General features: G+C 39.7%; 1 protein-coding gene and 1 pseudogene across 5 annotated transcripts; both read right to left on the reverse strand.

The window, feature by feature from the left end:
- Positions 1–31,332: 31,332 nt before the first annotated feature.
- LOC135467428 (arylsulfatase J-like) lies at positions 31,333–42,281 on the reverse strand (annotated as a pseudogene).
- On the reverse strand, positions 42,257–59,847 carry LOC135466531 (arylsulfatase I-like). 5 transcript variants are annotated; one of them, XR_010444131.1, is made up of 15 exons: positions 59,715–59,847; positions 57,597–57,708; positions 56,778–56,829; positions 56,459–56,562; positions 55,408–55,514; positions 54,403–54,467; positions 53,056–53,160; positions 52,420–52,483; positions 51,891–51,988; positions 49,544–49,683; positions 48,844–48,902; positions 47,700–47,811; positions 47,137–47,330; positions 46,484–46,748; positions 42,257–42,281 (listed from the first exon to the last, which is right to left on the reverse strand). XR_010444131.1 is itself a non-coding variant. In XM_064744067.1 (14 exons), exons 1-14 carry the CDS (start codon positions 59,824–59,826, stop codon positions 46,576–46,578), a joined length of 1,497 nt encoding a protein of 498 aa, XP_064600137.1. In that variant the 5' UTR covers positions 59,827–59,847; the 3' UTR covers positions 44,815–46,575. The 5 variants fall into 5 exon arrangements, 2 of the variants coding, with proteins under 2 accessions (XP_064600137.1, XP_064600138.1); XR_010444129.1 differs by lacking the exon at positions 42,257–42,281 and adding an exon at positions 44,815–45,792; XR_010444130.1 differs by lacking the exon at positions 42,257–42,281 and adding an exon at positions 44,816–45,182.
- Positions 59,848–72,089: the final 12,242 nt, after the last annotated feature.

Here is a 72,089-nt window from a genome sequence, read left to right on the forward strand (position 1 = left end):
TCGCATTTACTTAGCTCTGAGATTCACATACCTTACCATTATTATTTATACATCGTGGCTAAAATGATCTGTGTAAAGTCGCCGATTTTATCTTCGATGAAGGATTAACTGCTCTCTTGTTGCTCTCATTTAAGTCTCATTTACAGAGAACAAACGTTGGATACATCCATTATATTAGCTCACATCAGCTTTGCTTATTTCTGCTTATGTAACCCATCGCAATGGGTTCCACCGTTAATCGACCGACCAGAAAACTTGCTAAACGCCTTTTATTAATAATTAATATCCAATTTTCTTACCTGGCTTACACCTTTAGCCTCTCACATATAATTATCACTAACGTTCAGTGCGTGAATTCGTGTAAATGGCAAATAATCAGATCACTTAGCATCCAGCGCCAGTTGTTCGAAAGTGTATTAGCTAATACTGGTATTTAGTCATACTGTATAATTATAATTTTAACCAAACACAACAGCGTATGAAGTTCTCCAAAGCATAACAGCAGCAGTTTTGGTTTATATTTATTTTGGCTAAGTACAAAATTTAAGACTTAACTCAAAGTTAAATATAGTATTAAGTTTTAAATCAGTTTTGAACAAGCGGGCCCTGATGCTACACGTTTTTGCAAACATTTACCTAACGCGTCTAGCTCTGTCCTGACCACACAACCCGACCGTGACGGATGTGTACCCGGTACCACTGGGGCAATGTCAGCTTGCAAAAATGGTCTGATTGTCAAAGCAGCTAGCAACATTTATCAAAACATAGTCAGAGGAGGGTTTCAACGGAGAATGTTTTGAGTGGAATAAAGGTCGGGATGGGTGAGTGCGTGGGTGAGATTGGCCATGGTGAAGACGGATGAAAGACTGGCCATAAGAAGGCGATGGCGTGCTGTTTACAGATAGATTAGAGCTAAAAGTTCGGATGAACCTACAAGTCAAGTATGATACTTCTCTTAAAAAGTCATATAACTTCTGCTCTGTTGGCATAAAACATGGAATTCCAGTTTTAATTTTTAAACGACACATGTCTGATTGGCTTAGAATGTTATAGTTATACATTCTATGTAAACGCTGTGTCTTTTGGCTGGGTAATCAGTCAGTTAACTCGTACTTTACGCGAGAATTTCTGTCCATAAATCAGCCAATATACATAACATTATACTTGCTTGTCATCCCGCAAACCTGTCAATCAGCTCACGTATACACGTTGATATTACCTGTATGTTCTTTTTAATGTATATCTCTTAGTAGGTTTAAATGTACGATGTTAACTTGGGACATCAGTGCATGTTTCGTTCTGGTTAACCATAATTTTGGTTATACCGCATTTTGTGTGGTTGGATGTTTAATACTGTGTACTGAGCTGCCTGCCGTACGTATGATATATCGATCAGTTCTATACCCTTAAATAGCGATGTTTGCACCACGATGTTCCCAATGAAATTATCATTTTACCCAGTTGTCATTATTACTAAGCAGTCGGTGCTGAGGACATCTTTCCTTACACCAGCTTATTTCCCACGAATACCTTCAAATAGTTAGTGCGATACCATTGTCAAATTCTGAGAACAGATGTGATCCCGCCAGCTGGTATTATTAATTAAATCTTTCTCCGGAAACTAACTGTCGTTGAACAATTTTGCTGCTGTATCTACATTTTGCTGTCAATGATCCGGCCTCTGGGTGCTGGCATAATTATAATCTCCATCAATAGCAATAATCTTTTTGTGGAATGCACCTTTTCACGATATCTTTCAAGCTGTATTCACGATATGTTTTTGCCTTTGGGGCTTTTTTAGGTCTCACAGCGAGCAACGAATTAACTAAGAAACACATCATATTCATCATGTCCGCTCAACGACAACGACATCGAAGATACATGCATCCAGCTGGAACTGCACCAGCTGACTCCACAGTCGCCGCTCGGAAGACACGCATTTAGCTGGAAGTGCTCCAGCTGACTCCCCCGTTACCATTCGTTGAGGTATTCAGAACAGGCACAGGTTTGATCATAGGCATGATCTGGTGGTCATAGACATTACATGAAATGCGTAAAAAATGTCTAGGAATTACAGGAAATGCTTAAAAAATGTCAAGGCATTACATGAAATGCATACCAAAATGTCTAGGCATTACATTAAATGCGTACAAAAAAGTTCAAGTATTACATGAAATGCGTACAAAAATGTGTAGGCATTACATGAAATGCGTACAAAAATGTGTAGGCATGACATGAAACGGTTAACTTCACAAATAGGCTGTATACCATATACTACCACTGTATATACGTAATGAAAGATCAGTCCCAAATCGTGGGCGATACCCACCGCGTGGAATTTCAGCAGGAAGATAAGTCTGAGCCACATGTTAATTTCACGTCAACTCTTAGTACAAGCATCAAAGCGATGCCGCTGGCTATGTGTAATGAAACATGTCTGCACAGATATCCAACAGACCGTCCCTGTTCCTTAGGGTTCATATTTACCATCTAAGGTGTTAAACCCTTTGTAGAAAACAAGAAGATAAGAGTGAAGACCTTTGATGGAGTGTCATTGTCACTACAGCCTTTGAGCCCACATGCTTTGATTTTAAAGTAGCGTAATCTCTGAAACAGCAAAACAACATAAGTATTTGTCAACTACGAATCAAAAGAAACTTTGTGCATTGATCTATTTGCTTAAAGTACCCATCGTGAAGCAGGAAGGTTCAGAAATCTGTCTAATTAAGAATACCACAAAAAGGTGTCTTGACTTGGAACCGAAAGCCTGGCGCCATGCTTACAAATAATATGTAGGGCATTAATTACACAGCCTGTTTCTTGCTTAACGATGAGACAATTATTTGATTAATCTTGAAGTGCAGTTTTCAACCTGAATGATAATAACCACCCAATAAGTGACTATGTCTACGCACTTAACATCTCAACAACGCTCGTCTGCGAACGCTAGCAAACTTCCAACGACACACTGGCTCTTTGACCAAACCTAACCATGGCCTGACATTTATGGATGTGGAACGTTATATATGTTATTCCTTCGAATTAAGACAGATGTATGGGTGATTTGGTGTGTTCAATTGGTGGTGGGACATACGAATCAAACAGTGGCGTGTTTTGCTAAGATAATGTAGCAAAATACATGTATATGTAGGTAACTTGTGTAGTACCGTGAGTGTAAAATTAGTTAACCATTGAAAATCAATTAATCATTTACCGTCAACCTTAATGTCGTACTAGGCTCCGTTAATTTAAAAGAAATAGTTTTCTTGGGTATTGCATCTTTTTCGTGTGATTTAGCATTATCATCACAATTTTAGGTCTCTCCAAATGAATGGAGTTAACCGGCAAACCCTTTTTTTCTTGACGACAATTAAAAATTTCGGTTTTTGTCTTGACTTCATTAATGGCTGTAACCTGCCCCATTTGGTGGATCGAGATGACGTAAAACGTGCGGGGGTTATAAAAGCTGATGCCAGAGACACGAGTTTGATCCAAAGTTTGACTCCCGATGTGAATTCTGTTATTGTAGAGACGTGCTTTCCTCCTTCCCCAGATATAGGACAATTACATCTAACTTAATGCGTTTTAATGCGATTGGAGCTGAACCTGGACCTAAAGAAATAGACGGATAGACAAAAATAGACGGATGGACAGAAATGGACGGATAGACATGTTTCGTCTTGAAAAGCTTTAATGTCGCCTGTAAAACCTCTGCAGAATATCGACATGAACTCCCACATTACAGTGCATGTAGCAAACTCCCCACAAGTTTTCGTTGTACACGGCTGTTAACGTGAACAGTTTATGTCGTTATATCACTCACCTTTTTTACACTGAAAGCATTTGCTAAATGTATCGGCAAAGCCATTTGCATGACGAATGTGCCCGGATGCATCTGCTGAATATAGAGGCTGGCATTTTTACAGTCATACGTGCAAGCCCTGTTATTCTACGGGGGAAATGTGCGCTCTCCAACTGAGAAGGATTAATTCATGTAATGTAAATGATATACCATGGTGCCACTGCCAGTGATGCGTACAGAAAGTTAAGCCGATGAAAATGCTAACGGCTGAATATCATAAATAATCACAACGTTTTTCAGACTCTTTTCAGACGGATAATCGCCCTAAACACTAGCTGATATTATCCTAATCCTTACAAAACAGGCTTTTCCCAATCCCTCTGAAGGATTTGTACCTCATCTCTGTCTGCTAATATCTGCTTGATGAATGCAGAGTACTGCAGGACTCAAATACGCGAACCATTCTTCCAATGAATTATATATCAAAGACCGTAAATAAAATCACAGCGCCTATATGGGAATAGCAATGATAAATTTTGATGCTCGTGCCTACCTTGTAGTGCTCTATACTGTGTATGTGCGATAACAGCTATAAGGAATTACAATGGGCAGCGCTAAAGTAATTATAAATTATCAACTGGAAATATTCCAAGACACAAAAAGTTACAGAGGAAGCGGGCCTGGTCTAGGAATATAAGGTGACCGCCTTTGAAGTGCTGCGACACATAAAGTGCGGGCTTAAGATCTGGGCACACTTGCAGGAAACCCTTTTAGCGTTAAGAGCACGTAACTACCATGGCGACGTAATGACTACAGTGCTGGTTGTTATGGTAGTTACGCGCTCTTAACGTTAAGATGGCTTCCTGCAAAATTATACTATAAATTCATACATTTCATCGATCACACTGATTGCGGAACTCCCAGCAAATAAGCAGTCGAAGATGCTGTTGTGGTCATTTGCACAGACTAACGTTCGGTAAGGGCCATTTGCACAGACTAACGTTTGGTAAGGGCCATTTGCACAGTTTAATGTTCGGTAAGGGCCATTTGCACAGTCTAACGTTCGGTAAGGGCCATTTGCACAGACTAACGTTTGGTAAGGGCCATTTGCACAGTCTAATGTTTGGTAAGGGTCATTTGCACAGTCTAATGTTCGGTAAGGGTCATTTGCCTTCCACCAATGTGGTGCGCATTTTGTACGTCACACGTGGCAAAGGTCATCAACAACTTTCCTGTATGGTTTACCCCCGGCATTCTGTTTCCTCCATCCATCATACTGAAAGCAAGATATAATCGTTTGCGGGTTTCTGAGAGGAGAGAAAACTCACAGGCACTGCACTGGTGAGAGGCTCATGGGTCATTGCGACACGCTGGCATGCTATCCACTTCGGACACCTAAATACATAATCAACGCATAGGACATTTGCCTAGAAGATTGTAACTAAAACTGTCAGGATGCATTTTATGCAAAAGTTACTCCTTGACTTACAGGATCTTGTTGTGGCAAGTTGTGGCTCACCGTGAGCCTTATAGTTGTGGACTACATATGTGAATGTTTACTACATCCACAAGGTATCCTCATAATTCAATCATAGGCGCGCATTTACCAGAAGTGACTGCACCGTCATCTTTCTCATTGATGCCATCTTTCCACAGAATAATCTCATAGTTACCAACTCCTCTATCCTTGCATGACTCTTCAACACAATGATATCACAACCCGGATCGCCACTTACTTGGTGTGATTTTGTCCAGTTGGTGTACACTTTTTCAATTTGCAAAGAACTTCATTACAGTTATTTGATATGGTGTTCTTACAGTTCATATATAATGACATTTTCCATTGTTCATGTGGTATTTTAAAGCTTTTTTTATTTATCATTGTAGAGTGAGTGAGTGAGTGAGTGCTTGGGGTTTAACGTCGTAGTCAACAATTTTTCAGTCATATGACGACGAAGGAATCCTTAGGGTGTATGTAATGTGTTAACGATTTGCGACGAGTATGTAATGTGTTATGTATGACTATTTAGCGTCTTCATGTACTGCTAGTCTGCGGACCTTTGTGAAAGCATAACAGGCCCTGTTATATATGTACATCGCGGACCTGATGGAAAGCACCTTGTTCAATGCTCTGTTTATTTAACTGGCTGTTCATTGGCTGTTAAACTCTGTGTTTAAAAATAGTTGAATCCACCTGGCACGTATATAAGCCGTGTTTTCTGTGCGGAGGGGAGGTATTTTTTGCTGCATCCACTGGGAGCCAGGAGAGTGTGCGACGCTCTCGTATCGAGTCCATTATATTTATATGAGCTGGTGATGCCAGTTTCATTTGGGAGGACAGATTTTTATGCCGGCACCGTTTGTGTACCACTGATGTCTGGTTTATGTGAATTTCTGCGGAAGTCACGTTTATTGGTGTTCGGATCTTTATTATGATTATACAGTGTTGACTGTGTAATTTGTTTAACACGCTGACCTCACCTGACCGACAAGGTCGTCAAGGACTCTAAACTGAAGTTTTCAGTTTTGCAAAGGACGTTCGTTCTGCCACAAGGTGACATTACTCTACGTCTCTGAACGGCTCGTTTGTGAGCTTCTGCGGGAGCTGTGACTGTTCTAAAGTGGATTATACCTCCATGCCTGTATTTACCCTGTGTTGTGCTCTGCGGGTGTGACGTCATTCAAAGGCTTGACTGTTCGAGTTCTGTGTAACCTGTGTACTGTGTTCGCGTTCGCTATCCTAGCGAAGTACCTGACTAGGACAATTTGTGAATTGTGTGTTTATCCCATGGTCTTTACGTTGGATCTCCTGGAATACGTTCCTTGGGATGCAAAGGTGAACTGGAAACTTTTAGAGACCGGTAATACTGATGTGTATGTTTTTTTTATGTTGTTGTTGTTGAACTGTCTGTAAACTGTACGTCTCATTTTATATATAAAGCCATTGTTTACATTGTAATATTGAGTCACTGAGTCTATTTTCTGTTGCTGTTTTCAGTACCGTAACAAATGTGCCTCCTTGTTGCAGGACAGATTTCCACCGCTCTTTTATCCAGTGCTGCTTCACTGAGACGACTTACCGAAGGCAAGTTAGCTGCCCCACCCGAGCCATTATACTGATACGGGTCAACCACTCGTTGCACTATCCCCTTAATGCTGAACGGCAAACGAGGAAGTTACAACTTCCTCTTTTAAAGTCTAAGGTGTGACTTGACCCAGGATTGATCTTGGATCTACCGCTCACGAAGAGGACACTTTACCAACTGTGCTATCCGGGCCGGTTTTTATCATTGTAGAGAACTTTCACCAAGCAGTTCACTGACCATCAGGGATGCCAAACCTAGCCCGATTGCCCTCAGGTACCAAAATTTGGGGTCACAATAATGTACGTGTTTGTGGCGCTTTCTATGTTGTTACACGCTAAATCACATAAATCAATTTACACCCACATATGTCCCAGTTGAGTCACACTTATTCGTTTTACATTTTGAGCAGAGAGCGATGTTTATGGTATCACCATCATTAGGGTTTATGTGTCCAGCTACTTAGACCGATTGATTTCCGTCTGTTAACGATTTACGACGAGCACTAACCCTGTGTTTACGTCCCCTCTATATCAGACACTTGATTGTCAACTGCAGGAAAAGTGGATGAAAGTATTATAAACTAAGGAGACCAATTTGCTGGTTAACGTGTCGTATTACCGTTGGGCAGTCTACTATTTTCTCTTTCTTACAGAACCAGTTCTGCCCACATTAAACTTTGTTCCTTGTACTGCGTAGACTTTGAGGAACACTAAGACAACATTTGGAGTGGCGTTCAAAGAGTGTTGGAGGCAGCGCCTGATCTAAACCCAAGACAATGGTAAGGCCGCATTGGACCGTACCCTTACAGCTAATACATTTACGCTGAAAATGATTCCACCTACTTAACGCCCACAGAATCTGGAACACTTTGGGGGAGCAATTTACATCCTGGTATATATTCGGCAGTAGGTGTTGGCAACAGCATTCTCAACAGTTTATTTCGCCTATTGTCTAAGTAACTGAATGCTTCGCAATAGTGTTTTGTTGATTGAAATAAGTTAAGCTTAGAGTACATGGTGTCGTGTGAGGAAGAGAGATTATTCGCACAGCTGCATCAGTGCCATTATTAAACAGTCGCATGAACATGTTACCCTGTACCAACAATACACTTACATGTATCTACACTACACAGACGACTAACCACTAACTCAATGTGTGTGACTGACCTTTACTTTTTCAAAATTGTGTCTCTTTAGCAGCATGTATCCATCCTATAACGTGCATCGACAGTTGTGATGTAATAATCTAACCGTCCTAGATTAGTCGTATACAACATCCAAGCAATTAAAACCGTCACAGGAGAGGTCACTGTTATCTTTGCACACAGCATGGGGTTAACAACGTTGAAATTACGCTCCAGACTAGCTCAATTTGTTTTCGGTATCAAAGACAGTATACTGACACATCGGGTCGATTACTATTTGGACTGTCACGTTATTAATAACCCGAGAGCCTTGTAGCCATATTTCAAAAGTCACAGGTGTAACCTGAGAAGGTTTAGAATCTGAGTGTTCCCTTCGGTTAGCGAAGCTGGGCCTTTTACTTGTTGGACACTGCACAGCAGCCAAAGTTTGTACTGTGGACTTTATGAATCATCATTTCCCAGAGGTAAAGAGCCGGGTGCTGTTTTAACAGAAAGATGTACATGTATCTAAGGTTGCGCTTCTTGTTAGTACCGGCCCAGATAGCATCCGCTAAGTAGAGCATCCGCTAGGTAGAGCATCCGCTTCAGGAGCGGTAGATCCAAGATCACACCTAAGACTTTAAAAGAGGTTGAAATTGCAACTTGCTCGCTTGGCGTTCAGCATAAAGGGATAGTGCAACGACTTAAAAGATCTCAGGATAATTGTAACTTTTTTGCTTGGCGTTCAGCAACGACCGGTATCAGTATAATGGCTCGGGCTGGGTAGGTTACTTGCCTTCGGTAAGGCGTCTAAGTGAAGCAGCGCCAGATAAAAGAGCGGTGGAAATCCGTCCTGTACGCAGGAGGCACATTACATGCACCCTAAAGATTCCTTCATCGTGATATGACTGAAAAATTGTTAAACACAAGGTTTCACTTCAAGCACTCATTCTTCTTAGCTCGTAATTGAAGTATCAGAGCGACGTATCCGGGTTAATCGGAATATGACACAATATTGCTACTACTACACAATAACACTGAAGAATCATTTTGGGCATTTTTACCATCAAAGTGGCATAACCATTGTGAATGGCAAGACTGGACACGTTTGTTGGATTATCCTTTCACCATAGCTCTTTAAATCCACTCAGACCATGCAGTGACCTTTAACTGATTTACTTACTTATTTCATCGTTACTCACTTATACCATGGTGATCTTTTTTTTTTTTTGATGAAAGAAACCAGGGTGACCGGAAAAAAACCAGCAGCGTTTGTCAGTGACGAATTCTTCCATGTTTGAGACACAAGCCATACTGGATTTAGCGCACAACCAATCGCAAACCATGATCTACCATTTGGCCTATAGGTAAAGCACCTATTATATACTTTAAAAATAGCTGTTTCGTTGGTGTGAGGCAAAGCATCGTTTTGTTCATAATCATGACGTTATTAAGTTTGTCAACAGCGGGCGTCGGTAGAAATAGGTAATTACTTTTGGCATGTACAACGTTTAACAGGGTATCGGAGGCAAATCCTTAACGATCACGTTCCTTGAAAATATGCAAATTGGGGTGAAACTCAAATATGTATGGTTATCTGCTATTTCATTAACAGACGAACTACTTTATCTTGAAATGGAAACTTAATATTATGATTTGTAATCAACTCGTCTGGTGTTTCATCAGTCACGTGTACTGAAAGTGCCGTTAGGGCGGAGAAGAAATGTTCTCATTCCTTATATTGATTATTTATACATCTTGGCTGGAGTGATTTATGCGAAGCAGCCGATCTTACCTTGTGATTAATGTTCCAGTAGCCTATAACAGAATATTGCTCTCACGAAAAGATGATCTATGGAGAAGTAACATCGGATACCTCTATTACATTAGCAGGCTTTAGTTTTCTTCGGTGCCCCATTTTATTTAATCCATAGTAATGACGTCAACCGTTAATCAGCAGAGCACAAAACTCATAAAATTATACCATATTTCTTCTAATTTTTGGAACACCTGATCGGCTGATTTTAACCAGTATATATATGTAATTGTAGCAGGAATATTAAGTGTTTTTTTCACACATCGTTAAACCATCTAATGAACAACATACTCCTATCTTTACTTTGCCAAAAGGCTGGTAACGAAATTTAACATTCTACTTTCAACACTGCTAATATTTGTTACAATAATTAGAAGAATTAGGGTAATTATATTCTTTGTATTTCTCTTCTTCAGCTTTCCGTTTTGATCTTTTCTGCTAATAAAAACCCTGCTAAAAGGTTATCCGAGAACAGATGTGTCTTACCTATAGTTCTGCCAAATCCAGGATAAATAATATAAATACTTTATTCATAACCGATATACCCATTTAGCGCCACACATTTAATCATTTTAAAGGTAGAGTATTAGACGAAAGACAAGTAATCAGACAACCTAACATCCTCATAATGCACGCCTGAATATACGTGAGCAAAAGACTATGACTATGTCCTCACCACATGACACGACAGCAGCGAATGTGCATGTTTGCAACTCGGGGTCAATAACCGCCTGCAACAATCGGCTGGTAGACAGGCACACCAGACAGCTTGACTGATCATAGTTAAAGGGTCTGGTCATATGTCAAAAACCATAGTCAACTATGGAGGCTAATAGAGGTTTATTTACAGTTGAAGGCATTGCCTGGATGTATCTATGGGTGCGTGGGTGAGATCAGTGCTTGGACAGACGAAAGAAACAGTGGATCTCGAAACCGAAGACGCGCTGGTTATAGATAGAACAAAGATAAAGGTTTAAGTGAATCTACACGTCCACAACATTTCTTCCTGAAAGCCATATGACTTCTGCTGAGCTCGTACAAGATATAGAATTTCTGCTTTCGAAAATAACAGCACATCTCTGACTGACAGTGAAAACAATTTGATTCGACTGTCTTACTGTCGGGCACATTCTAAATAAACATACTTCTGAGCATGTCACTCTGTGTTCTTCAAATAAAGGTTGTCTTTGTCTATGATATGTACAGTTTTTATTGTATCATATATAGCAAATAATACTATAATACTGCATCCTATACAATACTGTGTCCTTTGGTTGGAAATAAGATAGCCAACATATATAATACAGTGGTATGACGTCAGTGATGTTTGTTTTTGTCCAGAAATCATCCAACATCTATAATATTGTGGTATCACGTGTCTTTTTTCACGCTCAACGTGTGGAGAAGTGGGTATCATGTTCGTGTAATGTGTTTTTGTCGGTGTAACTCTCAGTGGATTTGCTTGTATTATGTTAAATCGGGACAACAATGCAAGTTTGTTTGGATCTACCCTAAGTTAGTTATATCACAACCTAGTTGTTGGCGGATGTTCCCATATTGTGTAGATCTGCCTCCCTTGAGTATTGTATGTTGATCAGTCTTTCACTCTTTTCTTTAATGCTGACAAATGTACGAATTATAAACCGGCTGACGCAAACCCTCATGAGCACACCATAAAATAACAATTTTTAACCAATGGGATGTACATGTAGGTGATCAGATTATCATTTTCCTGAATTGTCATTATTACTAAGATGTCGGTGCTTAGGAATTTGTTCTTACACATGTTTAGTTCCCTTCTTGTCGCAGTGCTATATCATTGTCAGATTCTAAGAACAGATGTGAACCCATCCGTTGCCGTTATTAATGGAATCTTCCCTGAAACATACTCAGTCTTTTCCGGAAACTAACCTTCGTAGACTATTTTTGCTCCTTTATCTAGATTTTGCTGTCAATGATAGGCCTCTGGGGGCTGGAATAATAATAATCTCCAACAATAGCAGTTACCTTCTTGGCGGAATGCATCTCTTTTTCTTATACATGTATGCTTCAGGCTGTTTTCAGGATTTGGTTTGTATAGGTCTTACAGCAAGCAGCAAGCTCATGGAGAAAAAGGCGACAGTAAACATTCGTCTCCTGACGTCAGAAATTGACTGTTGGCTAAAGTCTTGACCAATCAGTGCGTCAAGATCACGTATAGCCCGGGGAGATTGTACAAGCTGACACCATAGTCGCAGTCCGCCGTGAGATATCAATCTTGGACTCCAGATCAGGCAGAGGTTTGATCGCCGTTGTAAATTCTATCATTATCAACCTCAGAAATGTGTGAGCAGCTCCTTTCGCTTCAACATACAGTACAATCGAATCAGGCTGTTCCGACCCGGGGGCAAAACCCAGTCGGGTCGATCGTCACCCGGAAAAACCTGATTCACTTAGAATAGCTTTAATGTTCTCCTCTCGGGAATACCGTCATAAAGTCAAACCTAATGTATCAGAATTTTCCCCAGTCCCATTCGGGCACAATTCCTGACATGAAATACAGATGATCTTACTTCATTATGTCACTCAACTCCTTCGCGTTGAATATTTATATAAAACCTGATTGCCGGAAATGGAAGATGTTTCGTCACTGAAATTTAAACAGGTAAAAATATTATTTCGCCTGGTTTATTTGGGTCTTGTTAATGTTCGAGCTGTGAATGTAAAGACACACAGGTTGGGTTATCCAGCTGGATTAGAAAGCAAATACGCATGTTGTTTTTCCAATGAATATACACATCAATGATGTGCTGGTAAAATGTTGCACTTCTAGACAAGAGTAAAGTAATTATAAACGGACATCTTGAAATATATCATTATCTGCTCACAAAAAGGGCCTTTGTCACTTTATCTTGATGACAACGACGTGCATATAACAGATATATAAATCCGTTAAGTGATACCTGTGTTTTAGGAATTCCACTAACGTCGTAACTGGACCGTCTTTAAGCGGATTATAAGGGTATATGGATACTAATGAATAAATAATGATGAACTTAACGCCTCGTCGGCAATATGCCGACCATATTATGGCAAATATATGTTTAGGAATAAATGTGTACCTATATATCATAGGGCAATACACCTTAATTTGCCACTGTGTGCCAGAAGAGACTGTGCTGTTAATATCTTATTGGTGTGATCTTTTCCGATTTGTGTAGTTATTTCTAAGACAACCACCAGTGTCTATAAGCTATAAATCTCGTCTCAACTAGTACTATAGATTTCAGATGTGTGAGCACCGGCGTTAATATGATCTTTTTTCAGTTTGTTTGTTTTTGCTGTAAGTGGAGTCCAACAGAGCAACCTCACCTGACACCTTATGTTTGACAACAAGTATTTCCAGTACGTAGCTCACTGACCAGCAGAGGTGCAATCGCCCTCTGCTACCAAATCTCTTATCAGTAGTGGGCCCATTTGTGACACTGACACTACCCATGATTTAAAATTAATCAGTTAAATCACATGTGGAGGTGGTCGTGTCTCCATGGTAATAAGCGCCTTGGACATTACCAGCCTTGGACAGGGAAGTTGCAGATTCTCCACTTCCCCTTGTTCGTGAAGGTTTTGGTGACAATAAGAAAGACATTTGTCAGCCACCAATATGGCGTGCAAAGCTGTACATCACACGGGGGAACATTAACGTTCGTCAGTAACTTGCCAAAAGTCGTTGGTTTACTCCGAACGTTTCCTCCTGCGACAAAACTGAACGCCATATAAGTGAAAGCATGAATACCTATTACGCATGTTGGCTCATTCATTTTACATTTGGTGCGTGGGCCTCGTTTATGGATGTTTGATTGTCGTCTCTAAGACAAGTGGATGAAAGTACAGAAATAAAGCAAGGAGAACAAAGCCCTGATTAACGATTAACATTACCCTTGGGTAATCTGATCTGTTTTCTTTCCTTTTCCCCACATTAAACTTTATAGGCCCTGTAAGTACCTTAGCCCTGACTAACATTAAGACAATAATTCCAGTTTGCGCCTGTATATGTATGTTCGAGGAATGTTGAAGGCAACGCCTGATCTAAACCCAAGACAATGGTAAGCCCGCTTTGGTATGTGCCCTTCGTGAAAGTGATTCCGCCAACTTAATGTCCACAGAATCTTAAACACTTTTGGGGGCTGTTTATATCCTGACGTGTTCAGTGCTGGGAATCAATTTAGACTCTGGCAACTAGAACAAAAGGAGTCTTCCCACCAATTATTTCTCCTGTTTAATTGAATGAATGTTTTTCCTGACGATAGTCCTCTGAGGATTAAACCAGTCCAGCATTGAGCAACTGATGTCATTATCACCGCTGTGTGATTACCCAGTTACTTTTACAAACAAACTTTGTAATAAAAAGTAAAAGCAGATTGTCTGCTTAATTTGATATTTTATTTTGAACAATTTAAAGTCGTCAATGCAAGAACACCCACTTGTACCTTGGCAGTATCTATCTAAGTACAGTGATTTAACATAACCTCTCCAAAGCTAGGATCTTGATGACCTAGTGTCGGGGGCTACCACAGGAACAGGCAGACATGCCCCCAACAGCGTGGGTGGTCTCTAATTCCTTTTTTTCTACATGACAAACCGTCGTGAACTTCAAAGTATCTTCTTGCAATTACCATTATGTGGCAAAGGAAGTGTAGTCAGTTTCAATGTAACGAATCTGTAGAATCTTGGTAATTCTTGATCAGCCTATTAATTGTCTTGGGACTCAATCTGCCATCGGATCGTGTATGTCCCCATGCCTGTCATATTAACTCCATCTTAACACACCAATAATTATATCATAAGCCAGTTTCCTTGAATGGCCATGCAATCACGCAAAGCGGAATGAAAGAACTGTAATACAGAGGGCTCCTAGTTGTTCAATCCATATTCACCATCTGCGGTGATAAACCGTGAGAAGCTAAGACTGTCCTTCGGTGTCACCAAAATGGAGGATCCTTGGCAATAGCCCAGTTTCTAAACCAGCGTTCAACACAAAGTACTAAAGAACTAAGATACAGTCACAAATTAAGCGTTTTCGCTTCGTGAAATGAGAAGCGGTCAACGGTTTTCATTGATGCCAAAAAGACACAAGGAAAATCCTTGGAAATTTGATAAAGTAACCTTCTCCCTACTGTTTTTGAACCTACACAATATCGAGGAGGCCACAGACTGTGTATATAAAATTTAACATTTTACTGTGAACCACATTATAATGTATAAGGCTCCGTGAGCCTACATTTGCAGTGAAAGCCTATCAAGACTCGGTCTCTCGTTCTACAGGATACTGCGACAAAGATTTCCTGAATGTATCTCACATGAAAGAAGAAAACCACGTCAATACGCCCATGGTCTTGGAAGTCCTACATGATCCAGAAACGTCTGAAAAGTAGTCTCATCACGATAGCCATAAAACCAGCCCAAGCCTAAGGATTCCTTGGTCAGCCAGCGGAAGGCAGGCCCACTCCTTATAATTCATATGTAAGCCTCTAGACTTCTTGAATGTATCTACCTCAGCTTCTGCAATACACTTAAGGGCATTCAAGTTCTAACATGAACGAGAAATGTTGAAAAGCTGTCAAATAACTATAGCCACAAAATCAGCCCAAACCTAAGGATGCCTTGATCTGCCAGCGGTTGGTAGGCTGACTGCTTTCAATATCATACGTAAGCCTGTAAAGACAAAACATTTATCAATAATCAAATAAGACTGAATGTCACTAATGTTCTGAATGTCTTATACGGCTTAATAAACCGGATGCTCACAGCCCTCTATTCGTAGTTGTTTGACAAACATGGCATCAACAGGTTCGACAATGGTAGACACAGACTTATGCTTTATTGTATATATAATCATATATTTATATTTTTTTATTGTATGTATCACCGTTTATATCTTAGAATACCGTTAACTGTACATTAGTTTATATCTGCCATTATCAAAAGAACTGTAACCATTGGACAGTCATTAAGGTTTGTCAACCATTCATCTTGTGTTAGCCCGAAGATGAAAAATTGCCATACCTTATATTGATTATTCATGAATCTTGGCTAGACTGATTTGATCAGCGGATATTACCTAGTGATGAAATATAGTTAAAAGAGAGGAAAATCAGAGCAGCGACGACACATTGTGATGGCTGGCAAATGGTCACACGTAACTGGTGAAGTACGGTCTGTTGTCAATTTACCTCAGTTGGGCTTTTATTCTAACTGTTCATGTAAATGCATAATATATACTAGCAAATTACACGTCCCCTAGCGCCATGGCGTAAACAGAATTAGGTAAAAAAAATGCAGTGATGTTAATTGCAATTTGTTAAATGTCACCGGTCTGGAATTAATGAAAGGCTTATGTAGCTTATAGTGCAGAGTTACTCTGTATCAAACGTAATCTGTGGCAGAATAATACTGGTTACATCCATTAATTTAGCTCAGCTGATATTTGTGTGCGGTAACTTGTTCTGTAATCCACCAAAACTTTAATTATATTCAGTCATTAGTCTGGCAGCTAGACAATTCATAAAATCAAAAGTATAATTTGTCTGGTGTAATTTCGTCGCTTGTAATAATATTCTGTCAGCATTTTTATCCAATGGAGCAGCTGCTGTCTGCCCACTCAAGCTAAACGGCTGATTAGTAATAAACATCCATTAATCTTAAGCCGTGTACACCTTCAGCCTTCCGCATATAATTCACCCTAAGGCCCAGTGTTTCAGGTAATGACGATGTAATCATATTAATTAAGGTCACGATAATCGTTGTCTGCAAACGTGAGCAAATTTTCAAAGACTGACTGGCGGCGCTCACTGGACAAAACCAATGCCTGACATGTTGAATTTTATACCCTAGGGTCAACCACCGCATCTAATTATAGTCTGGTAGACAGTCTTAGCTGATAACCTGTAAACAAACAGTAGGGTTTGGTGCTACGGTAAAAATAACATTCTTGTAGGCAGTTGAGAGTTTTTATCGGAAAAAATGTAATTGCATGCCTGTTGGCTATGTACTATATTACGGTATTACGTGTTGTTTGACTTTCACCACGCAAACCTCTCATTCACTATTCAGTCATTCAGTACGTTGAGAGTTGTACCTGCTGAGATTATCAGTTTACTCAGTTGTTAGAATGGGTAAACTGTCGGTGCCAAATTTGTCCTTACACCTGTTTATTTGGCATGCATGTGTTTTGATACTTGCTATGATGCCATTGTCACACTCCGAGAATTGACGTAATCCCATCCGTTGGCATCATTAACTAAATTTTGCCAATCGTCAAACAAGCTCAGTCTTCTCTGGAAACTAACCCTTGAAGACTATTTTTGCACCTTTATCTAGATTTTGCTGTCAGTGACTGGCCTCCGGGTGCTGCAGTCATTACCATTGATAGCATAGTCTCCATCATTAGTAATAATCTTCTTATGGAGCACATATTCTTTTATGTTATGTTTTAGGATGTAGTAACGATCAGTTTTGTGTGTGTGTGTGTGTGTGTGTGTGTGCGTGTGTGTGTGTGTTTTCAGGTTCATAGCAAGCAGCGAGTTAACCAGCGAACCTACTATCATGACTAACTGCCCACCAACGCGACTCGCAGAGAAATGACACAATATTGCACAGATCAGTGTAAAAGGCGCCTGAGGCCCTTTCTATGAAGCAGTCGCAAACTGTACCTGACGCAACGTAGTGACAACATAGTGTGAAGAGGTATGTCACCATGGCAAATGCGCCTTAGGCGACAGCTTTGTAGAACGCGCAGCGGGCGAGTAAAATCAGAACAAGGACGGCACTGTGGTAGTTGGGAAATGGTCACACATATTGAGTGAAACCCGGCCTCCTTGCAATTTACCTCAGTTAGCGTTTTATTCTGACTCTTCATGTAAGTGCTTACACAGTTGCAACTTGCGTTAGATCCATGGCGTGGGTAGAATAAAGTAAAATGATTTTTTTTAAATACAAATTCAGAAGACTTCACTGGTCTAGAATTACTAAGATGCTGTGTGGTTTAACAAACAATCAGAATAATAAATTCTATTATTGTCGATTTTTGTACTTTTTGATAATATTTTCCTAAAATTTTACAACAGAGAACAGCTCTGACCTGCTTAGTCCTACTGTGCAAACGTTTCCTTGTCTTTCTGTCTACATGTATGAAGTTGTGGCATTACGTGTATTCTTCCTCCTTTTGCAAACGCCTAGTTGTCTTTCTCTCCACATTTACAAAGCTTTTCTAGTAACTACGCGTAGTCTGTGTTGATCTCACTACGCGTAGTCTGTGTTGATCTGACTGTAAATAAGCTCAGCTGTACACCATTGGATATTACCTGCACATTGTGTATGTGACGATTAATGTCGTCTTGTGTTGCCTCACTAAACTAGCATGTTGAACGCCAAAGCTACATCCATTCCTTCCACACATATACTCATCACCTAGTCACTATACATTGACCAAGGGCTGTTTATCCTAGACCCATTTCTTCGTGTTTCTGAGTCACAATTACGAATTTTACACTATCTGACGCACAATCTCTTGACATAAATCTCAAAGAGTAACCTTTATACTGATGAGTTGTCCCGCACTAACAATATTTTTGTCGGTGTTTTATGTGGGGTCTTTTTCTGTACGTCTACTTTTCACAAACAGCTTAACTGATGTGCGAATTCATTCTTACATTCTAAGGATTTCTGAGATCTCGACTCAGTTAGCCTCGAAACTAGCTCAGTTTTGTCCAGAAAGTATATTATCTAGATTTTGCTGTCAATGATTCGCCACAGGGTTCTGGCATAATTATAGTCGCCATCAATTTCAATAATCTTCTTGTGGAATGCATCTTTTTTCGTTATTTTTCAACATAATAGTGTTAACTATATGGTTTTTTTTAGGTATCACAACAAGCAACAAAATAATCGACAATTCTGCTGCAGAAGAAGTTTTAAAAAATGTCTGCTGATGCCTGAAATTGAATGTTGACTCGAGCGTGAGTAAGTCAGTGCATGAAGGCCACATTTACCCAGGTGGGATTGTTCATGCTGACTGCGCACAAGCGGCTTGCCAGCGGAAACCACTCATGGAATCCAAATTACTCCGAGGTTTGATCCCTAGAGTAAGTGCATCAGCAGCTAATAAATATCCTTCCGCTTCAAATAAAAGTGCAATCAGGCAAGACTGTTACAATACCTGGATACAAAGCCTGGTGTCCACGACCGATAACCAGAAAATATACCCAATTTACTTCGAATTGATTTAATGTCCCGTTGTACAACACCTTCAAAACATCGTCATAGTCTCAGATTTTAGTGCATGTAGCGTAATTTCACTCAGATGCCATCGAGCTCAGTTTACTACGTCGATGCCTAAAACTTTTAGTTCATTGTCCTTCAACTCATGAGCTGATTCAGAAATAACCTGGTATGAAACACACCGGACACAAAGAGCCATTATCACGGTGAACACACCTGGATGTATCACCCAAACAGTGCCCGTTTTTGGCAATGAAATTAAAGGCTTATTTACATGTTACCACAAGACATTGAGGACTGCATGTTTAACAGACACAAATAATATAACCCTAGTTTTTTCGGAAGAAGTATCAAAATGGGACCTTCTGGCTTCGGCCGTTTTTGTTTGTTTTGTTTTTTTGTCCGACGTCCATGGTAACTTCATAAATCATTTTCAATCTGGAGAGCACGAGGCCATTTGAAACACCACATTAGGGAAAACGCAAACAGGACGTCCCGTCATTCATACCCTTCGCGGTATGATACAAAAAAGTAAACCAGGATCACATGATGTCACAGCTTAAACGGGTGTGTCTGTAGGGTTAATGACATAACTATCCTATAACTTGTTACTGTACATTATATAAAATGAGCCATATTTTATTCATCAGCCATCGATGATTGCAATTTTAAGAGACTTATATAACTATGTGTGCTTGATGCCCAAAATGCCATCAAATGACCTGAGCACTACACTCGCTTGGCACTGTATTTATTAAAGAATTGTGGCGATTGAATAGTCATCGTACTTTGCCAGCAATTCCTCTATTCAAATGTACTGAAATATGTACTGAAGGTATCTGAAGAAATATGGTCATTTCTGATATTAATTATTCATACATATTGGCTGAAATACGTAATTTATGTGATCGATGTGATCGACATGATCTATGGAGCAACAACACATTTATTAATTTAGCTCAGTTTAGCTTTGTTTGTTGTAAGCTTGCCTCCAGATGATATAAACTGACGGCAAAAAGAAGCTTTACAAAGAGTTCAAATCAATTTATTTTGCCGAAGTAATAAACAGGATGGCTGAAGTTTGATATATTGAAACGACCAATGACTTTAGATATTGAAAGTCTTGAGTAAGAACGGACAAAGCAGCCCTCAAATCATTTTACAAGTGAACAAACAGAGCAGGGATATAAAAATATCCATTCCACCTTGGTTAACAACGGGCAGAGAATACAAAAAGTTAATTATTTTTATCAAAATCAATAAATATCGCGTGTGTCCACCCCTTGCTTCAATGCATGCAAAAACTCTCCGGCGAACAGAAAAAGTCACCCGTCTGATGGGATGACGTGGGATTCGTTGCCATTCATCTTGGAGAGCGAACGCCAGTTCTTGTCGGTTTGTCGCCAGGTGTGGCCGTTGTCTTACTCGACGACCCATGATATCCCAAAGGTGTTCTATGGGAAAATATCTGGGGAACATGCAGGCCACGCCAACACGTTGACGTCGTTGGCGTCCAGGAAGTTCTGCACAACTCGAGCTGTATGGGGTCTGGCGTTGTCATGCTGGTAGAGGGCACCACGTGGCTGCTGTTAAAGGAATGGTAGGACAACAGGGCGTAGAATTTCATTCACCTAACGTTGAGCTGTTAGATTCCCGTACATGATGACCAGTGGTGTCCGTTCCTCTCCACAAATCCCACCCCACACCATCACGCTGCTGCCACCAAACGGTACCACCTCCTGGACGCATTACGCGCTCGTTCACCTCTGCGACGGTAAACTCGCTGTCTGCCATCGGCTCGGAACAGGAAGAAGCGGCTTTCATCCGTGAAAACAACACGTTGCCAATCACGTCGCTGCCAACGGCGTACAATTCGAGCCCATGGCAACCTCTGTCGACCTCTATGTTCGGCTGTCAACAACTGCCTTCTGAATGGTCCCTAATTCCATGAGCCATGAGTCTCCTGGACACGGTCTGTTGACTGACCCGGTGACATAAGGCATTGATTGACAATGACGTCACTGCCAGGAAGCGGTTTCTCAGGTGTAAGGTGGGCAGGTACTCGTCTTCTCTGGGCGTAGTTACCCTAGTTCTTGGCCTGTTCGATGTCTGCCCTGTCTGTCTCTAACGTTGCATCAAGTTTGACACAGTTACACGAGAGTAGCCGAAGGTCCATGCAATGTGGGCACGGGTGGCTCCCATGGGTACCATATAAAGGGCCCTCTCACGTTGTTCTGGAGTCAATCGAGGCATTACTTTGGTGGTTTTTAGTCAGTGTACAAGTCCAGCTCACTGTGTGTAACGTTTTTATACACTTATTACATGTGCAGTTGCGGCCATCCATGGGTCTCGTGATTTTTCAACTTTCTTCGTATCTCAAAGCAAATTTTTATCGCACATGGGAATATCTTCGTACAATGTTTTCCTACAATAATTTGGTATTAATTTGCTGGTTAAATTTAACTCACGGAGTCGTAAAGTTTCTTTTGGCCGTCAGTTTATTTTATCTGAACCTATATTTGTGCAAAGACCAAAACGGTTTCCTCTCTCACGGACTTTACGATAATAGGGATAGTTTAAATTTTGACCGTAATTGTAAATTATCCCTACTTGGACAGCAAAAATACCTAAAGGTCGTGTGCATATCTGGTCTTGCAGCATTTGTTACATCCAGTGTGTTATTTGACGATTTTAATCAATGTCAGGTTATTATTGCAAAAACTGAAGAGTCAAGGTTATCCCAGCAAACGCCTTCCAAGTTTCTTAAGTTTTACGATGAGAATAATTGCAAGTAAATGAAGTAAATATGGACACAGCGTCCAGAATCTCTGGCGCACTGCTTCACGATTGTGTCTGGTTACACTTAACCCGGGGCTGGGGGCGTATATTCATCGTGTTCAATTAGATCGCCAGATTAGTTATATGGACAGTAGTAATCAAAACTCAACTAAGATAAATTATTACCCACACTTTATGTACTAACATGGTACACGATTTGAATACTAATTTCACTCAGTCGCCTAGAACATACCTGTTGACTTCTTCTTTTTGCTTGATTCCGTCCTAATTTCGCACCTTATATGCTTTCTTAGTTCTTTGGTGGTTTTTGATAAACGTTGTTTTGGGAATTAGCCTAGCGATAATTGACATAGAACGTCCATACTGGTTGACGGCTGGTATACGAATGTCTGTTTCGATGCTTAGATTCTATTTAACCCAGCGTAATGACATCAGCTATTAATGGGCCAAAAATTCATACAATCATGGTTTAATCTTTGTATATTGTTCTGCCTTTGCTTTCCATTTTGATAACCGCTATTAATATTCTGCTAAATTTATGCCCTCCCAAAACAGCTGTGTCCGGTCTAGTCGTGCTTAAGGCCTGGGTGATAATAAACATCCATTAATCTTGAGCGGTGTACAGCATTCGCCTTCCGCATGCAATTCTCCCTAAGGTCATGTGTTTTCAGGAATCAGACCATTAACGTCCCGACAATCCTCGTCTACACACGTGAGCAAACTTCCGAAGACGGACTGGTTGCGCCCTGACAAGACCAAACCTACACCCGACATTGAAGGATGAGGCTCTTTAGAACGATCAAGAACGATTTATCATCATTGTACAATAAACAGTCACAGCTGCTTTAAAAATGGACAGTCAGTGGGAGATTGTATTGGCTGGTGGAGAACTTGTGTGGATTGATTGATAGATTGGTAGCTGAGATGATTAGATAGATAGAACCAGGAAAGTGACAACCGGTAGGATGTGATGTGGTTGCTTCGGCGACAGAGAAATGCGGTTGGTTGGACGACCACACGGATGGACGAGTGAAAATGAGGCGAGCAAATTTGATAATCTAGGATTTCAAAAGAACAGAAGTAGTGCTGGAGGTGAAGATATCGTTGAGCGAGGAGACGCATACGTTCATTGGTCCAGTATAAGAGCCGTCAAGAGGAAAGCTAGGTCAAAAGCTGGTAGGATGATTTGTCTGATGGAAAAACAGGATGAGAAACGATAGTATTCTTTAAATGAAAAACTTACGGACTGAAGAAAACATGGCATTCAGGGTTGGACAAACGGACACAATGGCAAACTGTATGGTTGATAGATTGTAGAACTGATGAACACTGGCATCCACGTGGGACAGTAATATTGGGCTGGACCAGACAAAGACCAGACCGATAAATTTGAAGAATTCTGGAATGGACAAAATGACGGATCTGGTCTGACGATTGGTGAAGTTCTGAGTTGGAGAAACCGACGAACTGGTGACTGGTGAGACATTATGGTTGATAGATTGGCAAACTAACGAAATGGCAACTGGTGGGACAATATGGTTGATAGAATTGGGAACTGACGCGACAGTATGGCTGATTTATTTATTTATTTGATTGGTGTTTTACGCCGTACTCAAGAATATTTCACTTATACGACGGCGACCAGCATTATGGTGGGTAGATACCGGGCAGAGTCTGGGGGAAACCCACGACCATCCGCAGGTTGCTGGCAGACCTTCCCACGTACGGCCGGAGAGGAAGCCATCATGAGCTGGGCTTGAACTCACGGCGACCGCATTGGTGAGAGACTCCTGGGCCATTATGCTGTGTTAGCGCGCTAACCAACCAGTATGGCTGATAGATTGGCGAACTGACGAACTGGCAACATGTAGGACAGTACGGTTGATAGGTTGGCGAACTGACGGGACAGTATGGTTGAAAGATTAGCAAACTGACAAAAATTTTGTGATTTTGGACAAACTGACGAGTCGTGACTGACAAATGGTGAGAATCTGGTTTGCACTAACTGACAGACTGGCAACTGGGACGGACGGACTGGGATGAAGATTGATGAATATAAGCGTCAAGTCCGACATTCCTGTACCATTCGTAATCCGTAAAGGGCGTTCCAAGTCGATAATCGCAAGATCCATTTCCACAACAACGGTTAACACTAACTCCCGAAAACAAAGGTATGTAAGAAATTATACAAATAAGAAATAAAGCCGGTAACACACAAGAGAGAGGCGGTCATCAGTTTTCAATGATGCCGGGCAGAAAATGAATATTCCAGGCATGAATTCCATATCAAAGTTCAAATTCGTAGTCCGTGAATGAGTTCCATGTCAAATAACAGCTAAACAAGTATCTCAGTCGCGCTTTCATTGCGACTGTTCATAAAGGCATCATGCTGATGTAATTAGCATGGCTACCTTTACGGCCCCTAGCCCAAGGTTAAGCGATATTAGATACAGTTTCAAAATGACGAGCGTTACACACCCTAACCGATCAGATTATGATCCAAAAGTAACGGACTATTACGTCTTACCGTTAATATGTAAAGATCTCATGCTACAAGAGGCGCCATCTATGATGTTACACATGACATACAAGATAGACGGTTACACTGGGCAACCAGCGCCATCTATGTTGTTAAATACCATGTACTTGATAGATAATGTACATATGGATAACAGCGCCGTCTATGTGGTTGATCACAATGCAGATCGCCAGAGATTCTGAACGCTCTGTCCATACCTGCCAACGAGAGTGTTATATTCATTGTACAATTTGAGAAACTTAGAATGAAGGCGTTTGATGGATTATCCTTGACAAACTAGTTTTTGAACTAGCAACTTGTGACGCAGATTAAAGTCATCACAATTAATGCAAGATCTGACAAATGCTACAAGGCGAGATATGTATACGCCATATGCAGGACCCTTTGGTATATTGCTATCTAAATAAGGATAATTTACAATATCAAAATTGAAATTATCCCTTTTGTCGTAAAGGCGGCGTGAAAGGAGACCTTGTCCGTCTTTGTACAGATATAGATCCAAATAAGATGTACCATCAGGACTATCTGTTGTCTCCTTTAAATCCAATGAAGGTGGATAGATTTCCTTCACCACTTCAGCAATATGGGGATTATTTAACGCCAGTAGATCATCAATATACCGCTTGGTAAATGAAAAGGATCGTGCTTTAAAGATATTACTTTTAAGTGATTTCTGCATATAGTCGTATTCATATGAAAACAGGTAAAGGTCTGCCAAAAGAGGCGCACAATTGGTACCCACTGGAATACCTATGCACTGTTGGTAAATGGTATCTCCGAATTTGACATAAATGTTATTAATGAGAAGTTCAAGTAATTCAATAAATAATGTAACATCCCATGAGTGGCAACCTTTATGAAGAGTAGAACTAAAGAAAGCCTTATTGCTTCTGACGTTAATGTAACGGTGACCAGTTTTAGTACATACCGAGACAATTAACGACGATATTCTTTCAATAAGATCTCTGTGAGGAATCGTAGTATAGAGAAAAGAGAAATCCCATGTAGATAGTCTTTGTATGGTATATGCATATGAGCATCGAGTTCTTCTGTAAGACGTTTGGAGTTGTTAAGAATCCACATGTAGTTTAACACCTGAATTTTTTGTTATGGCACAACAATACTTATTCCAAAATGACTTTACTTCTTGTAACGCTCTCGTAAGTAGGGTTGACAAGAGTTTGGTGGTACAGCTTCTTGAACCTGCAATAAATCGAGCCTTGTATGAGTATTTATGCATTTTAGGAATCCAGTAAAGTTGTGGTATTTCTGTGTGACCAGTAGGTATATTTATGCGCCTTTCTTTAAGAAAGGTTTTGTGTTTGTTAAATAGTTTCTCCAGAGTACATGTAGTAGCAGAATACGTGGATGTCGTTGTAGATGCACATAGCTCTTGAACAAGAATTTGATAATAATAATTCTTGCAAATAAAGATGACATTATTAGGAGCCTTGTCTGCTACAGTGATGACAAATTTACTATGAAGGTCAACGAGTGTTTCTTGCACAGTGGGATCCTTCAGAACCTGTTTAACTTTAGGTAGAGCATCAATGTCTAGACGGTGTATAGTTAAACTAACTTTCTTTTTGACAATCTCAAGCCAATCGTTAAGTACCGAAGAATCCACTTTCTCCCGTTTTGACCATTTTTTAACATACTCCTCAAGTGCCGAGATGATATTTTTTTTGTTTGATCGAGTGAAGACATTGTCAGACTGACTGACTGTCACATTGTGGTACTCTGAGATGGTCAGGGATACGCACGTTAAGATGAGCTCGAAGTAAATAATGAATGGCATTAATTGAACGCCTGTGGCAGCGCAATGGGCGGTTTGGCTTTAAAGTATAAGCAAATTACAATTGCTGTACGTCGACGTTATACCATTACAGCACCTTCGTTCTCATCTTGGCGCCACTGTTAAGTAGGGTAAGTTATTCTTTGGTGAGCCGTTTATTTTTCACATTCCATATTATCACCCTTACGGTTCGAGCCTTAATCCATTATGGAAATGCGCCCCGCTGCAAACATTGTGCATCACGTGCGTTCCACATCGCACCTGTTACCGACAAGAAGGAAGTGTTAAGCCAGAGGTCAGATGGATACACAACACAGCTTTCCACTTAGACTGTGTTTAAATATCGATTCCAGGCAATTGCTAAATTACTTTACCAATAAATTATGCAACAAAAATCGCAAGGAAAAGCGTATTTTTTAAGCAAGTCACTGGTGCATGCGACAAAGCGCCGACTTCCTCGCAATCAGTTTAACTAATGAGTCCTATGGCTGTGGCTTTAAGTCGGGAGAAATTGCGGTGGTTTTTCTCAGCCGTCTGTTGTTACATGTTCATAAATAAATTAATTAATTAACCTAATAAATTGTTGAAAAATAAAATCTGCTAATTTTGGTTACTTTTTTGTAATCTCTTTATAATACAGACAGTTTGGGTAACAAATTAGGGGCTTGTCCGGGAATTGAATTTGAATTGTAATTGAAAGGATTTTGTGTAAGTTGTGTCATTTTTCTAGTCTTTGACTTTGTAGTAAATTTTGCCAGCAGATTTTATTCATCATGTCGGATTTTAAGCTCAACGAGTTTAAGGAAGCGCCAGATCAGGACATTTTTGATGTGTTAAATAAGAATGATTTGTATGCTTTAAGCAGGTACCTGAATCTTAATATCCTTACGCAAGAAAGATATGCAGTTTAGTATTGCTAAGTGTTTGGTAGAATTACAGGAGCTTGATGAAAGTGCATTAGATGCGTACAGGCCTGAGAGCGATGATTCCACTGTAATAAGACTGAAGGAGTTAAAACTAAAGGAGAAGGAAAATTAGATTGTTTAAAGAAAAGGAAAAGGAAAGATTGTTTAAAGACAAGGAAAATGAAAAAGAAAGGTTGTTTAAAGAAAGGGAAAATGAAAGAGTGTTCGAATTGGAGAAATTGAGACTTCAGAGCGAAACTGAAGCGAGGAAACTAGAAGGAGATAGGTCTAGCTTAAGTTTTTCTGACTTACAAGATACATTTCTTACACAAATGTTTACTCAAGGCGACTGCATTGATAATGATGAATCAGACCATTGTACACCTAGTGACATATCACATGTTTCTAAACATCACCTTGTAACTGAACAGCATAAAGACCCAGAAATTTCATGTTTGTTTGACACAGCTCTCGATGATTGTGTTATTTCATCTGAGCCTGTGTGAATATATATATATATATGTGTGAAGCGTAAATGGAGACCACCTGATGTATCTGTTCATGATGACTGGGCTGTTAAACATCAGATTGCTGTACCTAAGGCATACCGAACTGAAATTTTACGTATGGCACATGAAATGCCGTTAGCTGGTCACCTGGGTGTTAACAAAACCTACTGCAGGATACTGAACCACTTCTTTTGGCCAGGATTAAAGGGAGATGTAACCCAGTTTTGTAAATCATGTCATACATGCCAGGTAGTGGGTAAGCCTAATCAGACTAAGGCACCATTAGAGCCTGTGCCAGCTTTTCAAGAGCCATTCAGCAGAATATTGATTGATTGTGTGGGCCCTCTACCTAAGACGAAGTCTGGGAATCAGTATGTGTTAACCATTATGTGTACAGTAACCAGATTTCCCGAGGCTGTCCCTTTAAGGAATATAAACACCAAGTCTGTTGTCAAAGCTTTAACAAAGTTTTTTGCTCTGTTTGGTTTACCCAAATCCATACAGTCTGATCAAGGTTCAAACTTTATATCTGGTATTTTTCAGCAAGTTATGTGCCAGTTAGGCATTAAACAATACACGTCTTCTGCCTACCACCCAGAAAGTCAAGGTGCAATTGAAAGATTTCACCAAACATTAAGGAACATGATTAAGACTGATTGTTATCACACAGAGAAAGACTGGGATGAAGGTATTCCATTTCTTATGTTTGCTGCTCGACAGTCAGTACAAGAATCATTGGGTTTCAGTCCATTTGATTTAGTATTTGGACATACTGTTAGGGGACCATTGTTAATTTACAAGGAACAGTTTCTCAATGATGTGGTAATCTTGTGGATTATATATCTGATTTTCGTGCTAAACTTGTCAGAGCATGTGAATTGGCTAAAGCTAATCTTGAATGTACTCAGAAGAATATGAAACGTAGATATGATGAGAAATCTGTTGTTCGGTCATTTCAACCTGGTCAGAAAGTTTTAGTATTGTTACCTGTACCTGGTAAATGCTTTGGTGTCAGACATTTTGGTTCATATGTTGTTGACAAAAAGCTGAGTGAGCTTAACTATGTTGTTAAAACACGTGATCGATGCAAATCAAGTCAGTTATGTCACATTAACATGTTGAAACCCTATGTAAACAGAAATGACACTGAAAACACTGCTGTACATTATGTTAATGTTGATGCTGCTGACATTGACCATTGAGTTGCTGTAATACAGATGATATTGGCGAACAGTTGGTTGATTCTAAGCTCAATTCTTCAAAGCTTCAGAATCCAGATGTCTTAAAACAACTTGATTCTAAACTGCAACATCTGGAACCCATTCAGCAACAGCAACTGTCTGAACTTGTTTATGAGTTTTCACATTTGTTTCCAGATGTACCATCAAGAACTGATGTCATTTTTCACGATGTTGATGTTGGTGATGCCTCACCTATTAAACAGCTCCCATACAGGTTAAACCCAGTGAAGGCTAAGTACCTCTCTAATGAGATTAAGTACTTGTTAGACAATGACTTTATCGAGCCTAGTCACAGTAACTGGAGTTCACCATGTATTTTGGTACCCAAGCCTAATGGTACATATAGAATGTTTACGGATTACAGGAAAGTCAACGCTGTCACTAAATCAGATAATTAGCCAATACCTCGCATTGATGACTGTATTGATGCCGTTGGTCAGGCGAAACATGTATCAAAGTTCGATCTGTTAAAGGGGTTTTGGCAGGTTCCTCTTACTCCTAGGGCTCTTGAAGTTTCAGCCTTTGCTACGCCCGATGGACTCTTTCAATACAAGGTAATGCCATTTGGAATGAGGAATAGCCCAGCTACGTATCAACGCCTGATGAATGAGGTCACTTCCGGTTTGGACGGGTGTCGTGTCTACATAGACGACGTCATTATCTTCACCGACACTTGGGAACGGCACATTTCTAGAATATGCCAGTTGTTTGAGAGACTTAGTCAGGCTAAACTTACCGTCAATCTTGTAAAAAGTGAATTTTGTTGTGCCACTGTCACATATTTGGGTCATGTTGTCGGCCAAGGTCAAGTTTAAAAGTTCGCCTGTGTTGTCAGCACCTAATTTTGAGAAAACTTTTAAGTTAGCAACTGATGCAAGTGATGAAGCTGTAAGTGCTGTTTTGCTTCAGGAAGACAATCTTGGTGTTGATCAGCCAGTTTGTTTCTTTTCCCGTAAACTTAACAAGTTTCAGAGAAGTTATTCAACTGTTGAAAAAGAATGTTTGTCTGTTATTTTAGCTCTGCAACACTTTGAAGTTTATGTAACAGCTTCGAGACAACCTGTCATTGTAAATACTGATCACAATCCACTTGTGTTTCTACAGAAAGTTAAGGGAAAGAATCAGAGATTGTTACGGTGGAGTTTATTGTTGCAAGGATACAATCTTGAAATCAAACATGTTAAAGGAAAGGATAATGTTATTGCAGATTGCTTGTCTCGTGTATAAGTTGTGTATAAAATGTTTAATTGCATGTAGTTTTACAATGTTGTATATATTATTGTTTAACATATATTGTTAGTAGAAAAAAAAGTTAGGAAAATTTTTTTTTGGAAGGGTGGGTGTGTTATGTGAACAACTGCCGTTAGCTTCTAAATTTAACTTGCCACTGTTTACATATGCTGAGTTCAGGGCCTGCTGTCTGTGTCTGCGTTAGAATGTTCCAGAATACCCTCAGTTCGGGGCCTGTTTGTTTACAAGTGTTCAAGAATTTTCTTATTCTAGAAAATTCCTATAAGACCTATGAAAGCAGGTCAAAGGAGGAGAAAGGAGAATTATTGAGTTTTGGATGCTTTCGCTGTGTGTTACTTTAGTAGGCCTTTTGTGCTGAATTTTGGTGTCTTTATAGCCTATGGCTTTGTTATATCATATCTCCACCGAGCACTTGTTCAGTCTGAACTTGAATATTTAATTTGTGCTCTTGTGTACACAGTGCTTATTAGTATACGGACCCTGTCTATGGAATGTTGTGTATATTTCGTCATACACTCAGTTATACTGTGGATTTTCCCTCTTTTGAATAATGCCTCTGTGCATTTGTGCCTTTGTGGTGTTCAGCATTGTGGCGTATATACGTCCGTTTGGACTTGACACCGTTGTACATGTATGTACTTTAGTATTTCTATAGATATTGATATCCTTTCTTGTTAAACATAAGTACTTTAGTATTTGTATAAGTCTTGTTATCTGTTCTTGTTAAACCTAATACATTGTTGAAAAATAAAATCTGCTGGTTTTGGTTACTTTTTTGTGCGGCTAAACTGTCGTGTATTTCGAACAAGCCATCTCTTTATAATACAGACAGTTTGGGTGGTAACACACTGTACTAATTCTGTATAAAGCACTAAAATAAGCAAGGTCAAGCTGTACAATTATTACCTCTGGTCAAACTCTACAGTTATTGCCAATGGCTAAGTTGAGCATTTATGTCAAGTATTTCTCATCAACCGGAATTACATGACCAAACTGTATAATTTATCATACTGTTCAAACTTTATCTACAAGTCTCAAATTGTCAAAATATCATGATCCATACCCCAAAACAGTCAAAGGGAGGTAACCGTGAAAGGCAAAAGTGAACAGAATTACAACACAAACATTCCAATGAATACCTTTATTTTCACAGAAGGTTGCCTGGCAGCATAATAGATGAATTACCGATAGCGTCGGAATAAAACAGCCTAACACCAGCCTGGAGTCCATATCCCATCATGCAACTGAGGGCTCCCGTTTGGGTCTGTGGATGGATATGCCGCTGGCACCTGAGACTTTTGGAGATGACGCATCTTTACAATCATCTGCTCTAAAATAGCAGTTTCTGTGGCAGCCAAATCATCATGCTCTGTAGGATCCACTGAGGAAAGAAACATTCACATATATGAAAACCATACTCTAAAATATGCATTAAAATAATTAAACCACACAATATAAGAAATAGTTAGTCGATGAAATCTGATAATAACTATTCATAAAAAATCAAGCCAAACTGAAGTTCAAAGTTTAAATGCTTTACACATCACTGAACAGAGTCAAGTTTTTCTTTTTGAAACACTAATTTTCATCCAATTTAATAGTTAATATGTTTTTTCTCTATTTAGCATTGTGTTACAATGTTCCCGCATAGGAAGATTTGCCGTTGTTTGTGACCCCCTGAGATTCGGCGACGGGATTTAAAATAAGTATATAAAGCATGAAATTAATACGGATTGATGCAAAGAGAATTACACCTGAGTACGGCATTAAAAACCAATAAAACATGACAGTACCATTGTTGTAAGACTGAATCTCAGCTGCTAGAAACATGTAAATCGCACTGGACACGATTATGCACTAGCGCGTGACAGTTGTCGTAAAAAGTCAATTTACATGTTACCTTTCAAGTTAAACAGCTGGTACTGTCCGTTGGAGCTGTTGGTAGAGCCTTGAATTTCTGCCACAAAATCTTCCCACGTCATCGTATCTGGCTCATTCATACCATGCTTGTCCAAGACGGGAGGAGGGTACCAGCCTCCTCTGCCAGCGCCGCCCTTGATCAATTTATAGTCGCCAACCCTTCACCCAAATGACAAGTAGGACAGGTAATAAAAGACAGATCAGACAGCACAGTTCTTTCCTCACAATTGTGAATGTGTCAGGTAACATACTCATTTATACTTACATGGCTGTTGCTCTCTGAATATAAGACGTCAATATATATGAGGTAACAAATCTAATTATTCATCTTCATGACCCGTCAACCATTCTATCCCACTATTTTTGTGAAAGTGACCCCAGAACTCCACCATCTGTCAGTCACAATCTGTCAGTGCACGAATTGTGTAATTACCCCGTGTAACGTAATACAAATCTTCGTGTAATGTGATACAAATCCCTGTGTAATGTACAACCATCGGGTAAAGTAGTGACATTTACCGGGAAACCAAGAGTAATAAATCAAGTGTGGAATCAAATACAACTAATAAATCAAAAACACATTCACTGACATACATATAATGTACAGCCTTTGGGGCCAGAGGTTGCAAATTGTACTAGGACATGTAAACCTAGACTCGGCCTCAATTAAGGCTTTAAATTCCAGTTCGCTATACGTCAATTATAGGAGAGACTGCTATTAAATGGTAAACTTTTAAATGGTATAACAACATGTAGTTTGTAGATTGCTTTTACAAACCAATGTATACATTTGTTTAGTGGTAATTAAACTGGTTCTTCACCATTGCTTTAAGATTATCATTAGCTTTGGTGGATCTTTCAGATATAAGTACACGGCAATTTTTTAGTCTTTTTCATAAATGTCTTTCTGTGGGTACCTGATGGCTCCATTGTTGGCGATGTTGTCAAAGTTGTAGACGAACTCCTTCCTGGCCGACTGTGCCCCTTCACTGATCATGTCCCACTGGTTCACCCCGTCCTGGTCACCCTCTGTCAGGATTAAATCAGTCTCAGTTAACTTTACATAGTTCCATACAAGCACTGAACAGGCCAACACTGTTCATCTGTATAGATACCAAGTTATTTGAATTTTTAAAACATGCACCGTCTGCGAACTGAATGATATCAGTGTGTTGAAACGCAAGACCAAAAGCAGCCTAAACATTCATGCAACCAGCAGATATTCTTCATGTTACTGGTTTGTTAAAGACTGGTCGTCCGAAAGCACGCATCTCATAGCCTTAACACTGATAGCCATACCGTAAACTGGGGTTTATTCCCTCGATCTCACTGCACATGGGACCACTAGTTTAACATTTTGCGCATTTCGTTGTAGACATCTTGTCTTTCACCAATATGGTGCCCATGTCCGCACGTCACAAGAGGGAAAGTTCGTCACGAACTTGTCATAGATCAGAGATTTACCCCAGGTTATCCGGTTTCCTCCACACACAAAGAACTGACCATCATTGTGAAACATTCACTGGCATTAAGTAACCTTCAATCTGTCAAGGACGACTAAGCCCTATGATGGCAAATGATTTATTTATTTATTTATTTGATTGGTGTTTTACGCCGTATTCAAGAATATTTCACTTATATGACGGCGGCCAGCATTATGGTGGGAGGAAACCGGGCAGAGCCCTGGGGAAACCCACAACCCTCCGTAGGTTGCCGACAGACCTTCCCACTTAAGACCGGAGAGGACTTGAACTCACAGCGACCGCAATGGTGAGAGGCTCCTGGGTCATTACGCTGCGCTAGCGCGCTAACCGACTGAGCCACGGAGCACCCCCCCCCCTCCCCCTCCCCCTGGCAAATGAGATCTCATGTTAGCATTCCACTACGGCTGGCTCAGCCACAAACTTGTGTCAGGAGGTTTATCAGTTAGGCCTACATACTGATGCGGTCGTATCCTCTCAACTTCGTCGGGCTTTCCTCCCGAACAACCACTCACATGCAAAATATTCTCAAAGACGGTATCTAAAAAAATAAATAGATACATCCTCAACCACCCCGGAGAGGGGTTTTGACCGAGGACTACCGGTTTCAGGTCAAGAAAGTTCACATGAAATTGCTTGCCTTCCACTAGAGTGACAGTTTGTCAGTGACTGGCCATAGGTAGTGCTTTAAGTGAGTGAGTGCTTGGGGTTTAACGTCGTACTCAACAATTTTCCAGTCATATGACGACGAAGGAATCCTTAGGTTGCATGTACGTGAAATGTGCCTCCTTGTTGCAGGACGGATTTCCACCGCTCTTTTATTTAGTGCTGCATCACTGAGATGACTTACCGAAGGCAAGTAAGCCGCCCCGCCCGAGCCATTATACTGATACGGGTCAACCAGTCGTTGCACTATCCCCTTCATGCCGAACGCCAAGCGAGGAAGTTACAACTTCCTCTTTTAAAGTCTTAGGTGTGACTCGATCAAGGATTGATCCTGGATATACCGGTCCCGAAGCGGGCGCTCTACCAACTGTGCTATCCGGGCCGGTCCGGTAGTGCTTTAAGCCCGGCTGGCCGTTTTCCACCACCCATGAAACTGACCGATAATTCTCGACTACGGCGATATACCCTCTTGGAATAAATAAATATACAACACCTCTAACTCTACCTGGAGGATTCCCGGCTATGGTCTGTATCGTCGGGTTCCAGTCCACGATATGCATCAACCTACCAATAAATATTCATTCTTGGATACACACCAGAAGTAAACCGAAATAAAGGAAATCTTACAGTTCAAGTGACTTATAATTAGACTGTCATGTGTGAGTAAAAAGGTATCTAAAAGCTTAACGATACCATCTGGTCAATCCGTTAGCTTACCACAACATGTTATTGGTTTCATTATTCAAATGGAGTATTTTATCAATGTTAATAAAACCATCTGAAAGGTTTCAAAGATTATAATTAACATCTTCCTAGTACACGTGGTCAGTGCGATGTGAATAAGTTAAGTGCAACACACAATAAATGTTACACTTAATAGACACGACCTGCTGTTCATTCATAAAAAACTGTGATTTAAAGATAAATGGTTATTATGGTAAGCGTTTCCATATTTATCAGTTGTCTACACTTAATATATCACACGAAGTCATGTTTTCTGGACACGTTTCCATATTTATCAGTTGTCTACACTTAATATATCACACAAAGTCATGTTTTCTGGACTATTTTGTGTATACTGAAAATATTCACCACATTACCATGTAAACATTTTTATGTTTACCAATTCCGAAAAATAGTCTTTATGAATCAACACAAAGCCGCGTTTATTAAGTGTAACAGAAACTGTGTATATACATGTATATGAAACACTTATTTTAGTGCGTGTGATTACTTTTATTGTACAATACGTGGATACCATAAAATAACGGAGCAATTTTCATCTTTTTTAAGAAAATGTGTTCTGACATCTATTAAACGCAACACATAAAATACAGAATTGGAACAGTTTAATGAAACTTCACATTCTCCTACTGAAGGGAAGTGTTACCGTTGTGATAAGCTCATCTTTCCTCGGTGCGAAGAAAATGTTCAGAGATATCTTGAAGATCCACTCTTAAAACTAAAGTGTTACATTTAACACTGTAGAGATCACGAGGAGTGACTGCACTTATAAGAGTTATTTGACCACTTATATTATTACTTTTGTCTTTTTTTTTTAATGTTTTCATTAAAACACTCTTCAAAGTATCTTCACATTAAAGTTCCATGAAATGTGTTTGAACTTTTGCAGAGAAACCAACACTTGAAATAGAGTTAAAAATTTAACACCTTAATTTTAATGGAGATGGAATATGAACACCTCTGAAGAGTGTTGACACATCAAAAGACTTTATAAAACTGGATAACTCCTATAAGTGCCGTCACTCCTCGTGATCTTTACAGTGTTGAATGTAACACTTTAGATTTAAGAGTGTATAGTCTAACACATACCCATTGCTAACGTAACCTTTCTTTTTCAGATGAGTTTTGCTGTAGACAAAGGCAGGACTTCTGGTCCCTCCTTCCCATAACGTTCCTTTCTGACCTCGCAGAGGGTAGTTATTTCCACCTTGCGAAGGAAAGCCGCCATTCTGTCGAATCGGAAGAATTAGACTTAGCGCAGATTTGTCCTATGCTAAGGGTTTCACTCGCCTAGTGATTGGCGTGCAAGCGAAGCTTAATTACCTAGGAGCCTCTCAGCATTGCCATCGCTGTAGTCCAGCTCATGCTGGGGTTCACTCCGTTCGTAGTTAAGAAGGTCTGTCAGCAACCTGCGGATGTTCGTGGGTTTCCCCGGGTTTCCTCCCACCATGATGCTAGTGGAACATTTTTGCATGTGCCGTTAAACGTAAATAAAATAAATAAATAAATTACAAGGAGATTTAAAGCTGGCGAGACTTTGATCCGCTTACAGTTTACATCATTACAGTCCCAGATGCAATGTCTCTCACACAAAATTTTTACCATATCAATTTATGCATTTTTGTTTTCACTGAAAGCTCTAGGACTGAACATTCCCAGATGTTCTCTGGAGAGTAAGGCATTTAAGATATTCGACACTGTAAAAAAAAAAATGTCGATAGATACAAATTTGTCTTACATCGGTTGTGAATATAACCACAGCATTATTCAGAAATCCCTCTGTGTCCAAAGCCTTCATGATCCGACCAACTGCGTCATCCAAGGCCGTCACCATACCTTAAACAGAAAGAATAACTTCACTGCAATGAAGGGTGAAATATATCGATGAAAGGGTGATGGACGGAGACAGAAACAGTAGGAGTGGAAGAGTGATGACGTCGATTCAGATATGCATTTATCTGGATGAAAGCAGAGTGCTAACCTTGGTATTCATGTCCACAAAGTAAAGACCACAAAGCACTATGATCCCACGATCCGAAGCAATGAACACCCATTTTCAACGGCGGAATATTTAAGTCCATCTATCTCTGAAGCGATGTAAACATCAAGTTTCAACGACCGAATAATTGACGTATTGTGTACATTACGTCTGGTCAAACACATACAGAAGAAAATAGGTCACGATTATTCAATAATTTCAGGAAGTCGCAGACAAAATATATGCAGTGTTCCAGTACCACACTGGAACACTGCATTTAGGACAGCAGAAATGACACCCATCCAGATCACAATGAGGTGACACCATGTCGCCAAATATTTCTGTTATTCTCTAAATGAAGATTACATCGGTTAGAATATCCGTTAGCTTACCACAATACTTTCTCCGCTTTTTATTCTTGATGCCGAGATACATATCTTCATAATGTTTTGGAACCTTTAACAAAGCACCAAATCGTTAAACCACAGGTGTAACAACAAACAAAAATCATAAAGAGGACAAAAAATCATGAAATCACACCTGTAATAACACTTAATGGGATGAGTAAAAATTGAAAACAAAAATTAAAGTAGATATTCTCATATTTTCATCACTCACGTAAACTTTATTCCACATAAGGCATTTCTGATACTTTTTACCTCGACAGGACCGTGTACAGCTTGGAACGGAAGGTACAGAAACAGCGGAGATTGGGAGGTGTTGTGGGATGATATGATCTCCACGGCTCGTCGTTCAAATATGCTCTGGAAAAGTAGACGTTAGGCGAAGCATATATTAACGTAATCACTGATTCAAGAAGGGAAAGTACAAAAAGTCTTTCAAACAGACAGAACAGAAACGTTTTTAGTCTGCACACTACAGTTTCATCAGCTGAAGATCATAATAGAAGTCGAAGAAATTACTGGTTGGTCTACCGCAGAAAAGTAGGTGATGAACACAGCATACCGTGGAGTATTCCTCTCTGCTGACATTGTACACCTCCTCGTTGAAGCGAAAATCGTATCCTCCAGCTGAAAAACCAAAAATATCACTTAGCTTTACAAGAGAAAAAAAATAAAACTTTATGTTTTAAAAACACACGTATATATCTGCTTTATTTTATTCTTGTATGTCCTTTAAGATACTGTACCGGAGATTTTTAGCAAAACAGTGCAAATCCAAACGAAATTTTACTATTATTTTAGTATAGCCCAAATAATTACCGTTCACAAATTATCAACCTTGTCTGTGCATGTATTATGCATTAAAATCGGTAATAAAGTTCGTCAAACTTATGATGCGACCAACTTCTTTATAACTTTAAAATCCTCTTACCACTACACATGAAATAGGTAAGAGACTGATATTTTGAGAGGGTGGGCTTTTTTTTTAAATCTCCGGTATAGCCACTTTAAATCAAGGCCTTTCAGACATACCATATGATACATTTATAACACAAAGGTTGAATGTTTGTCACATAATGTCGATCAGTCATATGACGACCTTAAGCCGAGACATTAATAGTGCTACCTCACTGGAATGCTACGCCGACCAAAGCAGAGACGACACCCCACCTTGTAAGATTGACTGATATCACGGAACCTCTCACTGAGGGTCAGGCGAGGGTTGTATATAGATTGCCAACTGTAAATTCTTCCACTGTACGGATTGAACTCTTACCAGTCTAGCCCTACATGCTGGTCTTGATCTCCATATTAGAGAGCCGCACAAGTGACATGGTGAAATTTTTTTTTTATTTTTTTGGAGGAGAAAGTCGGGGCACCGAGTTTAAATGTCGGGGCCCCGAAATTACAAGTTGAAGCCTCGCGATTACAGGTCGGGTTGCGAGTTTTACAAGTCGGGGCCAGACATAATTGATCAATCATAAGGGTTACGTTATAATCTCATCTTTATATATGGGACTGCTGCCTGATCGTCAGTGTCATTATGCTTTTGCAAATTAACATCTGTCGCTTGCAAATTATACTCTCGGTCCCAAAATGTTCTTTCAGACGACCAGGAATGCCATCACGATTTATAGTATTAGTATAACCTCCAATAATCTGGGATTATGATCAATAAATAAACATTTAACCTAATAATACGATAAGATTAAAACTTATGACAGCTGTCTTCCGTCATGTATGTGACATAAAGTTAAGGCCTTTCATCCTCGCCTTGATCCAGCCTGGCTGGATCAAGTACATGTATTCGAATAGCATCTCACATATAGCTGTTGCAGTTGAGATTAACAGAACTCAACTCGGCTACATAAGGCGGGGCGGCACGCTGTATTTTGCATTTTATTCTTATTTGATACATATATATTTCTTTGGAATCTGTTTACTAATAAGCTGCCTCGTGGATATATAGGGAAATGCATCGCCCGCCCAAAACAAGTCGGTCTAAACGTTGTACTCTCTAATTCTTTTAGTCGGGCCTACGGTGCGTCACTGTTTCTGCGTAGACCTAGTCGTGCCCCGTCAGGCAGTACATGATACATTAGCTTCACAAGCACTGCAGCGTGGTTGCTGAGAATATGTGTTTTTAACAGATTGGAAGTGATCTGTGTGAGTGATCATGCCCACTGTAATCATTGTTCTTGATTTAAAATACAATAAATAAATAAAGTTATTTATCTCGTGGTAAGACCCTAATCAAAATATGTAGTTATCAGTGAGAGATGCTCTTTGTGACTGCCATATTGGCTGTTTAATGGCAAACGCCGTGTGATTGACCAGTTTACGTTGGGGCCTCGACTTCTAAACTAGGGGCCACGAGTTTTAAACTAGGGGGCCCAACTTTTAAAGTCCGACGTCAAAAAAAGATTTTCTCTTCCCGAAATTTTTTTTCAACATGTGATTTTTTTCATCTTCAAAAAAATTTTTTCACCATGTCACTTTTACGGCTGCGTACCATATAGAACACTATAGTTTAAAGTTTTGTGATCGTGGTGAACCTGATACACGTACCTATTCTATGAGTGGTAATAATCTTCGGTACCACTGTAGTAACCCAAGAAGCTGTCGAATCCCCGGTAAGTCGGTGTGTAGTTCCAGTTACAGAAGCCAAGGTGCCATCTGTGAAATAGAGCAAAAATTATCTGTTCACAAAACAAAAAACAACATATCGTCCCATTTACACACCACAGATTTTCCTCGAACGATTTTTAGTACTTCCTCTTTGACCAGCTACTTGTTAAAGTGCTTGCGAAGTCACAAACTTCCCAAATGTCCGCCCAAAGCACGGAAGAAATCCACTTTCGCTTGTTTGGTTGCCGACTGGAGATAATTATTGGGTTTCTCTGTAGTTGCATCCAGTGGTGTAACACCATGTTTAGTGTATTATTATTCCAAACATTTTGACTTTTCTGGTATATATGTGTTTTTCATGTCTGCATGGAAAAATTCATCTTCAGTGGGTAACATCGCAGAGTTTATTTGTGCATAACAACCTCTGATTTATTTTTTCGAGGTCATCGTTGTCAAGCATGTGAAGTTACCATTAAAAAGCTTAACTTATATACAGGCAATGTAGTAAATATGAAAAAAACACAACGATGCAATGATATGGTTGCTGGCAGACCTTCCCACGTCGGCCGGAGCGGAAGCCAGCAAGAGCTGGACTTGAACTCACAGCGACCGCATTTGGTGAGAGACTCCTGGGGTCATTGCGCTGTGCTAGCGCGCTAACCGACTGAGCCACAGAGGCCCCAGATAGAAACACATCTTTTAAATAACAGTATAAATTTAAGGCATGTTTTCATAACGATGTTAGAATGTACATCGAAAGGTTGCAAAGAAATAAATCAGAATTTATTATCCATATAGAATACCCATTATGGGCAAAATTATAAGGTTTAACAACATCAATATTCAGGAGCTATGCCAGGTGGGAAAATTGTGATACATGACCTCCTTCAGACTTACTTGCCGACTATGTGAGTGGAGTAGCCACGCTCTTTTAACTCCGAGGAAGAAGAGTGTACTTCGTCGGCAAAAAGTTTGGCTTGTGACCCATGGATTACTAAATGCTGATAGAGAAAAGATAACTCAATTTGTATCATTTTTTTTATTATAAAAATCAGGTCTCACAAGAATATTTTTCAGTGAGAGGAATATGAATGACATTTTATTAAATTTAGATTAGAAAACAGATGCTGCAATAACACGCTATTACCTGCAAACCCACGTGATACGGGTAAACCCCTGTCATAATAGCCACTCTTGACCTGAAATCATACATTACAACGTTGGTGAAGGTAGAAGAAATATCAAGAACTGGTCAACAGAATAAGTTGATTACGGATTTATGGTAATGGTAAATATGTTTAAACTTGTCACGCCCTAAATTGTGGAAAATGGCGACTTCTGAATGGCAACGTCTTGTTGATGCATCAACAACCAGTCAACAAAATAGGCTGATTACGGGTCTGTGCTAATGGTAAATATGTCTAAAGTTGTCACGCCCTAAATTGTGGAAAATGGCGACTTTTGAATGGCAACGTTTTGTTGATGCATCAACAACCGGTCAACAGAATAGGCTGATTACGGGTCTGTAGTAATGGTAAATGAAGCTGCATATATATGACTCCTTAATGATACGTGTTAGGTATACAAACAATGTGTTAGCTACACAATCAGAGTAGTTTTCACTCAGCGAGTATACATATCAACTGCACGAAGGATTAACATGTAGCTCTTTGAAGATATACAGACCTGTCTACAGACGGAAGCTGGAAAAACGATTGGTTGCGCAAACATATGAGACTGAACACATGTCTGTGGGATAAATAATAAGTAAATGGAAGTTGGGGATGTGGATGTACACAAAGGCTGCAACATAGAACTGGTTGAGGATACATACAGTGTACACAAAGATTGCACATAGAACTGGATATGTACAGTACACACAAAGATTGCACATAGAGCTGGTTGTGGGTACATATAGTGTACACAAAGTTTGCACATACAACTGGTTGAGGATACATACGGTGTACACAAAGACTGCATGGAAGTTGCGGATGTGGATGGTGGATATACTATGTTCTAGGTACACATTTGTCTGGCAAACGATATACAGTGTACACAAAGGCTGCACAAAGAACTGGTAGAGGATGAATTCAGTGTACGCAAAGTTTGCACATAAAACTGGTTGAGGATACATACAGTGTACACAAAGGCTGCATATAGAACTGGTTGAGGATACATATAGTGTACACAAAGATTGCACATGCAACTGGTTGAAGATACATACGGTGTACACAAAGGCTGCACATAGGACTGCTTAAGGATAACACCAGAATGGGCCAGTTGGGCAAGATTAGGGGTTATCATAGAGGGGTTGTTCCAGCTCACATCGTTCCATCCTGTATAGAAAATAAAACAGAACCAGTCGATGGCGTCCCACTCTCAAGCGTCTAATTGCATTTCCAAAAGTTATCAGCATTCGCTGATACGAAAACAAAACCGATACAAGCATCGTTATCACTCCAAGAAAGGAACGTAACAGATGTTTAGATACTTAATGTATCTGAAGATATAGAAACAGTACAACTTGGATGGTTATTTAATGACATGGCAGGCAATCTTGAAACAATTTAAAACCATTTCAGGTAATTATAGATTTGTTCCAACTTATGACCCCAGGCGTGCAACGGTGATAGCTAATATTGAATATTCATTAAATGATTTTGTTACTTCGATAAGAAAAATTCATTGAGTGTATGTTATTGCAAGTTTGTACATTCATCTGGTATGCCCCGAGTCAAAGCTTCTCGTTGACAATACCCGGTGAGGTGGTGGGTGCGGATCGGAACCCAATGTCATTTGAGAACGTACACCTGTTACTTCGATTTAGAAAAATTAATTTAATGTATACTATTGCAAGTTTGTACATTCATCTGGTACACCCAGCGTCAAGACCAGACCGCTGTGTGAACCGCGATCACCCCTAGCATCAAATATGGAAGGCTGTTAGGACAATCATTGTGCCTGCGTTTCATTGTAGAATAGCCCGACGAAGACCCGAGTACACAATGAAGATAACCATTGCTTCGTTCCATCGTGTCGTGGTTCCAGGTCATCAAGTCACGTGTAATCGTGCCATCGTTTTATCCCTTCGTACTATGGTATCATCTTTTCGTACAACCGCCGGACGGTGGTGCGAGGATATCCTTGACCGGCTTTAATGATTCAGCCTTTTGCAAGTATCTTGATCAGTTATGAATATTTATCGTTATAGATCTTGAACAGAATATAGATGAACCGTAATGATATCAATGTTCACATCTCCTAGTTGCCCCAGGTGTATTGCATGAAACACAATTTTATCATGTAAATCATGATTTTGAGCTTCTTAAAACTATGATATCAAAAAAGCTAAATTAATTTACAAGTAGGGCTTATTATTGTCGCCAACCACTCTTTTTCATATAACACATTGTTTTATTTTTTGTTCCATCTGGCAAAATGACTGTGGATCCAATAGATCGAAGGAAACGTTCTTTGAATATTTTGAAAATCAGTTTTACGATCGTATTTATACTTAATAAATGCTTACTTGTGTGGTGTTTTCTGCTCTGTAACAACATTTCACTCAGTTACCGGTGATACATGGAACACAAGACATTGCTGGCTAAAGGGCTGTATGTATTGATATCCACAACGATATAGGCATAGCGAAATTCCTTGATACGTATCATCGAGCCTTGACAAAACAAAGGATGGTCGAGTTCAAACCAAGCCTTCGTCAATAAATCTGTAGATTCAACCGACCTCACTGCTTGTGGGGCCTATTTATTTATTCGAATGGTGTTTTACGCCGTACTCAAGAATATTTCACTTGTACGACAGCAGTCAAAATTATGATTGGGAGGGGGGGGGGGGGGGGGGGCGAGCAGAGCCCCGTGAAAACCCACGACCATGCTCGGGTTGCTGGCAGACGTTATCACGCACGACCGGAGAGGTGTAACAATCTAAGTGAAACATTCTTGGGTGTGACGTTAAACAACTGCCAAAAATCTTTGAGCCATCAGAGCAAGGCGGAAATTCTTTGATGTAAACATTAAAAGTGCAAATATTTGTAAAATAAACAGTTTATCGGTTAATGTTCAACGATAAAACGATAATTTTACCATTCTGGCAATGAATCTGGTGTATCAGATTTTCATCATCCCGTGAATGACGTTTGTAAAGAAGGCTGTCTTCCAAACAGTGATAAATTTTGCCACAACAGGTAAACCTATTGTGGCTTCTAAGCTCAGTTTTCAATTGATAATCCTTACTGATCAGTTTGTGGATAAAAAAAATTATCCTTTTTTGCTTACATTGACGAAATGTGGTCATCGTTGTTAATGATATATCAGTTCTGTAACGTTGTTGATTGTTCGCGTCCTATGTCCTTTGGGTTAGAGAGCAGAACCATTACACCACCAATCAAACGCACCAATGCCTCCCCAATTTGCACTGGTCCCACTCAAAGGATGGCACACGTCGCATTTCACGCATTTTCAGTAATAAAAATGTGGACAGTACAAAGCAGAAGGACAAGAAAAGAGGAAAGTCAAGAAAAAAAATACTCCATGAAAAGTCTTACCCAAGTCATCAGCCACGATGAGTATAATATGAGGTGTCATAGAATGCTCTGAGCTCTGACATAGCACTGTTACAGCTGTTAGTATCGTCAGTCTCAGTGAAAACACCATCGCGTACGAGTTACTTGAAGTGCTATAAACTTGCAACAAACGACTGAATGATCGCACACTCACGAACAGCTGCGCATGCACGATACTACACAACACCAGGCCGTTGGATTGTATTATCTTCATATACAAACCGAATTAAAGATTATGATCTACCTCAATTTCTCAGTCCCATAAATCTATGTGGGCGTATAACTGACAGTATTTTGTTTTTAGCCGTGTATTGATTTTTTTAATAGAAAATTTTCATTATTTAGACTATATATCCATATATATTCATTATTTAGGATATATATGTCTTTACATTGGCAAACCGCCAGGTTAGGCTGGCTTATTAGTGCCATACAGATATAGCAATTTATCAAAACCTTGAAAAACAGGCGAGTGTTTAACAAAGTTAGTCAATCAGTTTTTCATAGAAAATTGCCCAGAATGTGCCAATGAAAACTGTGGACTACTTCCCATATAAAGCGAATCACTCCCAACGTCTTGTTTGTAAGACTTCTTTCATTTCTTTGCTGGTTTGTGTTGAACGTTGTTTTGAAAACTGGTCGAGCTATGTTAAACCTGCAAAGTCAATTATACATGGATGACGACTGGTACACGAATGTACGAATATAACCTTTTCGAAAGACTGTCCCAAGCGGTTGATATGCAACAAACCAGTGACATCTAATAATTTATTAACATCAATGCATTTTATTACCTACATGTACTTCTACTTATGTTAACTACTATGGGGACTTGTAATTTGTTACTATTAAAGCATTTACATAAAGTTAGAATAAAACCGTATCCGTCAAGAAGTATTTCACTGGTTACATTTGCCAACCATCACACTGTCGTCGATGCTCTGGTTTTATTCTCTGCGTTTTAACTCTATATATTAAAAGATTAGTTTGTTATTCTTATCGTGTTACACTGAAATCCTCCATGCAAATGGGTTACTAAGATATGGTTGAAATACAGCCAATATTCAGCTGAATCTCTGTCATTCATTGGTGGCAAAATGACTCCCTCAAATCGACATTTTTTCAAGTTGCGTTCAAGTTCTTTTGGAATCCGTTCGAGCTCATTCAGGGCGGATTAAAGTTCGTCTTCCATTGAGTGATCTACTCTAAGAATGTCAGCCTTTTATCAGAGTATGTGTGCCTTTCAGTATCACTGAAAATGTTACCTGTCAGAAAAATAAATAGATGCATGGTTAGAGGACTCGAAACCAACCTGAAAATGGCGTATCAACCTATATGCTGAGTGCCAGGTGATGAAGCACAAAGATTGTGCATTTTATAGGATTCGACTTAAGCCACCACCTGTCGCCTGATTACTGGGCCTACTGTCCTGAGACTTAAGCAGTGAACTGGTAATACTTTAGAATAAGTGAATGAATGAATCAATTACCGAATGAATGAGTGAATGAATGAACAAACTTTAGGTGATTAATATTTTAACCAGATATCGTCTTGAGAACATTCTAGAGCAGTTGTAAAGAAATAGGTTTGAAGAGCAAAAGGAAAACGTTTCTATATATTTCTCAAGGGATAATCGGGTGAAACCTAACCTCTTACCTAAGCGATTTATAGCAATACTCTCACTTAAACCAAACAGCTTACATTGATTATGTAACTGTCAACATGTTTAGTGCCTAACCTTCTGAAAAATCACATGAGAGTAAAAAGATAAAAAAAAATTTACAGAACACTTAATGAAAAATAAAGACATCTAAAAGTGGAAAGCATTTTATAATTATTTAAAAGTAAGTACGACAGGAGATATCAACTTTGATTACATTAACATTCGTCAATAGGGAAGTTTTTGAACTCCACTTGATAACAGTATAGTGGTTGTCAGTCCACAAATAAGCTTACATTTTCGCTTAATACGCATTCATAAAGCCGTATGTTTTAGTTCGCTGTTTTTGTGGGGTTTTTTTTGCGTTGGATTATTGTAACAAAACAGCTTAACACCACCCAGGGGTCCATATCCCTCCATGGAACAGAGGGTTCCCTTTGGGATCCGGGGGAGGGAAAACCGCCGGCACTTGAGACTTCTGTAGATCCTTCATCTTTACAATCATCCGCTTTAAAATAGCAGTTTCTGTAGGAGCCAAATCAACATGTTCTGTAGGATCCTCTGTAAATGAAACCAACCAGGTAAGTAGCATAAATACACAGAAGAACACAGTCTAGCATGATCACACTGGCTTCAAGTTGTACATTATATGTTACATTACTAGTTCTACGTCTGCAGTGGCATATGTGAATATGAGGGTTAGCCTGAAGACCGTCATAGTTACCTATGATAAAGCATGAAAGTTGTCGGTGCTGGAATTTTAGCCAATCAGATTTCGCCGTGCGGAAACAGACTGGAGGGTTTTTTTGTTATTTTTTCTTGTAGACGTTGACTTTGAGAATGCGGTATTTTGAGTTGGTGTACACAGAATTTTACATGTACATGCACAATTAATTTTCATCCGAATTGCTTGCATGTAAATATTAGGCTTGTGGCAAGATCAGTTTACCTTTCACATTAAACAACTGGTACTGTGTGCTGGAGATGTTGATCCTGGCCATAATCTCGTCAGCAAAAACCTCCGTAAGCTCCTCCCATGACCGGAAATCCGGATTATCCATCCACTTCCAGTCCGAAACAGTTGGTGGCGGATACCAGCCTCCTCTTCCGGCATTCCCCATGATCAACTTATAGTCACCAACCCTTCGCACAACAACACAACCATGAATATTATTTAACCAAGATGTGCCATTTTCATTTTTCTTCCCATTATTTACATGGTCCTGTTTTGCCTGTATACACGCAACAGTATTTGCATATTTACGACCTGTTCTCCATATACACTTGAAATCATAAATGCAGCGTTATCTTTAATGCTTTTTTTTAACAATCGATTTAGATTTCACAACTATTCAGTGACTTTACTATTCCAGTATGCATTTACATCAGATAAATTGGATAGTACTGACTAAAAAACTTTCAAACCAGCCACTGTGGATTTTTTTAATATTTGGACTAACATGTATAGATCATGTACCGTAACTTCTACACACATAATGATCTGTTGGGTACCTGATGGCTCCGTTGTTGGCGATGTTGTCAAAGTTGTAGACGAACTCCTTCCTGGCCGACTCTGTCCCTTCACTGATCATGTCCCACTGGTTCACCCCGTCTTGTCCATCCTCTGTCAAGATGCAATTAGATAATTAATATTTATTTTCTCATTTCGTCTATTACGCATTTCTGTGAGTATATATTTGGAAAGATTGTTGGAAACCACTGGAATTTCTGACAACCCTACTGATACCATATATGCACACCTAGTCGATCGAGCGAAAGACAAAACTTGAACAAATGTTAGTGATCTGAAAATGAGGCAAGTTTGACTCCTATACCGGTACCAGACATTTGCATACACCAGACACTGGCATACGAGAAGCACTTATAGAGATGTATACAGGGGAACCTACATACGAGGCATTTGCGCGCGCCAGACAACTGCATACAAGCAGCATCTGCAGACATGCACACACACCAGACATCGGCATACGAGAAGCAGTCACAGAGATGTATACAGGGGAAACCTACAGACATATGCATACAAGAAGCACTTACAGAGATGTATACAGGGGAAACCCATAGACAGCTGCATACAAGAAGCACTTACAGAGATGTATACAGGGGAAACCTACAGACATATGCATACAAAAAACATCTGCTTACACCACACATCTGCACAGAGGAAGCACTTACAAACATATATATGGGAGAACCCTACATACAGGAGACAGCAAGGGACATCAGCATTTAAAAAAGTGTATAGTGGATACATCTACGCACAAGAGGCACCTACACACAGGAAACATTCGCATTTAACCGAAATCTCTTTCGGAATAAGGGAACTCTTTGCATCTGTAAAGACTTAAAGCTTGGGACGTTTCTTGCATAATATTTTCTTTTAGGTTTTAGATTAAAACTCTACGTCCGAGAAACGCCACAGGAAACAAACAGCTTCTGCCTCTATCATAGACTAGAACTGCATTTATTAATATACAAATATTCCTTTATAAAACAGAAAATTAGCCGACGTTCTTATTGCTTGTTAGAGCAAGGTGTGTGAGGCACTAAGCCATATTTCTGTTTCATGAACTTCAGTGGCATTTTCTCATGATCAATTACAAAATCGCAGCGATATTAAAGGTCTTATTAACGGAACCTGGTGGACTCCCGGCTATGGCTTGTATGGTTGGGTTCCAGTCCACGATATGCATCAACCTGGAATAATGGAAATCTTAGGTTAATGTTTAATTACATTGTCACGCGTGATATTATTGCAAAATCAAGATGTCGATAAAAACAACTTAAAATAGAGATTTAAATTTATAAATGATAAACTTATATCAAGAATCGACTTTCAGCAAGAATGTTATGTTGAACAAAAAGTTCATGCCCGATGTAATCTATATTTTCTTCATAGAGAAATTCACAATTAGTATTTATTTATTAGTGATAAAACATGCTGTCAAAGATGTATTTGGCGTCCATTTAATGCCGTACTCAAGAATATTTGCTTTACCAATGGCGGTCAGCTTTGGTCATCATTAGTCATTGGTCGATCTGGTACGTCGAGAGTGGCGCTTCAAGTGAATGAGCCAGCAGCGTCCAGATTCACATTTAGAATGAAATAAGCCTCTACAGTTTGAGGCCGAAGGAATGTTTTCGAATGTTTTCAAGATACTCTATGACTTAATTTCAATGACATTTCACTAATATCGTTTTGATTAACATTTCATTTGATATTAAAATTTCATTACAATCGTGTGAAACGCGTGACACTCCCAACATTCATTCATTCATTCATATGTGATTAGTCTTTCCCACATCCATGCAACTAGAAACAATCTGTCCATACTTACCCATTGTTAACGTAACCTGTCTTTTTCAGGAGAGTTTTACTATAGACAAAGGCCGGGCCCCTAGTTCCTCCTTCCCACAAGGTAGCCTTTTGGCCCCGGAGCGGGTAGTTGTTTCCACCTTCCATGGGAAGTCCTCCGTTCTGTTAATAACAAAATACCAAGCCTCAATTCTATCACATATGTAATTGTTATTTATTATTTATTTATCTATTTGATTGGTGTTTTACGCCGCACTCAAGAATATTTCACTTATACGACGGCGGCCAGCATTATGGTGGGTGGAAATCGGGCACAGCCCGGGGGAAACCCACGCCCATCCGCAGGTTGCCGGCAGACCTACCCACGTACGGCCGGAGAGAAAGCCAGCATGAGCTGGACTTGAACTCACAGCGACCGCATTGGTGAGAGACTCCTGAGTCATTACGCTGCGCTAGCGCGCTAACCAACTGAGCCACGGAGGCCCCCACATATGTAATTGAATGACCCATACTATTAGTTACATGGTTTACTAGGACAAGAAAATATGAGGATTATTGACACCGTATATTTGCGCAGCCATCACCGAGTAACCATGTAACGAATTTATCCTGCAAGGGCCCATCAATTCGGTGCAGAGGATCGATGTATATGTGAATCGCTTCAGCGAAGTGACCGTCGTTGGAACTCAACGAAAGGAGATAATCTACTAATCAGACACATTTGACGTCGGCTGCAAGATTCGTGAATATATCTGTACGGCCATTTTATCCGATGCAGGATAATGCTTTTTCTCCGTCCAACCATCAAAAAATCACGCCACAAAATTGGACAGAATGGTGTGTAGGGATAATCCCCAGAAGCCTACATATAAACTGACGACCAAAAGAAACTTTACAAAGGGTTCAAATCAATTTATTTTGCCGAAGCAAAAAACAAGATGACTGAAGTTTGATATATTTGAAACGACCAATGACTTTAGATATTGAAAGTCTTGAGTAAGAACGGACAAAGCAACCCTCAAATCATTTTCCAAGTGGACAAACACAGCAGGGGTAGAAAAAGTAGCCATTCCATCTTGGTTAACAACGGGCAGAGTATACAAAAAAAAATGATTATTTTTTAAATCAGTCAATATCAAAATCAATCAATATCGCATGTGACCACCCCTTGCTTCAATGCATGCAAAAACTCTCCGACGAATAGAAAAAGTCAGCCGCCTGATGGGATGACGTGTTGCCATTCATGTCGGAGAGCGAACGCCAGTTCTTGTCGGTTGGCCGCCAGGTGTGGCCGTTGTCTTACTCGACGACCCATGATATCCCAAAGGTGTTCTATGGGGGACATATCTGGGGAACGTGCACGCCACGGCAACACGTTGACATCGTTGGCGTCCAGGAAGTTCTGCACAACTCGAGCTGTATGGGGTCTGGCGTTGTCATGCTGGCACAGGACACCACATGGCTGCTGTTGAAGGAATGGCAGGAAAACAGGGCGTAGAATTCATCCACCTAACGTTGAGCTGTTAGGTTCCCGTAGATGATGACCAGTGGTGTCCGTTCCTCTCCACAAACCTCACGCACACCATCCTGGTGTGGTACCACCTCGGTACCACCTCCTGGACTCATGATGCGCACGTTCGTTCGCCTCTCCGATGGTAAATCACGTCGCTGCCAACGGCGTACAATTCGAGCCCATGGCAACCTCTGGCGACGATGTTCGGCTGTCAACAACTGCCCTCTGAATGGTCGATAGGCCCTAATTCAGTGAGCGATGGTCTCCTGGACACGGTCTGCCGACTGACCGGGTGACATAAGGCATTCATTGACGATGACGTCACTGTCAAGAAGCGGTTTCTCAGGTGTAAGGTGGGCAGGTACCGTCTTTTCTGGGCGTAGTTACCCTAGGCCTGCCTGTTCTTGGCCTGTCCGATGTCTGCCCTGTCTTTCTGTAACGTTGCATCACGTTTGACATAGTTACAGGAGAGCAGCCGAAGGTCCATGCAATGTAGGCATGGGTGGCTCCCATGGATACCATACCCAGGGCCGTCTGGCGTTGTTCTGTCAATCGAGGCATAACTTTGGTGGTTTTTTAGTCAGTGTGCAAGTCCAGCCCACTGTGTGTAACGTTTTTATACACGTGGTACATGTGCAGTTGCGGCCATCCATGGGTCACGTGATTTTTCAACTTTCTTCGTTGTCTGAAAACAAATTCGTGTGGCGTATATGACGCTTGTCGCACATGAGAATATACTTCGTACAATGTTTTCCTGCAATAATTTTGGTATTAATCTGTTGAAACGGCTGGTTAAATTTAACTCACGGGGTTGTAAAGTTTCTTTTGGTCGTCAGTTTAGACGAATCTGACTTACATCGGTTGTGAATATAACCACAGCATTGTCCAGAAATCCCTCTGTGTCCAAAGCCTTCATGATCCGACCAACAGCGTCATCCAAGGCCGTCACCATACCTTAAACAGGTGTGAAGAGCAGCTAAGAATTACGTGTTTAAGAGGATTGGCCTCACGACTTAAAGGATGAAAGGGTCTGGTCTATATTTGTGAGGAGGGATAATCAGGGCCTGAACTGTAATAGTGCAAAACAATGCTGTATGAAAGAAATATTTGTTTTTGTTTATCCTAAAACTGTTATAATATTATTTCCGTCGTATCACATACCGTAGTATCGGTTTTATTATCATAGCATTCAAAGTGCTCATATCCTATTTGCAGTGCTGTCTCACTGAAGTAGGATGCCAATGAACTCAAACATAACACCAAACATGCCACCCATCCTAATAAAAGTTATTAATTAATCATTAAAACAGAGAAACAAAGGGTAAACTTTTAAATTCAGCGCCCCAATCATTAGGCAGTTAAAAAAATACTGGAATATGACTTACCGCAATACTTTCTCCGCTCTTTGTTCACTACGTTCGGATACATATCCTCATAGTGTTTTGGAACCTTCAATAGTATTGAAACAGTAACAACATTTATGGCAACAATGAATTATTTATTTATTTATTTATTTATTTATTTGATTGGTGTTCTCAAGAATATATTCACCTGTACAACGACGGCCAGCATTATGATGGGCGAATACCCCCGGGGAAAACCTGGGTGAAACGCACGACCATAGGCAGGCTGCTGAGAGATCGTCCCACGCAAAGCATGAGCTGGATTTGAACTCACACCAACCGCACTGGAGAAAGGTTTCTCGGGTATTGCGATGCGCTAGCATGCTAAGCTCTCGGCTAAGGAAGAACAAAATTGCTTACTGGTAAGGATGGCAAAACACAACAAAAATGAATGAGGGGATATATGCAACCTTATCAAATGTCACCCGAAATAAAATTAAATGTCAGGAACCTTTTATGCCAATGTCTTGCTTTCAACAAACATGGCAAATATGGTTATTTTAATTACTGTGTATGTATTGATGCATTTGTTATTGCGCCACGCACTAAAAACAACACGCCATATTGTGATAGAGATTAAGCTATAGACTTGAATTCTCACGACTAATTAGGTCTCACCTCGACAGGACTGTGCACAGCTTGGAACGGGAGGTACAGGAACAATGGAGATTGAGAGGCATTGTGGGAAGATATGATCTCCACGGCTCGTCTTTCAAATGTGTTCTGGAACACAGTACAAGTGTTATGCAGTGAGGCTGGAGCGCAAACTGTAATAAATCACACTACCCTTGTTCTTACATTAACCAAAAAATATACTCTTAAGTAACCAGTATTCGAACAAGCGGTAATTTTTTTCATTACAGGCGATTACAGCAATTGAATAAATCCTACCGGTGATTATAAAATACAGGTTAATTAAAAGCGCAAGATTCCTGAGAAATTGCGAATTACGTGAACTGCATATGCTAGAACTGTATATACTATTCTACAGCTTCACTGTCACTCAACAACCAGTAGCAAATACATGTGAAGAAGTAAAGAACCAATTGGGAATGTCGGCTTCGCCAGTTATATGTAGCGTCATGAACAAGAACTGATACCATGCCTGCTATAAGATCGTCATGCACAGTAGGCCTACATGTCACGAACCAGAGCTGATATCGTCACTAATAGATAGTTGTCCACCCACAATTTACGCCACCTCACCAAGCAGAACTGATGGTGTGAATGGCAGTTCTCTAGATACATGTACACATGTCTGGTGAGTTCTCCAGATACAATTTACGTCACCAACCAGAGCTGATACCGTGAATGGCAGTTTTCCAGATACACGTACACGTGTCTGTTGAGTTCTCCAGATACAATTTACCTCAGCAACCGGAGCTGCTACAGTGACTGGGGAGATTCCTGGTTACAGACTGACCAACCAGTTTGACTTCATTATGTGACTGACAAGTTTGCAAAATCTTTATTAACTCGACAAATTCTATTCCAGGCGAAAGAATAAAGCATGTCTAAAAGACCACAAATAGTTGTTCACATCGTGTCCTTGACGTAGTGCAAAGCTAAGCCTAATGTCGGGTGTGCTCACGTTACGCGCAGACGTCCAGAACGGGGACGATCCCTGAAGTCCTGAAAATTTCTCTGACGTCAGAAATGTGCTGCAGTCGTGTTCCGTCTGAATGCATACAGCTTGCTACTTGCTGCTTGAGTCAGATGTTCTAACGAGACAAACAACTAAATTAAACGTTTGCCATTTTGTCCATACTCTTCTCTTAAGACATGATTTTTATGTCACTGCGTATCCTTAGCTTAATGCGGAATGTTCTTTTATACTCTTATTCATTTGTTATTTTTAAATGTGAGGAAATGTCAATGCACAGCTACCGAGTATAGTATTTACGGTTGAGAGTAGATACTGTGTCTGGTGTCACGAAGCAAAACTCTTCCTTCGTATACACGTACCGTGGAATATTCGCCTTTGGTGTTCTTGTATACTTCTTTGTTGAACCGAAAATCGTACCCTAAAGCTGGAAAGCAAATAATAGACTAACAATACATGTTAGTTCTTAAATGTTAAATGGCCGTACAGTTTCGGAACCAAGAAATTTTCAGAACACAGCCACGTTACTAATCCTTAAACAACAGTGTTATATTTTGTCCAATTCATTTTAATAAGGCGTATTAATTGAACACTATATATATATTTATTTATTTGATTGGTATTTTACGCCGTACTCAGGAATATTATATAATATTTATACGAATGCGGCCAGCATTACGGGGGGGAGGAAACCGGGCACTGCCCACGACCATCCGCAGGTTGCTGGAAGACCTTCCCACTTACGACCGGAGAGGAAGCCAGCATGAGCTGGACTTGAACTCACAGCGACCGCATAGGGGAGAGGCTCCTGGGTCACTACGCTGCGCTAGCGCGCTAACCGACTGAGCCACGGAGGCCCCCTACTCTATATAAGATGGTAACAAAACTGACGCGATGTACACAACTCCAATGATATGCCCTTGTATAGCTATAGTACAGTAGTGCTAAATGCCTAAGACATACATATATGTATAAGTGTTCTGTAGCACACAGCCAACAGACTGTTATGAGTAAGTTCAATAGTTATTTTCATATCAATTAATTAAGGACTCTCGTTGGCTCGGTCATCTAAAGTGATGCGCTGGATCAATGCTGAGTAGCAGAAACTCGTCTGGTCTCGTTGGTTCTGCTTCGGTCGTCTATCAAGATGTTTATCAGTTAAGCTACCTGGCGAAAGGCAGGTTTTCACCGAGTCGTGGTTTTCACCGAGTCGTGGTTTTCACCGAGTCGTGGCTTTCACTATGCAGGCTCTGTCAGTTTTCCGCAATCCATATATGTGATTGCCGTGTTATAATTTCACAGGCGCAAAAGTCCAATAAATAAACAAATAAATAAATAAATAAATAAATATCAAATGACATGTGTACCTATTTTGTGCGTGTAGTAATCCTCAGCACCCTGATAGTAGCCCAAAAAGCTGTCAAATCCTCGGTAAGTTGGCGTGTAGCTCCAGTTACAGAAACCAAGGTGCCATCTGTGAAACAATAAACATGGTAGTCTGACATTACGAAAGCACATCATACCTAATCAAATTAAAAAGGGCTTAAATGGTCCTGGGAATAGTTGGAACAAAACCCTAACTCAAGAATATTTTACTTATACAACGGCGACTAGTAGAAATCGGGTAGAGTCTGGGAGAAACCTCAGACGAAACACTCCACCACCCAAAGATTGAAGGCTGACCTTTCCACGTATGATGGAGGAGGAAGCCAGCGTTGGCGAGAAGCTCCTGGGTCATTGCGCAACGCTGGCACGCCCCCATCACCGTTCTAATTTTATTCTCTAAGGTGCAGTCATTTATATTGACCACGAAGACATGGACATAACTTATGCTATCAGGGCTGTCAGGTTTTTGAAGTGGTCAGCTGGAATACGAGTTTAGAAGTGATTGTGAATTTCAACTTACCGGTACCAAAAACTGAGCACTGTTGCACCATATTTGACTATGTTTTATGTCACAAATGGTTTTGTTAAGCAACTTAAGACTTAAGTCAAAAACTGCAAATGCTTAAAAGGCCAAACTCCGAAAGGGAAAGAATTCAAACAGTGGTTGGTATACTTTGTTCTGCAGAGAAAAAAATCAGTCTAGAAAATTTCACCAACCTAGAGTAAAACATTTTAACTGTAGCTGTGTTAAAATTTTTGACTCATGCCATATACATATACGAGCCCCGGTTTGTTTTACCCATAGCAGAAATGGCTCTGCGGAACTGGCCCTGCTTTCATATATATGTATGACCCGGACAGTGCTTAATTCCAGTACGACTTTTGGACGTCTGAACTTAGTAATACATTTTCTAAATAATATAGCCATACTTTATAATGATCTAGCATGCCTTTGGGGCAATTCACATACAGGGTGCCAAAGGCCAAGCTTTAACTGTACTCATGCATCATACATTGGTAAATCACACTCACTTGCCGACCATGTGACTGGTATAACCGCGCTTTTTCAACCTCTGAGGAAGAAGAGTGTATTTGGACGGTAGAAAATTGGGTTGCGATCCCATGATTACATTGTGCTGAAAAAAAATCAAAACATTCCTTTTGATAAAAAAACAAGAATGATTTTTACACTTTAGTTTAGAGGAAATTGAAACCTTATCCGAATGTGGTTAGCAGTTAGCTGCAATTTTACTGCTTACAATCTCTGCCAACAAAAACGTGCAGAAGTAAGCCACTATATAAAAATAAAGGTAATCTATTTAAACCAATTGCTTACGACAAACATTGTTACCTGCAAACCCACGTGATACGGGTAAACCCCGGTCATGATTGCCGTCCTAGATCTGTAATCACAAGGTAAAAAATGGATATTTATTTATTTATTTGTTTTATTGGGATGGAACGCAACAACTCAAGAATATTTGACTTATACGACAGCAATCGGTTTTACGGGTCGAGAAAACGATATGAACCTGGGAGAACCACAGCGCATCGGCCGTGCGTGAGTGTACATAGGACTGGTTGAGGATACATACAGGCTACACAAAGGTTGCACTGGACTGGTTGGAGATACACAGGCTGCACATGCAGTGTACATAAAAACTGCACAAAAGTCTTGTTGAGGATACATACGGTGTACACAATGGCTGCACACAGGACTTGTTGAGGTTACTAACGGTGCACACAAAGGCTGTACACAGGACTGGTTTGGGATACATACGGTCTACAAAAGGCTGTACAGTACTGGTTGAGGATAACTTGGTGTACGCAAAGGCTGCGCACCACTTGTTGATATTATATATAGACTACACGTATGGCTTGTTGAGGACACATGCAGTGTACACAAAGACTACACTTAGTACTGGTGGAAGGTACATATGGTGTGCACAAAGGCTGCACTCGGGACTGGTTGAGGATACAAACGGTGTGAGCAAAGCCTTTAGAAGATTGGTTGAGGATACAACCGGTGTACACAAAGGCTGCACAACACTAGTAGATATTACACACAGGTTTGACGTATAATTTGTTGAGGTGTACACAAAGACTACCTATAGGACTGGTTGATGGTATATACGGGATGCTGCACATAGGATTAGTTGAACATACATACGGTGTACACAAAGGCTGCACATAGGACTGGTTGAGGATAACACCAGAATGGGCCAGCTGGGCTAGGTTAGGGGTTATCATTGAGGGATTGTTCCAGCTGACATCGTTCCATCCTGTATGGAATATAAAATTAAGATTAAGCCTTAACTGATTTTATCAATATAATGTATATTGTATAGTTAGATATCAAATATTGAATCTGGAGAATGGTGTCTGGATGTTACAAATTCCCCAGCTTTGGGTTTTGTATTTAATATACCAACTTGCCTAGTTATTGCCCCTGTGCATGCATGTTTATACGCAACTGATTAATATAACGAGCTACAGACACACAGAAACACAGAAGGGTTAAGCTGCATCATTGGCAGCATTCAAACGAGACAGCCTTTCAAGTACATGCAATTGTAAAGACTTGTAAAGAGGAAACTAGAAAACCTTGAAACCTTATTTTGAACAAATAATGTTTTTTTATATATACTTATTGAGTTCGGATGTAACAACACGATAGTGTCGTTATAAATACTTGTAAAAAAATGCATCAGTAGACATAATTCTTAGAGAAGGAGAAACCCCAAAAATCACGCAAAAAAAGATGAAAGAGCGTGAAAACTTATTTGTAACTTTGGTCTTTAGAATTTTTTTTCTATCAGGAGAAAGGCGTATTTGAAAATATTTTTGTAGTATATATCGTCTTTGCATAATAATGTCATAATGTAACACATTTTTAATAAATATGTTTGCACTAGAATGTGGTCATTTCATTTAACAAAATGCTCTAAATAAGGATGTCTAATACATTTATTTGAACGTAAATTTGTTGTTTATATCCAAACATATGAATTATTATAACATTTATGAATACATTAAAAAATATAAATATGCTCAAAACCCAGATTGAACACATGTATTAGCCGAAATGTGTTTAAACACATATTACGAAAAGATACGTACAGGTGTATGCAATAATGGGTTATTTATAGTACTGTTAAAAAGACTCTCGAGTCGTCTCTGATATATGATGTCTGTGTGCGCAGACCATACATAAATGTCCACAAGTCCTAGTTTCTGACCCGGCGCGCGCTCAAGTTCTTGCTGTGCACCAAAAGAACCTTGAAAAGCATTGTTTATATACTGGGCCCGAATCTCAGCATCGGTGATGTTTAATTTATACACAAAACAATTAACTAAATAGTTCTTCCGACATAATCGTTCACGCGGTAACTCATATGTCAATAGATACGTGTTTTTACATATTTGATGGTTGTTTAAAGGCATACCCTAATTTTTTTCAGTTATACGATGGCAGTCAGTTTTATGGATGGGGAAAACCGGAGTACACCACCGACTTTGGGGTAAAGCTGTCGGTACAAATATGCACACAATTACTATTGGTGAAAGAAATGTAGATTTTAACGAACAGTGAGAGCAGTGAGGAACTTTAAAATTCCAAATCCCATCCTTGTATATGTAAATTAGAGGTCTGAGCGACATTTTCCTTCACCTACGTGGTTTAAGAATTCTGTACAATATAACTCGCAGGTTTTTGGATGCACTGTTTATAAATGGACCATCCAGTTAGTCTGTCTTTCGATCCTTTTCTCAGTTTTTTACATTTCTTTTAACATTGGCCTATCGGTCAAATTTTTGTCATTCTATCTTTCAACGCGTAACATTCAATTAATTAGGACCGGCCCCGATAGCAAAGTTGGTAGCAAAGCGTACAGCCTTACCTGCCTTCGGTAAGGCGTCTCAGTGAAGCAGCACTAGATAAAAGAGCGGTGGAAATCTGTCCTGCAACAATGAGGCACATTACATGCACTCTAAGGATTCCTTCGCCGTCATATGACTGAAAAATTGTTAAGTACGGCGTTAAACCCCAAGCACTCACTCACTCAATTAATTAGGGGCCTGAGTGTAAGCCGACATCGATTTTGGCGAGATATCAGGGTTATTGCGAATTTAGGCTTGTTATAGTTCTGACGTAACACACCAGAGCTACAAACAAAACACATACTGGATAGGTGTATACCTAGAAGGCGTACTGTGCATTGCAGATTTTGGCAACACTCTATATGTATATATATATATATGCACATTGATCCATATATACTTGTCTCACCCAAATCGTCAGCCACAATGAGTATAACGTGAGGTGGAGTGGACTGCTCTGCAAGCTGACATAACACAGTCACTACTGTCAGTGCTACCGGTATCCATGCGGAGTCAGCCATTGTGAGTGAGCCACCCGAAACTCGTCATGTGCCTTTATACGTATCCCCAACCCCCACCCCACCGCCACCCGCAACTCCCGGCCCAACTTGCCTAACACGTGCGCCGACTATTCTTGCAATGACCCAGATACGCACAAATCATTTTTGTTCAGCCTTGCACACTGTAGGCAAGAGAAATGAATGTGTATAACGCACATTAGTTGCTCCTACCCATCATATGTGACAATTCAAAGGGATTTTTGTTCTGTCTTTTAAAGGAAGATGTCAGATCGTGGGTTGTCGAATTTGAGGCCCTATAGGTACTGTAGTGCTGTGCACTATACCCACATTGTCCGCCGTCGTATAAGTGAAATATTCTTGAGTACGGCGTAAAACACCAATCAAATAAATAAATAAATATACCCACATCGCTAGCTCGTGTTTCTTCTAGGCTAACTTGTTTTTCAACGGTGAAATCAACCAAGCGTAAAATGACTAACCATAAAGAGCAGTTAGCAACTTCAGCTTTGAGGGTTTGCATACGTGACATTTGTCAGAAAATTCGTATTTCTGTCCCAGTTTTACAAAGCACAACAACCAATCCACCAAAATAACCCTTAGAACACGTAGAATATACAGAAAATATAAAGTCTATACACTTTTATACACTTTTTACCCTTTTAAGGGTCTCCTGATGCCAGCTATCAACAAATTTGCTTTCAACCATATCTTGGTTTATACTAAACATATATAGCCCAACAATAAAAGGCTCAAAATAAGCGTTAGCAAACAGAATACATACAACATGTATAAAACCACTAGAAATTAAAATTAATCTAATTATGTTTAAAGACAATTGCAAGGACTAAAACATGCATATCTCTTTGTATTTCTCATATGCATGTGTACATTATCATGTAAAACAACACCCATGTGGTTTTGAAAAAATCATATTTCATACCATTTAATACTAAAGAAATGTACCCGACACAAACCGTAAAGTTTGGATGATTAATTTGACACTATTGTTCCAAAAATGTGGGTAGATTCGAACCCTAAAGGCATGCACAAGGCTTGTTTTGTGTCTTTAAGTGGGCGTCATTAAGCGTAAAATTTAGAAAGTTGTGTACGTTTCTGCCCAGGCCATTGTCTTACAAGTTAATGGCATATAATTGAAAAGGATTTAATCAGTGTATAGCTTGATATGGTCTGTATACTCTATGTGTTCTGAGGAGTATTTTGATGGGCTGGTTTTGTAAAATACAGACAAAGATACAGTCAGATACTGGCTCGCACATTTTCTGGCCAATGCCACACCAGGATACATTTAATTCTGTCTTATTATCCGGCAAGACAATAGCATGCCCGAATTAGAATATGCAGAACTTTCAAAAATTTTCCATTTCAGACGCAAAACAAGTCTCTTGTATCCCTCCAGTTCAACCTACTCACATTTTTTGAACTTTCTAACAGTGTCCACATGATGTTAAATCAATCATTTAAAACGTGTTGTTCACGTCTGTTACATGTGTTCAGTGGTGTAAAAATTTACATGACAGTTAAAAAAAAAAATACAAGTGGGTCGCCCTAGATGGACACAGGCGGATTATTGTGCATGACCACATATACATGTATATGAGAAAGAGAAAAAGATTTGCACGTGTCAGTCCATGTCACCGTCTTAGCAACCAATCAGATCAATCATTTTATTGCTGTGCTTTGTTTAGTATAAATGATTTGTTCCAAAACAAATTTATAGACATCTGAAATTATTTCGCATGTCCAATAAACAGATATCTCAAATTCGTTCGTTTCACCATCAAAACAAATAATATATTTTTATACATGATCTCCTGTGTCAGTATACCATATTCCAGGTTCGTGCATTCCCTGCTGTTTGTGGATTGGGTGGATAAGCTTTGCTCTAAGCAACTCTTGTGTTGGTTCAGTATTACAACCTTCAATAATAAATGCTTGAGTATGGTGTAAAACACCAATCAAATAAATCAATAACGAATTGTGGACATTCCCTTGCCTCCTGTGTCATCGGAGCGTAGTTGACGATTAGATGTCATGAGCGCGAAAAGAACATTCATATCGTCTTACAGGAAGTTTGTTGAGGAATCCCCACTCCACCCCAAGCAAAACACAGCTTCCTCCACCCTTCACGCTGACCGCCGTCGTATTATAGTTTGTTTCTTTTATCTTGTCACCTATGTTCAGCTATCTCTAATCTTAGTAATACTCACTACGTTAGTCACACGTAAAACCACAAGCTCTACACGTCCATATGTTGGTCGTACATATCATTGCAAACAAATACTTTTTCTAGTTCATTACGTTAAACTCCATTGCCTTTTTTTATTAAAAAAAGAGCAATGGGCTGAGCAGTGAGCGTAAAGAGTTATTTGTTTTGCATTAGCTGCACGAACATACTGTTACGGAACAAATTCTGCGTCGTTACACAGGCAATACATTTATGCATTGTTTTTCATAACACCATTCCCTAACATACAACATTAAAACCATTCTTTCGTGAGATCATATATGTGACAGGGTAAGGCTCCACCGAGCACAAATTGCATGGTCCTTTATAGACAGTGTATAGAATTCTGGGTTAGAGACTATTTCATATTGATGATGTACAAATGCTCACAGCTCTTTTGTATTTGTGTTAGATGTGTAATACTACTTTTGTGTGTACACTATTGTGACTATGATGCTTCCATTAGTAGTACCATTTGAACACTGTTGTTATGAGAGAAGGGAAGGTTTAACTACATCCGTGTGTACAGCAGATATTCCAGGTGATCTCCTGAGAAAAGCCCAAAACTTCTAACTGAGCAACAAAAGACAAGGCTTGGCCAGAAGAGATTGTGGACACAATAAAAACGGGGTTTTGTTAAAAATTAGGAAAGGGTGACATACCATGCAACCATACTCCTCACAGCGCGTAGCTCTTTACCTTTCGCTTTACATCACTGCCACCAATAAAAAATTGTACAGAAATCTTGAACAATGCCGCGGTCGCTGGGGTCACGGTGATGAGGCCGGATGTTATGTCAGAAAACACAAACAATCCGTCTCAACTTTTATCTCTGATAATAGTTTATATACATCCATTCTCTTTATCCAAAGTGTGCACAACATGGTTCAAACCAACACCTTAAACAACTTAACTGATGAATGCTGATTAAATAGTTCCTCGGGAGGAAACAAGTGACGAGGCTAAGTCTAAACAAGCCTACGTGCGTCTCACAGGTTCCGCAGGTCAAGCATGTCGATTGGTGGCAGTGATGTAAAGCGAAAGATACAGAGCGACGCGTGCGCTGTAAGGAGTATGCCTTACACCCGGCGAAATTCATATGATAAAAAATTATCCATCTTGACTGCTTGAAATCCTTTACTTCCACTAACAGGAGTAGATTTCATATAATACGCTGGTAGTGTGGACCAGGAAAACTGCACCTGACTAATAGTTTTGAAGACATCCATTGTTTAACGAAATAAAGCTCATAAACGCAATGTCTAAATGCTATCTTTATTCTAGAAGGTTTTCCAGAAGACAGGTCAGTGTTGATGTTTGCTCTGTATATAAAGTAAAGTTGAAAAACAAAAATTCGTGTACCAGCCAATAAGAACGTTCCAGGCCAATAATCGCAAAGCCAATTCCCCGCATAACGTGTGACAAAACCCACCAAAGAACTAAGAATGTACATAAAGTACTAAACTAGGACGGAATCATTCAAAGAGAAGCAGTCAACAGTTTTCATTGATGTGGGAAAGAAGCAAGGTAAGTTCTAGACGACTGAGAGAAATCAGTATTTAAATCGTAAATGATGCTAGAATATCAGCAGTTGATAATATAATATGTATCTCAGTTGCGTGTTCATTGCAACTGTTCATATGGCCAACGTGAAGATTCAACACGATGAATATGTTGTCCCTAATGTGTTTTAATGTGATTGTATGTTAAAGGTGATGACAACACAGCATTTTGAGTAATTTTAGACCAGTGAACACTAATATATTGTAATTAACACTACTGCATTTTACGTGTAAATTGCTACTATTTATGCATTTACAGTTAGAATAAAACCCTGACTAAGATAAACTGACAAAACGCCGTATTTTCACCGGTTACGTGTGGCCATTTGCCAGCTATCATACTGTCGTCGCTGCTCTGGTTTTACTCTCCATTCTGTAGGTCTTTAATTATTTAGGTCGGCCAAAAAAGGGTTATTTTATAATTTATACCCGTGGGAATACCTTTACACTGTTGATATATGGTTTCCCCGACTTTTACATAGATGTTATTCATGACAAATTCAAGCACCTCGATGAATATTGAGACATCCCATGATTGGTAACCTTTGTATGTAGTAGAACTGAAGAAGGCTTTGTTGCTGTTGACGTTAATATAGCGGTGATCGGTTTTATTAAACACCGATACAATTAATGATGAAATTCTATCAATTAAATCCGTGTGAGGAATAATAGTAAAGAGAGTGGTCAAATTCCAAGTAGATATGTCCTTGGGATTTTATAAAATTATACAGCTTGGGGCGTTTTCCACAGGGAATAATTTTTACACATACATTTAATGTTTGTGTATTACGGTACACACAGAAATCTTCACTGTGTGACATACACTGGACTGGACACACCTCAAAGGCTACCTTCTGATGCGGTCCGGATAAACAGGGATAATAAATTTTATCACTGATGTTTATCATATGGTTTACATGGTGTTAATCTAGAGTTGAGATGTTAGACTTTAATTTGTGTGAACATAACCACAGAATGTGACATGAACAATGTAGTTCTTACAAAGATATGCTCAGTTTTACATCATTTCAAATATATGCATTCAACAATTCATCTTGATTAAAGAATATTACATATTCATGTATCCGAGCGTTGGCTGTTAGCTCATCTGGTGTACACTGTTTAATGTACAGTCTGGTAATGAGGATAGACAGTTATACACGGTGCATGTTAGGCATATTTTCTCAACAAACAGAGCTTTTAATGGGACCAGTGAATACATAAACACGTGAAGATCTTCACACCAAAAATCGTGTGTGCTTCATCCATTTCCCCCAAGCAACAACACTTATGCGATCGACTCGGCAAAAAAAAGTGCGGTGAAGTCATAATTACTATGAGAAAAGATGAGATAACAGAAATACCATAATCAGATCCTATTATCAGAAATATTGGGGATTTCACTAAACATTTACCCAACAAACTTCGATGCAAAATATTTTCCAGTAAATATTTGAGGGCTTTAGTGACTATCCTAATCAATATAATTAAATTTACCTCAGTCTCGGTTTTATTCTAACTGTTCATGTAGTTCATCTATAATGCACTAGTAGTGTGGACGAGGAAATCGCACCTGACTGATAGTTTTGAACACATCCATTGTTTAATGACATAAAGATTTAAACGCAATGCATAAATGGTACAAATGTATCTTTATTCAAGAAGGTTTTCTAGAAGCTAATGATGATGCGTGCCCTGTGGATGAAGTTGAAAAACAAAAATGATCGTTGTAGTGAGAACGAGAGCTTTCTTTAAATACAAGAATTTGTCGTAAATCTTTGCGTCGAAACATTCGTATCCAAGCCAATAAGGACGTTCCGGTTCATTAATCGCAATGTGCACTGCCCAAACCAACGTATAACAAAAGGAACTAAGAAAGTATGTAAAATATGAAAATGGGACGGTATCATGCAAAGAGAAGCAGTCAGCAGTTTTTATTGATGTTGGAGAGACGCAAGGTATGTTCTAGGCGACTGAGTGAAATCAGTATTCAAATCTTGTACCATGCTAGAACATCAATTGCCCATAACAAAATATATATCTCAGTTCCACTTTGATTGCAACTGTTCATATATCCAACGTGGCGATCTTATTCAACACGATGAATATAAAGCCCCTAGCCCTGAGTTAATTTGAATTAAATAATCATGAAACAGACCTCCAGAGATTCTGGACTGTCTGTCCATATTTACATACAAGAGAACTGTACTCATTGTAAAACTTAAGGAACTTGGAGTGAAGACCTGGAGTGAAGGTGTTTGATGGAATAACCTTGAAACACTAGTTTTTGCAGTAATAACTTGTGACGTTGATTGAAATCGTCACACAAAGCGCAGGATCTAACAAATGCTACAAGGTGAGATATGTGCAAGCCATAAGCAAGACCCTTCGGTATATTGCTGTCCAAGTAAGGATAATTTAATCTTGTCGTGAAGTTTGCCAGAGAGGAAACGGTCTTTCTATAAGTATATAGATCTAAATTTTAAATGATTCAGAGGTTAACAATGCTGTGCCGAATTACTTCGACATACGATAGCCCCATGCATTTCCTACCAATATACTAAACCAATCGCTTCTCAGATATTTAATTACGCTAAAGCAGTTAAAGATTTTGAGATGTCTCATTATACAGTTGTGACTGTGAATCGTCAGATTTTACCCATGTCTCGATCGGTAAACTTAAAATTGTAATTAATGATGATCCTCGAAATCTGCTTGTGAGGGGCCGCAAGTATAGAGAGCCGAGAAAGTTAAATATGAGAGCTGTTAAGAAAATTGTCCTTTCGTCGCTTGAAAACTTGCAAAAAATGGTAGGTAGAAGCTTCAGTCCTTGACACTTGGCTTGACCTAGTAAAGGAAAAGGTTGTGTATGCAATCCACTATATTAATACTAATGCTCATGCGACAGCCAAACAAGTTGTGAAGGATCCTACCGTGCGAAGAGTACTTGATGATCTTCTTAGGAAATACCTTATTATTCTTCTGGACAAAGCTCCCAATAATATAATATTTGTCAGCAAGAATTGTTACTACCAAGTTCTTGGAGAAGAGCTTAACACCACTACAACAGTCGCAGCATCAACGTGTTTTAGAACTACCAATACTCTGGAGGAACTATTTAAAAAGCATCAGTCCTTTCTCAAACAGAGGAGTGTATCCGTACCTTCCCGTCACACTCATATATCACAACTTTGCTGGATTCCAAAAGTGCATAAATCTCCATACAAAGCTCGCTTTATTGCGCGGTCGAGAAGCTGTACCACCAAACTTGTATCTACTCTCTTAACGAAGACACCACAAGAAGTACAGTCATTTTGGAAATAGTACTGTTGTACAATTGAAAAAAATTCAGGCGTTAACTGTACGTGGATCCTTAAAAAATCAAAACGTTTCACTGAAGAACTAGACGCTCAAATATACGCACAGTATAAGGAGATCTCTACTTGGGATTTTTCCACTCTGTATACTACAATTCTTCACTCAGATTTAATTGATAGAATTTCGTCACTAATTGTGTCGGTTTTTAATAAAACTGGTCAGCGCCATATTAACGTCAAAGGAAACAAAGCCTTCTTCAGCTCAACTACATAGATGAGTTACCATTCATGGGATGTTTCATCGAGGTGCTTGAGTTTCTCATGAATAACATCTATGTGAAATTCGGGGAAACCATATATCAGCAATGTATAGGTATTCCGATGGGTACAAATTGTCCCCCCCCCCCCCACCTTTGGCCGACCTATACCTGTTCTCATATGAATACGACTCATATATGCAGAAACTACATGTATTAAGGAGTAATTCTCACCGGACCCGATCTTTCTCGTCCACTAAACGGTATACTGATGATCTGCTGGCTTTAAACGATCCACATATAGCAAAAGCTGTAACAGAGATATACCCACCTTCGCTGGATTTAAAGGAAACCACAAACTCTGCAGATGGTACATCTTATCTAAACCTATATTTGCACAAAACCAAAACGGTTTCCTCTCTCGCGGGGTTTCAATAGTTAGTTTCACTTTTGACAGTGCAAATTATTCTTACTTGGACAGCAATATACCGAAGTGTCCTACATATGGTGAGTACATATTTCACCATGTAGCATTTGTTAGATCCTGCGCGTTGTGTGACGATTTCAATCAACGTTACAAATTACAGTCCTGGAAGAAAGTTTGGAATATTGGTGAATTTCACACCATCTCCACGAAGAGCGTGGTTCGTTGTGTTCAGGTCAATAATCTGTCGATTGGTTTCACTTGGACTAGTCTCTATGATGCATTATCAATAGTTTCCTCAAACCAAAACATTTCTAAATGTTATAGAAGACGAGTTTTTCACGATATTCTGAAAGCGCCCCAAACAAGTGCAGAAATTCAGTGAAACCCATGTATTTTATTACGAGCTGTAGCTTTTATTCGATTGGAAATATGTCTACAATACTTGGTAAGTTAAATATGCAAAACACTAACAATACAGAAAATTAATTTAGTACTTGGTGTGCCCACCCCTCGCATTGTACAATGCGCGCACACGTCTTGGCATACTGGCAAAGTTTCTTCCGGTATATCTCTCCAGCAAGTGAGCACAGCACGAGTTCAGCCACGTTCGTTGGGGTTTCATCCAGGTTATTCAACCCACGGGAAACTTCCGCCCACAAGTTCTCAATTGGGTTCATATCCGGTGAAATGGCTGACCACTGCATGTGCTCAACACCCTCCTGTTCCAGAAAATTCCGTATCAGTTCGGTCCGGTGCGGCGTGGTGTTGTCGTCCTGATACACAAAGTTTGCCCTGAATTGTTGCCGAGCAAATGGGAGCATTATCGTTTCCAGAATCCGTTGATATTGGTGCTGGTTCATGTGTCCATCCAAGACGTGCAGGTCGCATTTACCAGTGCTATGAAAAGCACCCCAGACGGTGACCCCACCGCCCCCGCCTTGGACTCTGGGCATGATGCAATCTTCGTTCAGAGCCTCGTGAGCCTGACGACGCACCATCACACGGCCATCTTCCCGGTAGACGACAAAACGAGACTCATCACTGAATATCACGTGTCGCCAGTGTCCCACCTGCCAGTTCAGGTGTTCCCGCGCCCAGGATAAGCGTGCCTGGCGGTGTCGACGCTGTAGCAAAGGCTTCCTCTTAGGCCTCCTTACCAAATACCCAGCAGTCAACAGTCTGGATCGCACTAAGCGGCTTGACACAGGAGAATTGGTAAATCTCATCCAGTCAGCGCGTATCTGGTTGGAACTCTTCGTACAGCCATTGCGGCAAAGTCTCACCAGATACCGGTCCTCTCTCTCGGTGGTCTTTCGTGGCCGACCAGACCTCGGTCTAGGCGTCGGCACACCCGTCTGTCGGTGTCGCTTAAAGATTTTGGAAACGGCTCCCTGAGTGACACCAAGAGCTGCTGCAATGTCCTTCTGTTTTGCACCAGCCAGGCTCATACCAACGATACGGTTGCAGACTGCAGCACTCAGTTGACGTCTCATGATCACAGCAGTATTGTTGGAAACACTCTGGAGCACTGGCATGCCTTAACCGAGCTTTTATAAGAGTTACAAGGTTAAATTATAATCATGTCTGCGTACATGACTTTTTCACTGAGAAATGGATGGTCATGCTTTGTCCCAACTGTAATTTTGCTCAGGTGACACAAGCAATAATGGTGTGTATGAGCTGAAAGGGGGCATAATCCACTACATTTTCCACCCAAACAAGAATGTGTGCATTCAATGTAAGGCGCACAAAAGTATGTTTCTGGTAAATGCTATCATCAGTGAAAACAATATTCCAAACTTTTTTTTCCAGGACTGTATTACTGCAAAAACTAGTTTTTCAAGGTTATTCCATCAAACGCCTTCACTCCAAGTCTTCACTCCAAGTTTCTTAAATTTTGCAATGAGTACAGTTCTCTTGTAAGTACACATGGACAGAGTGATTAGAATCTCTGGAGGTCTGTTTCATGATTGTGTCTAATTCCGCGTACCCCTAGCCTAGGGGCTGTATATTCATCGTGTTGAATAAGATCACCTCGTCAGATATATGATCAGTTGCAATCAAAGCAGAACTGGGATGCACATTTTGTATGGACAATTGATATTCTAGCATGGTACATGATTTGAATATTGATACTCAGTCGCCTAGGACATAGCTTGCGTCTTTCCTACATCACTGAAAGCTGTTCGCCGCTTCTCTTTCGGACATCATGGCCCGTTAAATCAGTGATTTTATTAAATCATATACATTGGTAATTGTTGTTTTTTGGTTTTACAATGCGACATTGTTAAATTACATATGTATATTATTGTTATGATTGCGTTTTTTTCACAATGATATATATATATACTTAAATTGTTGGAATGCATTCTAAACGTAATTATTGTACGACATTTGTGAATAACAATTGAGATGAAAAACAATTTAGAGAAGTGTGTACAGAGCAGAAGTGTTGATAGATAATGGTTCCCTTGCTTCCTCCTCATGTGACGTTGTGGTCGATGTCTTTTGTCACTTATACTGGACGCAGTCCAGGAAAAACAAGCGTACTGGAAACCTGTGCGTGTAACAAACGCGACAAGTATATCAGAGGGGAGAATGAGGCAAGGGAAAGTCCTATGATTGTAGAGTCTCTTGTTTAAGCTGTCTGGTGGATCAGTAATCACACGGGTTCTTGGATTTATTGATATTGATTTCTTCATTGCCTTTCTTCATGGTTTCCTTTGGTGCCGAAGACAGTCCGTTTCACATTGCATGTAAATTTCTGTAAGTATATGTTAAACAAAAGAGATGTGGTCTTTTGAGTGATGAGGCGTTTTGTTTTTTGTTTGTTTTTTTGTGTGTTTTTTTTTTTGTTGTTTTTTTTTTGTTTGTTTTTTTCATTTTTCATTTTGTTATTTTATTATTTTATGTATGCGGAGATAACTAAACGCACATAAACGCACAGCCCACATTTGATGCACGCGCAGACACACACATGCATCCATGCACTCATTGACGCATATTCAAGTACACATATTAGTGTAAATATCAAATTAGACAAATAGGTAAGACAAAAAATAAATAAAGTAAATAGATAACAAAAGAAATGAATAATCAGAACAGATAATATAAATCGATCGTTTGTATCCGCGGGTTTAAAATTTCGCGAAGCGCATTTTGTATATGAAATCGACTCTCAAAATCAAGGTACCGCCGATGAAGTCTAACCTGCACTTTTAATGCTCAAATGGCAGCCAAAATCTTGAGAACATGTGTAAACGATAAATAAGTGAATACAAAGTTAAATGAAAAGGTAAACATACAAACAATGAAACCCCTAATCAATTTATGGAGATGATTTTGTTTTCATCAGATTCATGTGTTTTGTGAGTGCATGATTGTCCCTCAAAATCTCAATAGTTGCCTTTCAATATGCAAATATCTGATATAACCGTTCATATCAACGAATAAGCGAAAACTTTTGTGAGGTGAAGTCCCTTCCTAATTTGTATAACACAACTTCCATTTGTACAATTGTTTGTCTTCATCGACACATTTGTATGATTTCCACAGTCAAAAAACGAACGGAAAGCTGATGATGACATGAATGAAATAAACAAACTATCCATGAAAAATCTTTAATATTTTAATCACATATTTAACACTTGACAGCATGCTTTCTATGGAAAAGGATTTCAACAAGCCATAGAACATGTATTTAACTGATACCGATATATAAGCCTACGAAATACGTTGACATTCTATATTATTTATTTACATATATATTGCTTGTGAGTTGCCCCTTCGTATTTTTGAGAAGAGAGTTTGGATGACGGAGAAATAATGGACAGCAGAAGATTGGATCTATTCGTAATTTCATTCGGGCAATGACAATACCGTTCTTTTTTGTTGTTATTGTTGATCTGTTTTCTAAATATGCTGCTTTCTAATTATAAAAAAGAATTTAAACAAAAACGCATTGTGTGTCCTTTTACCGACACACTGAGTCAAAGCTCTTATATAGCTGTACATGGGTTGATTTTCCCTCACGGTATGATTTATGGCAAATGGATTGTAAGCAGGAGGCTGTCATGCAAAAAGGCGCATTCCATTCTAGGTCTATACCTGCATCACTGATATGCATTGTATGCATATGTTACATGTCCTTACATGTCCCTGTGCTGGGTTGTAGAGGATTTATCAGGCGAGCCAGGCTGTATTCATTCTCCTTGGTACAAAATTCAGCTCACCTGGTAAATCCTGTACCACCCAGCCCAGATCCGTGTAACACATTTGTCCGCTGCATTATACGATTTGTATAGCACTCTGGTCGGTCATAATGGTGTGACGCAATCAATTGGGGAAATTCTGCTGATAACGCATGTCCAAAGACTGATATGTTAAAAATCATGGCTGCTGCAGGCTGGTATTCACCAATACAATGGTCATAATGGATAATAATGGATACGTATG

Source organism: Liolophura sinensis, chromosome 6 (genome assembly GCF_032854445.1).
Source record: "Liolophura sinensis isolate JHLJ2023 chromosome 6, CUHK_Ljap_v2, whole genome shotgun sequence".
Taxonomy (NCBI): domain Eukaryota; kingdom Metazoa; phylum Mollusca; class Polyplacophora; order Chitonida; family Chitonidae; genus Liolophura; species Liolophura sinensis.

What these genes read in the sequence shown, in the direction of transcription:
- LOC135466531 (XM_064744067.1), bottom strand. Translation starts at nt 59,826, where the DNA reads ATGGCTGACTCCGCATGGATACCGGTAGCACTGACAGTAGTGACTGTG. An exon ending in CTGTGCACAGTCCTGTCGAG is followed by an intron (nt 52,484 to 53,055) that starts GTGAGACCTAAT and finishes ATACTATTGAAG; the next exon opens with GTTCCAAAACACTATGAGGA. An exon ending in CCAGTTGTTTAATGTGAAAG is followed by an intron (nt 46,749 to 47,136) that starts GTAAACTGATCT and finishes TTTCATTTACAG; the next exon opens with AGGATCCTACAGAACATGTT.